Source organism: Carlito syrichta, unplaced genomic scaffold (assembly GCF_000164805.1).
Source record: "Carlito syrichta isolate Samal-C Ts95f unplaced genomic scaffold, Tarsius_syrichta-2.0.1 Scaffold289289, whole genome shotgun sequence".
NCBI lineage: Eukaryota > Metazoa > Chordata > Mammalia > Primates > Tarsiidae > Carlito > Carlito syrichta.
Genome location: NW_007233385.1, coordinates 102,315 through 171,454, shown reverse-complemented (window position 1 = coordinate 171,454; position 69,140 = coordinate 102,315). Strand labels below are relative to the sequence as shown.

The following is a 69,140-nucleotide window of genomic DNA, read 5'->3' as shown; positions in this document are numbered from 1 at the left end:
ACTCCAGTCTGGGCGACAGAGTGAGACTCCAACTCAAAAAATAAAATAAAAAAATAAAAAATAAATGAATGAATAAATTTTAAAAATAAACACCTCTCCCAGGATCCACCAAGCTGTCTCCTAGCCCTGCTCCTGTCCCACACTGGCCCTCCCCTGCAGACCTGGTGACCTCAGTTCAAACTCCAGCATTTCTTCACTTCTTAATTCATTCATTCACCCACTTATTTGTTCCTTCAGCAAACAGGCGCTGAGACAGCTCCAAGCAGGTGCTCATACAGCAACAGGGACAGCCAGCCTGGGCAGCGGGGCATCCTCTGGCCCAGCCTCTAAGGTAGCCCTGGAGTGAGAGATTGACAGTCTGGTTGTTCACAGGACCTGGGATGGGGCCCAGCTGTGGCCTAGGCACTGTCCCTGCCTTCTGACTCACCCTCCAGAGTTTAGACATCTCTCATTGGCAGTTGCTGAACCCAGGCTGACACAAGGGGGATATCAAAGGAAGAACTAGAAAATAATGAGGCATAAACCATCCCCCACCCTTCTGGAAGCATGCTCTTCTGTGTGGCAGGATGCCGGTTCTGTGCAGCAGCCTGGCCCAACAGTCAGATTTTTCTGGGCACACACATGGCCTGGCTGGGGTTCTATGGGAGCTGCCAAGGACGGACAGGGTATGTGGGGTCCTCTTTTGAGCGGGACAGATGCAAGGAAGGAGGTGAGACAGGGGTCAGGTTTCAGATCTGTTCCTCTTCTGGAGACCATTTCTGGGAACTTATGACCCTCTCCTTCCTGTGTAGGCACGAGGCAGGGAGAGAGGTTTGGAAACCCAGGGGACCAGAGAGGAAGGAACCCCAGAGGAGAAGCCCCTTGTCCCCTCCCCACATTCACTTCCCGCACTTCCCTGCACCCCACTCGGGCACCTGCACAGCCAGGAGGAATGGGCTAGGGTCCCTGCACCCTGTGGTCGCCATGGCTGGTTCTGGGGTGGCAGATAGGAAGACAGCATGTCCCATGCAGTTCTTCTGCAGAAACAAGGAGGGAAAGGAAACAAAGTCACTCTCCAAAACCAAAAATTAATCAGAGAAGATGCCAGGAAAGTCTGAACCTGACTTTGGCCTCTGCCTGAATGTGAGTTCCTTCAGCACTGGGCTGAGGGTGGTGCTGCCTGTGGGACTCCCCTTTCCAGAAGCCCACTAAGCATCTGCCTCAATTATTGGGGCTGATCCTCACCCTGACTTTGACCCATTTTACAAGTGGGAAGGTGACATGGAGCCTTGCCCTGGTACCCAAAATTGCACCACCTTCAAACTCCCTTCATGGCAGCCCTTGGGTGAAGCAGCCAGAGCAGCCCTCCGGTGGACATGGAAAAGGACAAGGGTAGGGCTGGACCCTACCAGACTGCTGCACCTGTGCAGGCTCTGGGGAACCCAAGGCTAGACCACAGCCCAGGGAGATCGGGCACTAGCCTCACCATGAGTGGGTGTGATCCCGAGGCCCCCTTCAAGTTCCTGTAGGGCAAGAATGAGATAACTGGTAAGTGCTGGGGTCTGTGTGGGTCTGTTTTGGGGCTGGGAAGAGGGCACAGGAGGAGATCCACACCCCCAACACCACCCCCAAGATCCTAAACCTGAAAACAAGTTCCAAGGGTCTGAGAGAGCCTCCCTTGCAGCCTGCTTCCTGACACAGTGTCCACACTGGCCAGGCACGGGACTGAGGCAGGACTCTGGTCTCCCCAGAATGTGGGCCAGGGTGACTGGAGGGGGCCAGTCTGGGTGAAGGTGGAGAGAAGAAGTCAGAGATGGCAGCATGGGCTAGAGGGGAGGCCCTATAGAGGACTGAGAGAGCCCCTGTATGGAGGGCCTGAGAGTTGATCACAGGAAGTACATCAGTCTTGTACACAGTTCCAACTATGTCATTCTCTGCTCCAAAAATGTCGAGCCTGGCAACTGGAAATGCCGCTCTTACCTGAAGCCACTTTTATCTAGTGGCTGCTGGACTGACCTGCTGCCATGCTCAGACCAGTTTTGCCCACTGCTGTCACTCACCAGTCAGAGTCTGCCAGCTCCCACAAAACTTCACTAGTGCCAATGAAATTTCTCAAAGAACCACAAGGGACACTCCTCCTTTTTATAAAACCTCTAACTTTCTCTTTGTTCTCAGAGAGCACATTCTCTTAGGGGTGCATCTCTGTGGTTTGCAAACTGTTCCCTCGAATAAAGTCTTTCCTCCAGGTTCTTGTTCAGAGAATTTTGCTCACTAGGGTCTTCCCTGGGCAAGCCCAGAACAGACAGGACTTGGCAGATTGCAATAGGGACGCAGGGCTAGGAAGAACAGCAGGACCTCCTGGGTCATCTGGGGATCCCCACAGGTCAAGGTTCCTCTAAGCCCCCAGCTGACGGACATGGCCTCAGCTTCTCTACACTGGTTCTAAGACTAAACAAGTTCAGAGAAAAGAACAAGGTTTCCAGAGTTGGTGTTCCCCAGAGACTGCACAAGGAGCTGGCAAGGGAGGGTCTGGAAAAGGGAGGTCAGCCACAGTTGTCCACGCATGCTGGACATCTCACTATGGTCCCTGAGCCCTCTCCTGCACACAGGACTCTGGCCTTAGCTGCTGCTACCAGTCCCTTCTCTTCCAGGGAGCCCCATCCGATCTAGGGTGCTAATGACAACTGGGGCAGGGACCATCCAAGACTGAAGACTCAGTGTGTGGGGACAGTGGACCCTCTCCCCACCTCATCTACCTGCACCTGTCCTGAAGATCTTAGTGACAGGGGAGGCATCATGCCTCCCTCTCAGTCCCAATCTGGGGTGCAGCTCAGGTCTCTCTTGTGTCAACAATCAACATCCCTGCTCATCATCCCAACAGTCAACATGCCAAGGTCCCCATCTCTGCTCTGTCCTGCCGCCACATCTGATCTTGGCCCCCTCCCTCCCTGTAATCCTGGTGACCAGCCAGGGAAGGCCAGGAAGAGGGGTACCCCTGGCAAGGAGGCATGAGGGGCCCCAAAGGCATAGATGCCTGGTCTGTGTGCTGGGAGCAGCCCAGATAGGGACCCCATAGAGATGTCCCCTCCTGCAAAGATACCATCATCTCAGTTGGACACAGGACTCAGTTCTCTTGTGTGTCCAGAGGGGACAAGATTCTGTGCTCAGGCCAAGGAGAGAGCTGTGCAGGCAGAGGAAAGATCCAGGACAGAGAAGCTGAGGGACTGCCTTGTCCCCCAATGTCCCCCAATGGCCTGAGCCTCAGCACAGTGTGGGTGGCACTGGAGCCCTACCCTTGACAAGGACCTTGGCCCCGGTAGGGGACAAGTATGATGGCCAGATTTGGGTGGAGATGAGCTGTGGGCATGCAGTGGACCCAAGGAGCCTGAAGGCCTGGTGCCGCTGATTGATAGGCCAGGTAGGGGCTTGGCCACTGCCATGCACGTGGGGTCCTTCCCTGCCACACAATGGGGGTGGGAGAATTGTGTCTTCCATGTGACCTCATCACCATTGGGTGAATCCAGTTAAGGACCCCCTTAGGCTGAAGACTTGGTGTGTGAGGTCAGTGGCATCCCTGGGTCCTCATCCAGAAGGCTCCAGCTCTACACTTGGGACACGGTATGCACAAGGTGCTCTATGAGAGGGCTAGTTCAGTACCACAGAGCACACTCTTGACCCCCAAGGGAGGTGGGTGGGTGCAGTGGGCCAGACGAGCAGTGCTGATATGGGAGCCTGCCCAGGACCTGGTGGACTGGTGTGTGGGGACCTTGGCCATGTCTCGGCCTTCGGCACAAGAGCGTTCTATGCCCTCACTTTTCTGTCCTTCCAGGGCCACTCCTAGCTTCACTGTCCTGTCGACGTCTGGGGGAAGAAGAGTGGGGCCCTGTGGTCCTACCCAGAGGTGCGCCGGTGTGCCATGCTGAGTGAATCTGAGCAGCAGTAGTTTGAGCAGGGACTTACCTGTCTGCAGCAAGTACTGTGACGTGAAAGTGGTAAGTGTGACCCCACCCAGGAGAGGCCTTCAGGGCCTGCCCTGGCAGTGGGTTTGATTTCCATCTGAGACCTGGGAGGCAGGTCCCAGAGAAAGCACCTCAGCATCCCGCAGCCCCTCTGGGCACTGCCCTCCTTCTCTCTGAAAGCCAGCATGCTCTTGAAAGCCAGGGCTGTCCTCCTGCTCTGAGAAGCTCCCTCCTCCACAGTGCCCAGGTTGCGGAAGCCTCTTGGAGCAGAAGGACCAGATCAACCTGAGAGTGCTGTGCACAATCTACTCAGACGCACAGGGGGTGACGTATGAGTTCTGCTGATAGTGCCTGTGGGCCCAGAAAGGGTCTGGGTCATCTGTATACAGCTGTGGCAACAAGGAACGCAGGGACATGATCCTGGCCACCTGTGCTACCAAGGGCCTCCCGGGCAGTGAAATCCAAGGTTGCACTTCCATCCAGGCCTGCCCTATGTGTGGGATGCTCATCGAGCACAAGGAGAATTGCAAGTATGTCACCTGCTTGCAGTGCTGTGTAGAGTTCTGCTTCACCTGCCTGGAGACGGCTGAGGTCTGCCTGGCTGCCTCCAGGGAGCCATTTTAAGTAGTGCGCCAAATCCCTGGCCCCGCGGTAAAGCCACATTCCTGTGTGGAAACAGTAGTCCATTGGAAAGCTCCATTCTTGAATTGAACTGGGGACTACTAAGACCTGTTATTTTTCAGAGGCCACCAGATAACGACAGAAGTTGTGTGATTTTGTGAGTGGTGTTGGGTCTGGGCGATGCCTTGTGCTCCCACCTCCATTCCTCCTGCCTCAGCCTAAAATGTCCTTCCCTTGCCTTGTGTCGCCAGCCTTTTCAGAAACAGAGCTGCTGAGAGGGGTTCCTTAATCTGTGATTGATACATAATATATGAGCACATAGAAACCATTCTTGAGAGTCAAAGGTCCCGGGGCCTGCATGGAGGGTGGCACATTCATGGCTATCTGAGTGAACAAAGGAGACACTGAATTATCATCTCAGACAGATGGGAAACTTCAGAACACCAGACCCATAGTTACAGGTTGCTGATGAGATGAATGCATGGAAAGAGGGAGGGAAGGAGGGATAGATGGACAGATAGGCAGATATGGATGGATGAATGGATGGGTAGGTGGATGTATAGACATATGACTGAATGGTTGGATGAGTAGGTGGATATGTGGGTGTATGGATAGATGGATAGGTGAATGCACAGATGGATGGGTGGGTAGATGGGTAGATGGATGATGAATAGGTGGAGAGATGAATATAAAGATATAGATGATACTGAAAGACAGATCGAAAATAGGAAAGAAGGGAGGACCAGAAGAAATTTACACAGGGCCAGAACTGTCTCCACAGACTCAGGTCTAGGTAAATAAACCTACTTAGACACACTTGAACAGAGCTGTATGTTCTGCTGAGACACATGAGCACTTTGGAGGCAGTTACCTACAAGAGGCTTGGTGGCAGGGGGATGGTTCCTGGTCACTGGTATTTTGGCTCTTTGCTTTCTGAGACATCTTCAGGTGAGATCCAAGCACCCTGAGGGTGCCCAGCTGGGCCTGGAGAGAAGAGGAGGGTCAGATGGGATGAAGACTAGCAGTAGAGTCCAGAAAAGAGAACTACAAGACAGGGTTCCCCAAGCCGTTATGAGAGCATGTAGAAGCCAAACCTCTGGACAGACACTAGGAGTCTTTTCCTCTTGTCCTCTCCAGCTTTCCCTGAGCTGTGTGTCCTGCCAGCCCCCACTAGGACAGTATCCAGCTGACTTGTCCTATATCCCTGCTTTGAGGCCCCTTCTGGGTGCCCCCTGCTCTCACCCAGCCCTTTCACCAGAAGTAAATTCCTGCACTCACAGGATGCTGGGAAGAGTCAAAGGTCAACATGGAGCATGGGCCTCTCTGGGCCCTTTGGTCTTCAGCACAGGGCTCTGCAGTCTTGATGTTGCCTAAAGGAGGTGGGAGAGATATGGGGGCAGGGCTGGACTCAGATGAAGCCAGAACCTATTTCTTTGACTCGGATATGGAGAAAGGCCCTTTCCTGGAAGGATCAACCTAAGATGACCTAGTGGGGAGCCCTTGCTCTGCTAAGCCTGGAGGTGCCCTGGCTTCTCCTCCTGCCTATGTTTGCATGCCTGATGACAGAGGAGGGGGTGGGCAGGATGTGGAAGACCCTGTGTTGAGTGGCAGCTCTAGGAGGGACCAAGGACACTGCCCTAGTCATGCAGTCCCTACACACACTTCCTTCCTGACTATGAGTTCTGTGTTACCTGCACAGGGCATGGAGCTCAGGGCCAGGTGGAGACAGGGGCACTTCAGCCTGTAGTGCCTCAGCTTCTCAGACAGCAATGGGAAGGGATAACCCTCACCTACATGGGTGGGGGATGTGTTGGGTATCTGTGAATCCCCTCTTTACCCTCTTTGGCTGGATGGTGACCCATCTGTGTGCATTGTGATGGGCTCCAGGCTAGGGAGTCCATTGTACAGGAAATCCTGGAGGCTCAAGGTTGGCAATAAGCTAGCCCCTCTTCAAGAGAACCTATAGACCCTTGGCCATCAGCCTGCACCTTCCACCTTCTGGGAACTGGAGTCTGATTCAATAAGCCAGGCCTGCCTGGGTCTCAGGTCTGAGGACAGCCTTTGGGGAGGCCTACCCTTGTGTGACCTGAAAGAGCTGTCCTGGCAACTGCTGCTCGGGGGTCCAGGCATCTGGGCCCAACAGGGTGGGAGGGTGTGGTGGCCTCTGTGGTGTGCTGCCTGGAGACCCCTCAGCTGAGGCACCCATAGCCCACCTGGCCTGCTTGAAGCCAAAGATCCCCCAGGCATTGCCTTCAGCAATTCGATGCAGCCCGTGGGAGGCAGTCACATCTGGCCTTCCCAGGGTGGCAACTCTGGGAGCCACCCCAGCTCCAGAGCATCTAGGGTCATAGTGAAACTGCTGCCTCTGCCCCTGCTGCCTTGCCTGCCCCTTTTCAGATGGCATTCCCCAAAGTACTCCCTGGGAACCCTCTATGGGCAAACCATTGTCTCAGAGCCAGTCAAGGGAGTCTGTGCCTTGGCAGCCTTCACCAGATGGGAAGTGTGAGCAAGGGGCCTGGGTAGCTGGACCAGTGCCTAGAGGACCCTGAAGGATCTGCTCACCTGGTCAGGGGTCATAGAAATCAAAGCAGGATGGCCCTGGGAATCTGGCCAGGCCTACCTCCAGTAGCGAGGGGACAAGACATGGAAGACAAGTTCATGGAAACACAGGATGAGCAGGGAGAGTCAGGAGCAGGTGCACACCCTTCTCTGGGAATCTGGAATATTCTGTTAGTCTCAAGCTGATGGAGAGCAAGCCCACCTGTACAGACCCAGGGCAGCTTGGTAGTTGTAAGAGAAGCTGTGAGAGCAGGGCCAGTGGCACTCTGCTCCCCAACCACCTCCGTCTACCTGGAGAGGGTCTCCTGGTGGTCAGTGTCCATGTTTGCCCTCTTCTGTGCTTCCCCAGCTGGCAGGGCCCAGGCGCCTGATGTTTTCCAGATGTTCTTGCTTCCAGGGGCTGGGATGCAGGTGGAGAGGCAGGCACTGTCTTCCCTGGGGCCAGGTGGAGGCATGACACACGGTTTCCCCATGTGGGTTTTAGCGAGGTCAGACCTCATGTGCCATCATCTTGATGTTCTCTTTAGGAAGTTGGACAGGTCTGCATTGCAGCAGCATCCTGACATGCCATGGTTTGCATTCTGCCTTTCCCTCAAAGCAGGGGCCAATTTGGCCAAGTCCTGGCATTGCAGCTGCATGGGCTGACCTGGAGGCTGCAACACCCCTCACCCCACATTCACTCCCCAAGACCTTGCAGCATTTCCCAAGCACCTGTCTTATCTTACTTGCATCCTGTTGGATGAAGTTTCTTAGGCCTACACTGATCCCTGATGGAGACACCCTCCCACACAGAAGACTGGAGATATATTTTCAGGAAAAATTTCACTGAGCCTGCAGACCATGGGGACACCAGGCATGAAGGAAGGTGCCATGGGTCTCAACTAAGAATAGGAGACTTAGTGGAACTGCCTGCCAATGGCCAGCACCATGGTTCCTTCTCGCCCAGATCCTCTTCTCCCAGAGACCACTTGCAGCCAGACTCAACCCCCAGCAGGGAACAAAAAGAGCCTTCATGGAGAATCCAAACTGTACCACAGAAAAGACCCATAATCACTGGAAGCCTAGCCAGCTGCCTCCTTTCCTCACAACAGAGGCTACTGACCAGGCTAGCCATGGCTCTTGCTTGAACCGCTAAAGTCTGGACACCCAGGAGTCAGGAAGATGCCTGAGCATCTCTGGCCAGGAAAGAAGGGGTCAGAACAAAGGAAAATGAGAAAATCAGAGGAGACAGAGATAACGAAGGGAGTGGAAGGGATTAATAGCTGTAAGTGGAATCCTAATCAGCAAGTGCAACCTTAAAGGAAGTTCACTGGGAAGGACGCTGCACCAAAGGTGTGTGCTGACAGCCGCATCCGTGTTGAACTCCAGAAGATACAAAGTGAGGGATGAAGCCAGGCAGAGGAGGGGCTGCGGGAACAGAAGGAAACTACGGGAGATGGCTGTGGTGATGGTCTCACAGGCATACAACACATCAAATTATATCTCATCATACACTTTAAAAAACATTTTTTAAAATTATTTTTGGAGTGAGAGTTCCACTCTGTCACCCAGGCTGAAGTGCAGTGGCACAATCACGGCTCACTGCAGCCTTGACCTCCTGGGTTCATGTGATCTTTCCACCTCAGCCTCCCAAGTACCTGGGACTAGAGACATGCACCACCACACCCAGCTAGTTGTCTTGATTTTTTTTGTAGAGAGGAGGTCTCGCTGTGCTGCTCAGGCTGGTCTCAAAATTCTGGGCTCACGTGATCCTCCAGCCTCCACCTCTGAGTGTTGGGAATATAGGTGTGAATCACTGTGCCCAGCTGCTTCGTACAGTTTATGTGTGGTTTATTGTATATCACTTATACCTCAATAAAGTTGTTGTAAAAATAAGATAAACCAACCATAAGTGATATCCTTGGAAAGATCTGAGAAGATGGTATACTCATGGAATGAGTATGGGATGGTATTTTTAAAAAGCAATGACCAAAACCAAGAAAGAGCTCTTGAATAATCAATCACTGAAGTAAAAATTCATTAAGAGACTTGGGAAATAAATATGAGCAGATATTCCCAGAAGGTAAGACAAAAGTTCAAAGAGATGGAGACTAGAAAACAAAAATAATAAATTTTAAAAAAAGAAGGTCAATCAAGAACTCCATCCTCTGACTCACAGAGGGGAGGAGATTATCCTAGAAGGAGAAAAAGTCCATCTCTAGACACCAGAGTCTGGTTCTCAGGTGGGAAGAGCATATCACATTCTCTGCATAGCAACTGTTGAAAACTCAGACCAAGGTATATTGTGGGGGAAACTCTAAGTATCAAAAAAGAAATCCTAAGAGATTCCAGAGTAGAAAAAACTAAGAGATGATATATAGAATGTTAGGATCCAATGACACCATAAGCCGCTTAGATTATGCATCAGACTTGTCTCTCTGATCAGAAGTGGCTTGGTCCTGGGCAGTCCTCTTGGGTCTGTCCTCTGCAGCCACCCAGACTTCTTGCCTGTCAGTGGCTGCAGATGACTCCACTTCCTGGGAGACATCTCACCTTCTTCTAATGGCCCACAATTCCTCTGGCTGTTTCCAAGTGGTTTGAGTGACCAGCCCTCACCGGCCCACCCCACAGAAAACTCCCAGCAGTCCAGGACCAGGGTACCTAACACGTGAAATGCAGGTGGGCCCTCTTTCAAAAATTGAGGGGTTCAGACAGCAGTGCAATAAAATGAGTAGGATCCCCCAGAACACAGAATCTCCAGAGCCCTCCTAAGCCTGGGCCATCCTGAACCTGGGACCTTCCTGAGCCTGGGCCCTCCTGAGCCTTGGTCTTCCTGAGCCTGTGCCTTCCTGAGCCTAGAATCTCCTGAGCCTGGGCCCTCCTGAGCCTAGAATCTTCTGAGTCTGGGTTTTCCTGAGCCTGGGTTTTCCTGAGCCTGGGCCTTTCTGAGCCCGGGTCCTCCTGAACCTGGGTCCTCCTGAGCCTGGGTCTTTCTGTGCCTGAGCCTTCCTGAGCCTGGGTCCTTCTGATCCTGGGCCTTCCTGAGCCTAGAATCTCCTGAGCCGGGGTCCTCCTGAGCCTGGGCCCTCCTGAGACTGAGCCTTCCTGAGTATGGACCCTCCTAAGCCTGGGTCCTCCTAATCCTGGGTTCTCCTGAGCCTGGGGTCCTGTGCAATGTCATCAGCCACAGACCTGTGTGGCCAGCCTACCAGCATGGTGGCCATCTTGCTCCAATACTGCAGGAGGAAGAATAGGCCTGGGGTGAAGGGGTACCCAAGGATACTCAATGAGAGATACTATGGTTGGGGTTTGAGCCCAGGCTTACCCTGGTCCAACACTCACAGGAGGACCCTGGAAATCTCTGGTTATTCCAGCTGGAGTTTGGATGCCACCCTGCAGAGAGGCACAGGAGAGGCAGAAACCAACCCGGACATCCCCTCTTCTACCAGCATGGGCATCCAGCCCTTGCCTCTGCCAGACATGGCTTCTGGCTTTTCCCTGAAGGAAGAACAAGAAGGCTGGACCCCTCAAAAGACCGTGGCCACCACCATCACTAACACTACCACCCCACCCTACCCCCAACCTGCTTGGCCCTTGTTAGCCCACACAGTATAGTTGTGTAACTCCCCATGTGGGGATGAGCCTGTCCCACCTGTTTGCTCTTCGGTGGGTGGCGAATAGGGCAGGGAGTGGGAAGGGAAGAAAAGGTCCAAGGAGGGCCCCAAAGTGGAGAGCCCCTCAAAAGACCTCTGGAGGAGGTCCCTTTGCCTCTCCAAGCTTCCCACCACTTGAGTGAGCAACACAGAGGCCCTGCCAGGACCGACTCCTGGTGAGAAGCTTTATTCTAGCCCCAGTGGTGGAGGGTGGGAGGCTGTGGCAGAAGGCTGGCATCAAACCGATCCTGGAAAGCCTAGAGAATGCCCACGGCCCAGGGCAAGTTCACAGCCAGCCCTGGGGCTCCCAGAGAGTGTCCATGGCCTAGGGTGCGTTCACAGCTGGTTCTGGGGTTCCCAGAAAGTACCCACAATCCAGGGCATGTTCAAGGCCAGTCCTGGGACTGTCAGAGAGTGTCCACAGTCCAGGGTAAGTTCATGGCCGGTCCTAGGACTCCCAGAGAGTGTCCATGGCCCAGAGCTAGTTCACGGCCAGTCCTGGGCTCCTTGCTTCTGGCCACAACTTCTGGTAGGCAGCACCTACCAGAGACCCCAAGACCTGGTCCACAGCACCCACAGCATACATCCTAGGTGAGGGTCATGCACAGAGAATCCTGGCTCTTGTGAGCCTTGGCACCAGGGGGCACAGCCAGTGCAGATGCCTCCTGAAACTCCTTGCCCATGTAGTAATAGCAGATGGCATCCAGGCAGCAATTGGAATCCGAGAGCTTGCTGGTTAGGTAGAGGGCACGGCGGAGAATGTTCGGGAGACCACAGGACGGGCCCATGGCCACACGCACTGTCAGCACCACGTGCAGTGGCAGGAAACAGACCACGAACACGGCCAGGTTGGCCCAGACCATGCGAGTAGCCTTTCGGGTGCCCTCTGCCTGCCCCATATCAGTGGATGGCCTCTGGGCCAGGGCAGTCACCACCTGAAGGGAGCAGAAGACCAGCACGGCAAGCGGCAGGTAGAAGCCCATCAGCGAGAACAGCACAGTGCTGGAGTTGTGCCGGGGTTGGCTTGTGAAGCAGAAGCCACCCTCCTGTATTCCCAGGATCCAGCGGACCACCAGGGAGCTGATAACTAGCACCCAGAGCACTGCACACACGGCCACGGCCTGCTGCGGGGACCGGAGCCAGCGGGCACGTAGCGGGTGCCGCACAGCCACATAGCGGTCGACAGCAATGGCCATGATCAGACTGATGCTCATGTACCTGTTGGTCAGGTAGATGCCCTGGGAGAGCTGGCACAGCGGCGTGTCTGAGGTGCCCTTCATGGAGTGTAGCACAAAGGGCATGGCACACAGCAGGCAGAGGTCCGCCACCGCCAGGTTGGTCATGTAGATGCGGGTCTCTGTCCACTGTTGCATGCGGCAGCAGAACACCCAGAGTGCCAGGCCGTTGAGCAACAGGCCCAGCACCAGCACCATGCCTGAGTAGGCATAGAAGATGTGCTGGAGGGGTGAGGGCCAAGTGAGGTTCCTGGAGTCACAGGTGTTATTCATGGTCCTGGGGCTGCAGGGAAAGCAAGAGGTTCGCAGGTGGGATGGGGGAGTGGGATGGGGGAGGGAGGCCCTGTCCCACTGCAGCCCCATCCCAGCCCCTGAGGGATGCAGGAGGAGGTGAGCCTCTGCTCCACATCCACAAACCCAAAACTTCCCTTTCCAAATAAACAGAAGCCATAAAGAGCTCTAAGTAATCCTCAAGGTCTAACCCCTGCTCACTGGACAGTGGGGAAACTGAGGCCTTCAGAGTCCCATAGGGTCCATGGTTTCACAGTGAGCCATCCCAGAGCTGGAAACAGATCCCTCTTCACAGTTCCCAAGTCCTTCTCTTCTGGGACTTGCCTGCTGTCAGGTGGGGTGGGAGGCAGAAGACACTCCATGTTCATGTCCATCCCGCAGCTGAACAAGCCCCGACCTCCAGAGGGCACATCCTGAACAGGGAGTCCCAAGGGCTGCCAGCTTCACTTCAGCACACAGAGCACAGGCATGGTGCCAGTCTAAGGATGCCATGACTGGGCTCCAGGACAAAGTCCAGGGTGGCCTACTGCCTCCTACCCCTGGACCTGGCTGCAAGAGACTCCTACCTTTGAATCCACACCTCGGTGGGGTGGGCAGTAACCACCCCACCTGGCCACTCCCAACAGCAGAGGTTTAGGACAGCAGTGGGTGTGGCTCAGGACTGCTTGCCAGAAATTCTGGAACTCTGGTCTCCTTCCTTCCCTGTGAGCTCCCACCCACCGACCCAGTCCTGTGCTCTGGAGGTCCTGCTTGGATTGGCCTGAGGCCCTATCCCAGACCCACGTCTGGGATCAGGGTGTCCACCCCTGAGCTCCCAGTGAGCAGAGCCCATGAGGGCAGCCCTGCCCCTCCGGGCCTTGACCATGCTGCTCAGGGGTACTCTTGGGGTGGAGCTGAGTGTCCTCCTCCCTGTGGTTATCAGGAGTACCAGCAAGGTCACCCTTCCACTGTTCATGCCAGCCTCTTGCTGCCCTGTACACCCTCCATGATGCAGCCCAGAGAGTTCAAGACCAGCCCAGGAGAACTTGGGTAGAGGTGTAATGTTCAGGGCATAAACTGGATTCACCCTGACTTGGCCTCCCTCTCAGCTGGGCAAACCTCATTTTCCCTATTGTAAGGGCATTGCTGGTGTCACACACGTGGCATGGCATGAGACAGAGTGCCCAGAGAACACCCAGAGCCTAGGATACACCAGTCATGTGCCCTGGCCCTTTGGTTCTTCTCTAGGTCTAGGAGGGGCCTGAAGGTGGGTATTGGGAATGACCTCTCCCCCATGGCCTGGTGGGTCCTGTGTGGCATCCCAAGGAGGGGCTTCCTGCTGGACCTTTCAGACCTGGTATAGAAAATGAGGAGGACCCAATCCACAGAGGAGGACCTCCTCCCTCTGCCCAGGGGAGCACAAAAGGCCCCTCCCCATATGGGAGAGTGCAGAATACCCAGGACCATTAGAGCCAGGGCTGGGGGCGGGGCCTCATTTCCTCCATGGTGGCCCCCAGGGAACGTCTAGACCCACAGTCCATTAGGGAAGCAGTGCACAGATTTCAGCAGAAACAGAAATATTCCACCCTCTTATTTCATTCCATCTCTTTGGGCTCCATATCTGTTGGACTAAAATGGCACATTTGCCAGCAATTAAGTGAAGTCTCTGTGACCCTAATGGTTCTCTCCTCACTTCTGAAGGATTCTGCTGGCTTTGTCTTTGATTCACAAGTAATACTTCATCCTGGTTCTGAGGCCCTTTGAGGGACCCTGAGTCAGGCAAGTCTCCAAGGACCCCCTAGGCCCTACCAGAACCAGTTGATGGGACCCTCCCTTCCTGTTTATCCTTTGCTCCCTGCTGCAGCCCACCCAGAAATGTTCTTCTTGACTTCAGAACCTGCTTAGAATCCACAGGAGCCAACTCCTCGAGGTGGTTGGCACTTCAGAGGTGCCCAAACTAGGCAGAGGCTGGGGCTGTGTGGCAGGAAGGGCTCTGATGCCACCTGAAACCCCACTCTCACCACCTGAGGTCTCCTCCTCTGAGGTCTTCCTGCCTGAAAGTACAGGGCCAGTTCTACCCCACTCAAAGCCCCGGCTGGCAGACCTTTTGTGGGGGGTGTCTGCATGACTGCAGGATTGTTCGCTGTCCCTTCTTGACTACCAGCAGCCCAGGGCCTGGCCTTAAGGGAGGTGAGGACAGTGGGGCTCTTGGGCCCGGCCCCTTCCCACTTCTGTCTTACCCCACCACCACCACCGCTGCTCATGACTGCAAAGGATCCCCAGTTCACACATACCCAGGTTGTAACTTTCAGGTTAGCCTCAGTGTGGCCCAATATTTTGTAGGGGAAAGTTAACAAACCTAACAGCAATCTTTAGAATTTCCTACTTATAATAAAACAACTACTGATCTAAAATATACACTTTGAGCTAGACTTGGTGGCTCAGCCTGTAATCCCACGCCTTGGGAGGCTGAGGTGAGTGGATTGCCTGAGCCCGCGGGGTCGAGACCTGCCCGGGCAGCGAGACCTCATCTCTACAATAAATCAAAAAATTAGTCGGGCGTGGTAGCGCGTGCCTGTAGTTCCAGCTACTTGGAAGGCTAAGCGGAAGGATCGCCGCAGCCCAGCAGGTCGAGGCTGCGGTGGCCGGGAGCGGCCACTGCACTTCAGTCTGGGCAACAGAGTGAGACTCCAACTCAAAAATAAAATAAAATAAAATAAAATACACACTTTGCAAGAGTTTCGAGGTACACATAAGCTTTGAAGGAACGCCCTGCTCCTGGGGCCTTTGTCTCTCTGTCTTTCGGGGTACCTCCAAAAAAAGTTCAGAAGGTCATTTCTAGGGCTTGGCCCACTTGGCATGGGTTCCACAAAAGCTGCCACAGCCAGCATATGTCCCCACCTGCCCCTGGTTTGAACACGGGTGTCTATATCCAGGACACAAACCCCAGCTGGCCTCCTGCTTCCAATATTCAGGCCTGTCCCCCTCAGCAGATACCTTGTGCCATCAGCTGCCGGGACCCTTCCATATAGCTGGCACTCAGGGAGCTCAAGCTGCCCCAGCCCACTAGGATGGGGCCCTGTCACTTCCTGCCAGGGAGGTTGCTGTGGAGAGAGGAGTCAGCACCACACCTCCGAGGCCCCACTTCTTCCTCTGATGGCAAAATCAGACTCAGTCCCCAAACAAGAAGCAGAAAGCTGCCCTTTGACTCCACGCTGAATCATCCAGGAGAGAAATCTGCGGCCTCAGGTGGGAGATCTGTCTACACTGCGCCACCCCCAGCCCTTCCTGCTGCCTGGACGGGGACCTTGAAGACCCTTGAGTGCTTGGCCAGCCTGGAATCTGGCCTACGGACACCATGCACTGGCTAAGACATGGAGGCAGGGAGTGGGGCGCAGACCCCTGTTGCACAGGCACCATAGAGGACTCCTAGCCCTAGGGCTGGACCTGCCACAGAAAAACACCCCAGGATTACAGGGTGGGTGTGTGAGGGAAACAAATTTGCAAAACTTGCTGCCCACTTCAGGACACAGCACTCGGCTATTTTCCATTCTTATTTTTAAACACTGGTCACAACCTGTGAAATAAAGATGACTCTTTCAACCCTCATGGAGGACACCACTCCTTCTCCAGACCTCATGCCTCCACAGACCTCCTCCAACAGGAGGCAACTGATAAGTCTCCAAGTCCTTTCATAGCCTTACTCTCTTCTGAGACCCCATCACATTCTCACCCCACGCTGAGACCTTCCATCACGGTTTTACCCTACTCTGAGATCCTATCATGATCTCACCCCACTCTGACCCCGTCATCATAGCTTCACCCCATTCTTAGACTTTATCATGGCCTCACTCCACTCAGACCCCATCATGACCTCATCCCACGTGAGATCTCATCAGAGTCTCACCCCATGCCGAGACCCTACCACAGCCTCACCCCATTCTGAGGCCCCATCACAGCCTCACCCCACCATAACCTCACTTGCTCTGAGACCCCATCATGACCTCATCATACTCTGAGATGCCATCACAACCTCACCCCACTCTGAGACCCCATAACAGCCTTACTCCACTCTGAGACCCCATCATGACCTCACCCCTCTTTCAGACCCCATCACAGCTTCACCCCACTCTGAGACCCCATCACAGCCTCATCCTGCTCTGAGACTCCATCATAACCTCACTCACTCTGAGACCCCATCATGGCCTCACCCCACTGAGGCCCAATCACAGCCTCACCCCACTCTGAAACCCCACCATGACCTTAACCCACTCTGAGACCTCATCAAAGCCTCATCACACTCTGAGACTCCATCATGACCTCACCCTACTTTGAGACCCCATAGTAGATTCGTCCCACTCTGAGACCCCATCATGGCCTCACCCCACTCTGAGGCCCCATCACAGCCTCATCCTGCTCTGAGACTCCATCATAACCTCACTCACTCTGAGGCCCCATGATGGCCTCATCCCACTCTGTAACCCCATCAGGGCTTCACCCTACTCTGAGACCCCCCCATCACAGCCTCACCCCACTCTGAGACCCCATCACAGCCTCATCCTGCTCTGAGACCCCATTATAACCTCACTCACTCTGAGGCACCATCATGGCCTCATCCCACTCTGAGACCCCATTATGGCCTCACCCCACTCTGAGACCCCATCACGTCCTCACCCCACTCTGAGACCCCATTATGGCCTCACCCCACTCTGAGACCCAATCACAGCCTCCCCACACTCTGAGACCCCACCATGACCTTAACCCACTCTGAGACTTCATCACAGCCTCATCCCACTCTGAGACCTCATCACAGCCTCACCCTACACTGAGACCCCATCATAACCTCACTCACTCTGAGACCCCATCATGGCCTCACCCCACTCTGAGACCCCATCACAGCTTTACCCCACTGTGAGATCCCATCACAACCTTTTCCCACTCTAAGACCCCATCACAGCCTCACTCCACTCTGAGATCCCATCATAGCCTTACCTTACTATGAGGCCCCATCACAGCTTCACCCTACTCTGAGACCTCCCATCACAGCCTCATCACACTCTGAGACCCCATCATGACCTCACCACACTCTGAGACCCCATCACAGCCTCGTCCCATGCTGAGACCTCATCAAAGCCTCATTCCACTCTGAGACCTCTCATCACAGCTTCACCTCACTCTGAGACTTCCCATCACAGCCTCACCCCATGCTGAGACCTCCCATCACAGCCTCATCACACTCTGAGACCTCATCATGACCTCACCCCACTCTAAGACCTCATCACTGCCTCATCCAACCCTGAGAACATCACAACCTCACCCTGTTCTGAGATGCCATCACTGTCTTATCCTACTCTGTAAGACCACTCCCACTTTAAGAGGCCCCCACATAACACCCGTGGCCTAGGGTGTGGCACTGACCTGCCTTCAGCCTCGGTCCCCTAGGCTAAGCCGTCTGGTCTCACACTGCAGAAGCATGGACAGGGGCTGACTGAGAAAAAAAAGAGGAATGGGGCTGAGCCCTGACTTTGCTCCTCCTTAAGGCAAGGGGCGGGCTGGAAGGCAGACTGACGACAGAAGAGTGGGGTGACAGGGTTTCCTCACTGTCCGTGCCAGCCCCAGCTTAGGGGTGTCAGGGGGAGTTTCTGGGAGGGAAGTGGGGCTCCAGCCACCTGTGCTGACACTTCCAGAGAACAAGCATCTGTATTGAGACCAAGCATTTATTCTGGAAAAAACTTGAGAGAAAGCAAAACCAAATGCACTCCAGCCCCGTCACTGGAGGCTTCCTCTTCCTCAGCCCACTTCAGTTTTGCCCTGTCATCTCTGGAAAGTATAGCCCTGGCATTTCCCAAGGCTTGGTCCCCAGTGTCTGCGGTCAGCCCCTGCACTCCAAACCCCCTTGAGAAAGTACCTCAAGTCCAGCTCCCCGGCAGGGTACAGCCGGCAAGTTCATCCAGATTCATGCATATGTGCTCTGTGGGTACCTTCGCACGCACAACACACACACATACACACACACACACACACACACACACACACTGACTGGGTGATCCTACCAGCACACGTACTTGGATGGGAAGCCCATACTCTTCTTCTGCCCAGCTGGCCATTGGGGAAACATAGACTGACACCTGGTGCCTCTCTGCTTTAGCTGCCCTGCTCTTCTGTTCCTCAGTCACCTCCCCACTCCATGCCCACTTCCTCAGAAGCCTTTTGAGACCAGTCTACAATATCCCCTCAATGAGATCCTACCATCTTCGTGGGCATTCTCCATAGTAGGCATCTTCTCTCCAAGTTCCTGCTAGGGAGAACTTGTCCATCTAGGCTGTTTAGCACTTATGATTCAGGCTATGTCCCTGAGCTGCCCACCCCTGCAGGGGCCCTGTCTCTTCAATGTGGGTCCCACAGCCTCAACTACAGCTTCTCTTCAAAGACTACCCACGCCCCAGTCCCCTCAGGCCCATCTCCACAGGGCAGTTCTGGGGCAATCCCACCCTGCCTGTAGCCAGTGCCCTGGTGCTGGGTGGGCCTCACTACCCAGCGAGTTGCCCCTCTATGTGCAGGCCCAGCCCCTGCCTGGCTCCCTCCAGAGGTTTTGCCTCTTTCTGTATTCCCTCCCTCCCAAAGCCACACCCTCCCAACCCAGTTTCTGGCACATTACCCCCTTTGATTTCTTCACAGAAATTCTCATGTATTAAATTAACCCTTTCTGCATATCAGGTTCCTACTTGCAGGACTCCGTCTGCTTTCTGCCACATCACAAGCTGGCACAGAGGAAAGCCTCCATGAAGGATGTTAACCCTTTGCCCAGCAGTCTCCACAAGAGAACTCCAGGGGTGACTCCTGCCTAGAAACCAGCAGAGCTCCTGGAACACAGAAGGCACTCAATAAATGTTGGTAGCCAACTCGGGAATGGTGGGCCTGGGGTGTGATGGGGTATCTGGTTCACCTGGTCCTCCCCTGCTGCCCTGACCCTTCTCTCAAAGCTCCCCAGATCCTCTAGGATCGAAGAGGCCTGGGCACTGCTGGTAGGTTTCAGTTCCAGATCAGGCCCATTCTCCTCCAGCTGGGCAGCCTCAAACAGCAGTGGCCCTCTGCAGAGGAGAACTGGTCACTGGGGTCCAGCTGAAGGCATCACCCAGTGCCTTCCACCCTGCCAGTCTTTCTGAGGTTGTCTCCCTGCCCCTATGGGTAACCCTCTCCCACTTCAACCCTGTTGGGCTATGCCTGACACAAAGAAGTCTAAACAGAATTTCTTCCTGGTCCTTGGTGCTAAGGCTGCCAGATCGTAATAACAGCCCTATCTAGACAAACCATTGGAGGACATTGCCCTAGGGAATGCTGTGTCACCCCAAAGAAGGCAGTCTAAAATGCTGACACTCTGGTCCTCGTGGACTTTTGGACTTTTAAAAAAATCTATTTTGATTTATTAAAATAATACCTTATTGTTTTACTTTTTTAATTGGCAAGATTTCACTCTGTCATCCACGCTGAGGTGCAGTGACAATCATAACTCGCTGCAGCCTCAGACTCTTGGGCTCAAGTGATCCTCTGACCTCAACCTCCAGAATAGCTGGGACTACAGGCTACCCAGTTAATTTTTTAAAGTTTTTGTAGAGAAAAGGTCTCCCTTTATTGTCCAAGCTGATCTTGAACTCCTGGTCTCAAGCAAGCTTCCTACTTTGACCTTGCAAAGTGCAGGATTACCGGCATGAGCCACCACATGTTATCTTTATGATTGGCTTTCCCCTTTCTTTATTTTTCTTTTCTTTTCCTTTCCCTCCCATCCTCTTTCTTTACCTCTCTCCCTCCCTCTGTCTCTCCCACCCCCTTCTTTCCCTCCTTTCTTCTTTTTTTTCCTTCTTTCTTTCCTTCCTTTTTTTGTGCCAGTGCCTCACTTGTCCATCCAGGGGCAGGACCAGGGGGCACTCTGTGCCCAGGTCAGGGCTTCACTACTCAGCTGAGAGTAGCCACCTCCCTGTTCTCAGGGTTACGCTGTCACCCTAAGCACTTTCTGTTCTCCTCTTCTCAGAACCAGAAACACCCCTCCTCCACTTGCATGTGGTGAAGGAGGGTGAAGAATGGCGGTGAAGGGTGCTTTCTTGCCTCTGCTGTTACTGTGTGGTGGGGTGGGAGTGGGCAGCTTCAGCTGGTCAGGGCATTTTCCAGGCCCCCTGGCCAGTCCCTTCACTTTCCCAGGCTGGCTCTTCCCCCTCTTCTGCAGGGTCATCTGTCCATGACTTTACTCTGCTCTCCAGACTCAGAGCCCCAGAGAAGCCAAGCCCTTGCCTCTACGTCCCTGCTTTTGCAGAGCCCAGCAAGCAAAGACCCAGGTGTGGACAGTGGTGACATGGTGTCAGAAAGACACTCCCGGGCTAACTTGGACCCTGATTGCAAAGCGCTACCCAGAAAAGACGAGGCAACAGGTAGACTGAGCAGCCAGAGATGAGATGGGAGCAATGGAGTCAACATGATTTCTTCGGATGTGGCGAAGGTACTGTGGTGAGACTCTCACAAGGACCTTGTCTGCCCAAAATACACACCCAAGCATCTTCAGCTACAACCACAGTGTGTCTGAGATTCGGCTGAAAGACTCCAGTGACCTAGGGTGGGGTGGAGCTCTAGACGAAGCAGGTGTGAAGGGGTGATCATGAGGAGCTGGGTGACGGGGGCATGGGGTTCTCTGTCCTAGATCCTTTATTTTTGTGTATATTTGAAATTTCCCATAATAAAACCATAACAATAAAGAAATGGGTGTGAGGAGGGCAAAGCCCATCGGCTATATGGGCAGAGGAAGGGGCCAGTCAGCAGGAGGACCCTGGGGGCTGGGACTGGGGCTGGCTTTGGCCCAGGCTCCCTTCAATCTGACGTACCCTATGCCAGGACCCCTTGATGGTCCCAACCCTGCCTGCTTTGCCCCAGCAGGGATGTCCCACGTGACTGATGACTCATTTTCCTGAACAAAGCAGTCCCCGGAGGCCACAGCAGTGAGGGGGGACTGGCTACAGGAAGTTGTTTGGGTTGAGGCTGACAGAGAAGGCTGAGACCTCCTCCCTGTGCAGGGCCCAGGTAGGCCACAGCCAACATTTTGCCACCTTGAAGGGGCCCATGAGGTGGCGAGGGGCAGAGTTCAGACTTGGCCAGTGGAGCCTCCCCAGGCTGCCAGAGAGCCCACCCACCTTCACGGCTCTTCAGCCCCCACCCTCTAAGACCTGGTGGGGTCTCTTCCAGAAACTCTTCCAGACCTTTTCTAGCCCCCTGCCAGGGGCCACCTCTCTTTCACTTGAAAACACCCTGCTCCCAGCTGGGCGTGGTAGCGCGCGCCTGTAATTCCGGCTACTCGGAAGGCTGAGGTGGAAGGATCGCCAGAGCCCAGCAGGTCGAGGCTGTGGTGGCCGGGAGTGTGCCACTGCACTCCAGTCTGGGTGACAGTGAGACTCCAACTCAAAACAAAAAAAAAAAGAAAACACCCTGCTCCATGTGAGGGGAGGGCTCCTTCATGCCTGCGCCCTAAACCAGAGACCCCACACTCTCACTCAGGCACTCATGGTGCATTCAGCAACTGGCTGAGTGGCACGAGTGTGACTGAGGACAAAAGTGGGGGCAATGAGGGAGCCCTCCTGCTGCCCTCACCCCTGCAACCTCAGGGCCTGACTGTACCTGGTTTCACCAGTCCCTGGAGGCCCCACCACTCCCATGTATAGGCTTGTGTTTCCCATGCAAACATTCTCAAAAGGACCGATGGCAGAGGAAGGCACTGGACCTGGTCCTTGATGGCCTTAGGCCCCAGGTGGGCACTGAGGGAGGTGGCTGCGCTGGGCACAAGTGGTGGTGCCTGTGGTTGCTGGTCAGGCGGCCAGTGCTTGGGAGTTCCTTGGGAGAGGATGCACCCACCCCTACGGTTCCAGCTTTCTACTCCTAGGGTTCCAAGGCTGCTGGAGCTGACACATGGGCCTGGTCCCCAGTTCTGGCCCCTGGCTCTGATATGTCCCTCCTTGGCCCCCCTCTTCATGAGCCCCTTGAGTCCCCCAACTGGGCCTGATCTGTAGTGTGCTTTTGCTAGCACTACCCCAGATGCACCTCAGCCTGGCCCCTCTAGAACCCTAGCACCTGGTGGGGGTTGGGGGGGGTTCTGGCCAAAATTAGTGCTCAGAGAGTCCCCACGGCCCAAGCCCAGGGATCTTTGGCAGAGTGCCACCAGACAGCCCAAGGACATTGTGGGGCCCCAAAGGGTTGTGAAGGGGTTCTGAGGGGGTCTGAAGGGGCTTCAAGTAGTACCCAGTGCCCTTCCTTGTCCCCTGTTCCCATTTCTTCCCCTTCAATGGGTTGTGTTTCCAGCCTGCCCACCTGCAGAAGGAGGGTAGATCTCTGCCCTGGACATTCAGAGATGGCCTCCCTCCTCCGTGGAAACTCTACATACCCTGGAGAAGGCTTGGGACATCTGGCCACTGCAGGGTGAGACTCCTCCAAGGGAGACTGGAGGAGGCTCCATGGGCTAAGGACAGGTGACCCTCAGCCCCCTCGACCTCCCCCAATGGCTCACTCACCCCAGATGGCTTCTGCTGTCTGCTCCTGCTGCCTCTGCTGGTGCCAGAATCTCCTTGGGAACTCGTGCCTGGCAGCAAGGTGGCCTTGGGTGCTGCCCAGTCAGGTTACTGCCTCCTCTGAGTCACTTCTTGCTCTCACAACCCTGAACTGCTGGCCTCCTCGCCTCCTTCCCCTTCCCCCGCCCGAAGCTCTGTGACGGGGAGGCTGGTTGCTGGCCCTGTGCCACCCCTGCTCCTGCTCTCAGGATGCTGCCTGCTCGGTAGCCCTCCACTGCCAGCTACCCAATCCTATCCTGGGGGCTTCCTTTCCAGCAGAGAGCTGTCCCAGCCCCTACCTGAAGCTCCTCCCCACTCACCCACCCTCCTGTCCAAGACCCCTCTTCTAAGTGTCACTCCCCTGCTCAAGAACCTGCATGTGGCTCCCCGTGCCTGGCTGACTCTGCCTGTCAGCAGCTCAAAGGTCCTGCTCTCTGGGGGAATCTGGTGGAACGAGAACAGCAGCCCCCCGTGAGCTAAGAGTGTGTTATGTGCCTCTCATGTCAGCTCTAAATCCAGCCATAAACACCTAGCAGTTGGATTCAAGGCAGAAGGAAAGTCTCCCTCTCCAAAGAGTGAGTCCCTCCATGAAAGTTTTTACCCACCTGCCCCGCTGGGCAGCAAGCCCCCAACTAGACTGGTTTACAGCAATCTGTCTAAAGTGGGCCTAGGAAGTTTAACCAGCACCCAGGAGACACTGAGATAGGGTTCCCTAACCCCCTACGGAAGCACTGTGCTGAGAGTGCTTATGTCCGTCCGTCCTTTTGTCCCAGGACTACCAGCCTTCAGAGACACTTCCTCCGGGGATTGGGCAAGATGCCTACTGATAAGATATGTGTGCAGACAGCTCATGGAAGAGAAGTAATGGCTCGCTGAAGATATGAAGAGATGCTCAACACAACCAGAAAAAGGGAAGCACAAATTAAAAGTAACTGAGATGCACTCCAGTCTGGGCGACGGAGTGAGACTCCAACTCAAAAATAAATAAATAAATAAATAAATAAATAAACAATATAGAGAAAAGACAGCCTCAGATATTACTCATTGATAATTGATGTCTAAGATGATACAAACCCTGGTGGGGATTTGGCAATATCTAGCAAAATTACTCAGTAATTCTGCATTCATACTTTGGGATCCGACTTCAGAAATCTATTCAGACAACTGTGTAGACCTATGAAAAACAGACTTCAGAGGCTATTCATTGCAGTACTGTAGAGAGGCAATGGCCTTAAAAATCTATTCAAACATCTATCCATAAGGCCTTGGTTGAATGAAGGATGTTCACATCACAGAGCATGGGGCTGTTGTAAAAAGGATGGAGAAATATTTCTACATACTATTATATTGTTATCTCCAGGATAAAGTGGAAAAAAAGCATGTTTATGTATGTAGAGAAAATTTATATATTTTAAATGGAGTCATCAGCTTGTATTTTTACAAATGGGAAGCTAAGCCACAAAATTCATTTTAAATTAAATTGTCCCTTATAGGGGACAAGGTGGAAATGGGGCAAAAGGATAGGAATAGAAGCTAGACTTTGGTGAATGTGCCTTGGTTTGTAGATTTGACTTTAGAACCATGTAGATATTTGTGAAATGCCGCAGTTAAATTAAATTTTAAGAGGAATTCTTAAAATTGAACGCAAAACTGACCAGGTGCTGTGGCTCATGCCTGTAATCCCAGCAACTATAGGATGCCAAGGCAAGAGGATTGCTTGAGCCCAGGGAGTTTGAGATCAGCCTGGGCAGCATAGTGAGACCTCATCTCTACAAAAAAATCAAAAACTTTGCTGAGTGCAGTGGTGTGCACCTGTAGTCTCAAACTACTTGGGAGGCTGAGGCGGAAGGATCACCTGAGCCCCAGGAAGTCAAGGCTGTGAAGAGCTATGATTGTGTCACTGTACTTCAGCCCAGGCAATAGGGTGAGACCCTGATTCAAAAAAAAAAAAGAAAGAAAGAAAGAAAGAAAAGAAAAACGGAAACTAATTGACTTGCATTATCAGTTGATAATATAGTCCTATGAAACTCTTCCAAGAGATTTCTAAATTTAGTCATTTGAATGTATATATATACAGCCTTACTAAAAAAAATGAAAAAAAGTTTTAATCATTTTCAATAAACATTTTCCAATTAATTTCAAAACAGAGCTTTGTCTATATATCTATACAACCCAAGAGCTTTCAAAGTACCTAAAAATAATCTTGAACTATGTTCAGTAGTCATATTGTTGATGGTAGTGTTGGTCCTGTTATTCGGAGAATAAGGTGTGTGTTATAGGATAAAACAAATGAATAATTATGTTGGGTATTAAAATTTTGGGTGTAGGATGGAGAAGAGGCAGATGTATTATTAATAAGGTTAAGCAAAAACCATGCAGATCTGAATTTAAATAGAAAGTATCAGCATGCAATCATAATGTATCTTATCTTAAAAAACCGACTTCTTGGTTCTGTCCGCTGACAAGGTCTAAAACCAGTGACTAATCCAGTAGCCACAAGCCCTCCTAATATCTAGGTTGCGATCTCTAAATACCATTTATCTTGAAGAGTACAAAGGGCTTGTTAGAGAAGTGAGTGCTGTCAAGTCTGGTTTAAGAAGGTATAAATTGGTCCTGGAATGTCTTTTTATACTAGAGAATAAAGTAGCTGTCAATGACTTTAAGGGCAGTGTTAAAGGGACTCAACAGTCAAATCAGGCTGCCACTGGATAAAGACAGGATGATCTGATTATCAATAAGGATAATAATTTTAATGAGCTGGAACTTAAAAAAAAGTTTAAATCCATGAATTTGTAATTACACTTTAAAACCCACTAGTCACTTTTGCAAGAGGAAAACAGTTCATTATTTTATAAACTAGTAAGTAAAGAGAATCAAGCATTTATCCTGCCTTTCCTATGCAAGCTATACCTCAAATGATCAAATTGTTACTGAAGGGAAGCTTCTCCTTGTAGATATATTTCAGCTAATAAAGGATGGAGAGATAATTAGAATATCACTACTTTGCACACCCAAAGAGTTAATAAAACTTTCATTCATATTGTCTATTAGTTGTGCATTGTTTGTTATCTATTGTTACACAAAAAAATAAAAAACTTCCAAAATAAGCAGCATAAAATAACAAAGAATCATTATCTCTCAGTTTCTGTGAATCAGGAACGTGTGCCCAGCTAAGCTGGGTCTCCTGCTCAAGGTGTCTCAGGAGTCTGCAAAGTGCTGGGGTTGTGGTCTCACAAGAAGACTCAACTAGGAGAAGATTTGCTTTAAGCACCCCCATGTGGCTTTTAACAGGATTGCATTCCTGATGGGCTGCGGGACAGAGGAGGACCTCGAGTGTTCCCAGGCTCCTGTCCAAGGGCTGCCCTCAGCTCCTTGTTGTCTGTGCCTCTTCATAGGGCAGCTCACAGCATGGCAACTGGCTTCCCTCCAAGCAAGTGAGTGAGAGAGAATGCATCCAAGACAGATGCCACCATCCGTTTGCAACCTAATCTCAGAAGTGACGACATATCACTTTTTTTTTTTTACTGTCTTCTGTTGTGAATCAGTAAATCTAGCCCACCCACAAGGGGAGGAAATTACATGAGGCTGGGATCACTGGGGACTCTCCTAGAGACTGCCCTCCACATTCATGATCATCCAGGGCTGCTGGCATCGAAAAGTAGACCACCTGATCTCAAGTGCCTCCGGGTAGCAATGCGTGTTCCACAGATGAAGTGGCCTGGTCATAAACCGAAAATCATACCTGAATCCGGTGAAGTCTCTAGAGTTGACTACCAATGGACAGGGACTGGCAGGCCTGGAAGCATGTTAACTAGCATTCCAGGGATGCAGGCCACAATGTCCAGTCTGCAGGCAACCCCACAGGGCAAGAGACCACAGGAGGGGGATGCAGAGATGGAGGAGAAACTTGCCAATGAGGAGACAAATGGCATGTCAGTCAGTGGACTTTATGTGGATCCTGTTGAGCTACTGCTGTCGAGGTGAGGACTGCAGTCAAGTAGAAAGTCGACATCAGGCCTTGATTCACTTACTGCAATACACAGGCAAGAAGCAAGTGAAAAAAGGAAAGCTACTGGCTCCTTGGTGGCCCATTTGTCCCATGGGATGACATCAGGCAGATGGGGGGGAATGTAGAAGGGGATAATCTCACTACCAAGGAGACTGAACAAAAAGCTCCTGCCTTCTTATGGGCCCAGGGGACTGGAGATGAGAGTGTGAGGGAGGTTAAGAGTAGAAAGTACCATCTGGAGCGGGAGGGCAATTTCTCCCATGGGGCCTGCTGGCAAAGCCTGTGGTTGGGCCTGAAAGATCACACAAAGTGTTCTGGTCTGAAGCCAGGCTCCTCAGATCCAATTCTATCAAATTAGTTATTTTTTTTTAAGGCATAAGATGGGATATGAGCCCAATCTTTCTCCTCAACAGCAAACCTCATTATGGTGGACCCCTCACCCCTTGAATAAAGTCTATCCTACTGTTCTTTTAAAAAAATGTATAAGACAACAAGGAAAATGTGAAAATTGACTAGTCACTTTTGCAATTTGTTAAAAATTAAAGGACTCATTTCTTGGCTAGATGTGGTAATAGTTATTGTGGTCATGTGTTTTCAGAAGTCCTTATCTTTTATTCATATGGACCATTTTGTAGATAAAATGGTATGATGTGTGGCACTTATCTCAAAACATTCTGAGTCAGTAGATGCAGGGTGGTAGGGCAATGTTGATCACGGTTTGACTCTTCCCAAAAGTGGGCTGATGGCTCATTTATGCTTCTGCCTATTTTGACCTGTTTGAAAATTTCCCCAAAAAGGTCAAAAACAAAGGTGGCCAAACACTGCACTACCAATCCATAGGAAGTATGGGAAGTATGTTGTGACTTTTTCCTTTAACCCCATAGCAGTGCAGAAGACAGTCTGTGGCCCTGAAATGATGAGTGACCCCTAACGGCAGAGGCAGGAGGTAGAAGGATCCGGGGGCCTGGGAGAGGAGTTGACAAATAGGACACTTTGGCACTGAGTAGGAGGGAAGGGCACTGGACCTCAGGGAGCCCTGAGGTGACCACACTTGGACTTGATGAGCTGGCTGTGGTGAGTGCTGTACAGTTCCCTCCACCTATACACATGTATATTGTGTTCACACACACATAAGTGTACACACATCCACATGCACACACAAACACATGTATACATACAAACACATACACATATATACGGTGTGACAAAAAAATGCATACACATTTTAAGTATGACATTCACTCACAAGATGGGTTAATCAAATGAATGTTATTATTACCATGCAACAGGCAGCACAACCAAATAAAATGGTGGAAGCAGGCAGTGGCTCACACCTATAATCCCAGTACTTTGGGAGGCTGAGGTTAGAGGACTGCCTGAGCCCATGGGTTCGAGACCAGTCTGGGCAACTTGGTGAGACCTCATCTCTACAATAAATCAAGAAAAATTAGGCGGGCGTGGTGGCATGTACCCGCAGTTCCAGCTACTTGGAAGGCTGAGGCAGAAGGATCGCCTGAGCCCAGGAGGTCGAGGTTGTGGTGCCCTCCAGCCTGGGTGACTAAGTGAAACTCCACATAAAAAAAAAGAAAAGAAAAGAAAAGAAAATGGTGGAAGCACAGTTGAGCAAACATCATACTACATATTGCTACTATCACTTAGTTTAACTTCAAAAAGTAATACATAGATAACATCTCTTAAAATGTGTATACATTTTTTTGGCATCCTGTCCTGTACATAAACACACATATACATATATATAATATACATGCACACATTATGACACATACACACATATATACATATTCACATATACATAGACATACAAACATATGCACATGTACACACATACATACATACACACATACACACACACACACACACACACACACACACACTTCCATCAAGCCTACATCCATGGGAAAGACAAACTTGCCAAAATTTACACAAGAAGTGTAAAATTTGAATAACATATCTATTAAAGTTGAATTCATAATGTGAGAAAATATCTCACTTAGATGGTATCACTGGTGAATTCCATCAAATATTTAAGAATAAAACAATACCAATCTTAACTATTTTATAAAATAAAGAAAAAAATTCACAGTTCATTTCCTAAATCAAGCTTCAACCTCACACCAAAACTCAACAAAGATAATACAAAAAAGAAAACTACAAACCAATATCATGCATAAACATAAACATAAAAATCCATAATAAAATATTAGAAAATTGAATCCAGCAATATATAAAACAAATAATATTTCAGGAAATAGATCCCAGAAATGTAAGGTTTATTTTAACATTAGAACATCAATCAATGTAATTCACTGCATTAATAGAATAAAGAAGAAAGTTTATATAATTCTCTCAATAGATGCAGAAAAATATTGACAAAATTCAATAACCATGAATGATAGAAACTCTCAGTAAATGAGGAATAGAAGGAAACTTCCCTTAACCCGACAAAGAACCCCTACAGATAACCTACAGGAAACATCTTACTTAGTGGTTAAGACTGAAGATGTTCTCACTATGTTCAGGAACAAAGAAAGTGACTCTTGCCACTTCTTTTTAAAATAGTATTGGAGGTCCTAGAAAATAAGGCAAGGAAGAAAAACACAGACAGAAAAGAAGTAAAACTATCTATTGTCACATATACCATAATGCTGCATGTGAAAAATACAGCTGGGTGTGGGGGTTCATGTCTGTAATCCCAGTGTTTGGGGAGACTGAAGTGGGAGGATCACTTAAGGTTGGAAGTCTGAGGTCAGCCTGGGCAACACAGTGGGACTCCATCTCTACAAAAAATTTTAAAAATTGTCCAAGCATGATGGCGTGCCCCTGTAGTCCCACTACTCAGTAGGTTGAAGCCAGAGGATCACTTGAGCCCAGGAGTTTGAAGTTACAGTGAGCTAAGATTAACCACTGCATTCCTGGCTGGGCAACAGAGTGAGTCCCTGTCTCAAGAAAAAATAAATTAATAATAATAATAATAGATGAAAGAAAGAAAAAATCCTAAGGAATTTACCAAAAAAAAAAAAAAGCTACTTAAGTGAATTAGCAAGGTAATAGGATATAAGATTGCCAGGCTTGGTGGCTCAGCCTGTAATCCCACGCCTTTGGGAGATTGAGGTGAGTGGATTGCCTGAGCCCGTGGGTTTGAGACCCGCCCGGGCAACTTGACAAGACCTCATCTCTACAATAAATCAAAAATTAGTCGGGCGTGGTAGCGCACACCTGTAGTTCCAGCTACTCGGAAGGCTGAGGCAGAAGGATCACCGGAGCCCAGCAGGTCGAGGCTGCGGTGGCCAAGAGTGGCCACTGCACTCCAGTCTGGGCAACAGAGTGAGACTCCAACTCAAAAAAAAAAAAAAAAAAAGGATATAAGATTAATATACCCCAAAAAAAGCATTTCTATATACTAACAACAAACAATTGGAAAATAAAACAAAATACAATAACTTATTCCTAAGTACTTTGCATTGAAAAGCAAAATACTTAGGAATAAGTGTAAAACATGTATGCTTAAAGCTACAAAATATTGCTGGGAGAAATAAATGACTAGATATAACATGTTCATAGATTGCAAGATGTCATATTGATCTATGTGATCAATCCAATCAAGCATCATGTTCTGTTGGTTTTACTTCCTGGGCACATCTCAACACTGGCCTCTTCTCTTGGCCTCCTCCACCTCCCACCTAACTCAGGACATCACTTGAATGTCTGTAACAGCCTTTTAATTGATCCTCTACCTTCAATTCATCCTCAAGACTTCAGCCAGAGAGAGATTTCAAACATACATATGTCAGATCCTGTTTAAACTGTGTAGTAGCTCCCTATTGCCCATAAGACTCTGGGTCCTTAAATGACACATGAGACCCCGCCTACATCTCCAGCCTCAGCTCTTGCCAAGTTATCTAAGCCCACTCATCACACTCTAGACACAGAGAGAGTCTTTTCATTCCCTGAGGGTGCTCAGCCACTTTCTTGTCCCTGGCTGACCCTCAGCTGATCAAGGGATACTCTCACTGCCGCCCCTACCTGTTCCTCTGATTCTCTGGATTACCTGCGTGCAGATGGTCTTCCCCAGTGGATCACGCATGTCACAGAGGCAGGTGTGCTGAGTGCCTGGGCCACATTCACAGTTATTGGCATCCGCCTGCTACCCCACTCATGTGTGCAGGGGTCTTCAGGGTGGAAGAACAGTGGGCAGCAAGATGGTGGGAAGTGATGTGCCTATGCTCTTGATGTCCTCACTGGGCTTGGAGGAGGAGGGATGAGCCCATGTTAGCTAGAAAATAGAGACAGATACATGATGCCATGGTGCCCAATGTCACACCTGCCCAGGCCCAGGCTCCCACAAGGCACAAGAACTGGCCCAACCCAAGCCTGGGCTACTCCTTCCCTGTCAGGTCACCTCCTAGAAGATTTGTAAAGGGATTGGGTGTCTCAGGAAGCTGAGTGTGGGCCCAGCCTGAGTCCTGGCCTGGATGGGGAAGAACATGACTAAATCCCCATGTCATGTTCCCTGGGATCCCTGAGTGAGCAGGACTTGTGGACCTAGCCCCAACTGAATGGCCTGCAGGTTGTGGCCAGAACCCAGAAGCTGCAGCCTGAGCTTCCCCAGGCTGAGTGCTCCTGAGCTGGCAAGGCCAGCCTGCCCCCACCAAAATTTTTCCTCCAAACCAGAAAAACCCCTACCCTTGATAAAGCAGCCATATCTAGGGCTTCACAATGGTGTCAAAAGATTCCAAATTATCCCCAGGAAAAACATAACTCTTCCATTAGTTTTTAAAAATAGCAAAGTAGCTTAAATCTGGTAAATGTTAGAGGAGGAAACAGAAAAACGAAATGAGACATCCATAGGATACTGAGCAAGGTGTGATTATGAGTGCGGAGAGAGGGAGACCAGAGTTCAGATCTGAACACCTTGGTCCCAGTCTGGCTCCTGCCCAGGAATTCCCACCCAGGTCAACCCCCTCCCTGGGTACCAGGATCTCAACACTCACCTCAGAATGTCTGTTGCCTCCAAGCCTGACCCAAGCCTTGGAGGGCAGAGAGAGAGAAGACATCAGAGCCAAAACTGGGTAGGACACAGATCCCACCAAGCGAGCACTGCCTGTTGTGCCTGGAGCCGGAAGGGACAATGGGAACCCATGCAGGTGGTGTGGGGCAAAGTCCTGGAAGGAAGTGCTCTCACAGCACACACCCAGACCTGCTCATCTGGATCTGCCAGTGCCACCCTTCGACCCTTCCCACCACCAAGGGATATGGTCTTCATCCCACACCACCCCCATAGCAGGCTCACAGTATGACCAGAGACCCCAGGGAAAAGCTAGACCCTGCCTTTGAGTGCTCTGGAGAGAGTTCTGGGCTTCTTGCCCAGGGCAGAGGGTTAGGGGAATAGTCAGCAGCATTTTATTTCTCAGGGCAGCCCTAGTTCGGGAGGACACAGGCCACTGGGGACACTAAGGGCTTGTTGAAGGGGCATGTAAGAAATGGGCACTACTGTGGACTAGATATTTGTGTCCCCCCCAATTCATATGTTCAAATCCTCATTCCCACGGTGATGGTGTGGGGGAGGCGCTCATTCCCACGGTGATGGTGTGGGGGAGGAACCTCACAATGGGATTAGTGGCCTTATACAAAAGACCCCAGAGAGCTCTCTCACCCCTTCAACAGTGAGAAGGTGCCATCTATGAACTGGGAAGCAGTCCTCACCAGCGTCTTCATCTTAACTCCCAGTCTCCAGTCTTCTGAACAACGAATTTCTGTTCTAAGCCACCCAGTCTATGGTGCTTTGCTATAGCAGCCCCAAGGGACTAAGACAGGTGTCTCACCTGGAAAGAGCTAGGAAGCTTAATGGGTGAGAAAACTCACAGCCTTGCAGCAAAACAAGTGGTAAAGGGAAGACGGAGTGATTGACTGACCTGGTTGATCTGACCTGAAAGCAGCACCAAGAAAGCAGGAAGTGCTGGGTGGCAGCAGCCAGTTCCAGAGCACCCCCGAACTCCTGGAAGACCCAGGTGGGGAAACCTGGGCATCCTTATGCAACAGGAGCTGGTGTGCATGCTGGCAGTGATGCTGGTGACATGCACAGTGATGGCCAGGTAGGGCTGTCGACTCTGAGGCTGGGCAGGGCCTGGGAGTCTAGATAGCCTCCACCCCCTAAACAGAGCTATGCAAGGAGAAACTCACCAAGGTATCACCAGCAGCTGCAAAGAGCCCACCCCAGCAGAGGCTTAAAGAGCAACTTCACTGGGCAGCCCACAAAGCTGGGAAAGCCTCACCGTGCCTGATCACTGATTGCCTCCCTTCTATGCCTGGAAGCTAGGGAGACACACCTCAGGGAGCACTGCACCAAGCTGTCAGGTCAAGGATGAGTCCCTCACCAGGGCCTCCCTGCAGACGTCTCCAGAGTTACTGTCTGAACAGTCACTGCTCAGAGGGACAGGGATAGCAGCAATGAATATGCTAGACAACAGGCGTTAACTGGGGGCAGGCCCTGAAGGAAGGGCTGCTACCAGGCGTGGGCAGCAGGCTCAGCTCCTTGGGGCCTGCCTCAGTATCAGAGGATAGGTGACACTGTGGGTGTACCTACTTAGAGAGACTGAGCCAGGTAGGCCACAAAAACCAGAGTGTCAGTCCCCTTAGGGGGCTGGCCTGGGCTAGCAACTCAGTCAGATTTCTCCCTTGCCAACTCCACTTCCTCCTTCCTGACAGGCCATCTTGTACCCAAACTCTGCTTCTGGAGAATCCAACCCCCATGGGAGAAGAAAGTCGATTATTTGGGGGTTAGAACTGGGTCACTCATTACCATCGCTGGTGGTAAGGAGACAGCAGGGCCCTGGCACAAGGTGGCCATCCTGTCCAGTCTGGTTGTTAAGTCTGCTCCAGTGTTGAGTTAGAAGGTGCCAGGGGAAGAGGACACACTGGTGGCCCAGCCAATTGTGTGTTGAGATAGATGCACAAACAAGAGGGGTGCTCCAAGGATGGTGAGTGACTGCCTCATAGCAGATAAGAAGCAGGCAGCCGAGGCAAATGTGAGGTAGCCTCTGTCACTCACAAAGATACTCCACCTGGAGGGCAGAGGTGGCCAGGCCCAGGTGTACCAGTTTCAGGCACCCCCCATCCCCCCACATCACTGCTGGTCAACATCAGGCCAAGGCTGCTATGCTGAGGCCAGAGCCCCACCTAGGAGAACCTGGAACCCTGAATGGGGAGGGGGAAGTTGGGCAGTACCTAAAGAGTCCCCAGACTCTTGGGAAGCTTCTGAGCCTGCAGACAGATACAAACCACCTCTGGCTCTTCTCTGAGAAGACAGACCCTCAGGCTTCTCTACTTCACTCTTGGCCTTCAAGGCTGTAACTAAGGTGAAGTGTCAGATCATCCAGTGGCAAGGGAACAGGGGCTGCAGAACCTGACCAGCTCAGGTACAGGAATCAGGAACACTAGTGATACTAGACTCTGAGATGCCTTATGGAGGAGCTGAAACCTAAAGCAGTGTACCAAGACACAGGATTTAACACCTGGGCAGGGCTTGCAGACACAGAGCAAACCTGGCAGGTTCTAGAAGCATGAACAACCCTACAGCTTTTGCTGAGTAGGGTAGAGATACCAGAAATCCTGTGGCTGGTGGTGCAGGGTGAGCCCAAAGGGCTTGGGGAAGCAGGCAGTGGGCATGGTTGAATGTCTGGTAAGAGCTGTCAAGGGCTAGTTCCTGGAAAGGCCAAGGGTATACCACTCACCTGTGCCCACGCTAATTAGCTGTTAGTGCAGCAGTCCTGCAGTCCTGTGTACGGGCCCATGGTGGGAACTATCATTCCAGGGCATGGCTTGCCAAGCATAGTGGGATCAGGATTCTAATGAGCAGAGGCCAGGTCCTTGCCCACCAGAAGTCAGGAGACAATCATGAAAACAGCTGCTAAGGGAAAGGGTGCCAAGGGCCTGCCTTCAAGGGTGGTGGGGTGTTAACAGGAGGAAAGGGCTAGGCCACCAACAAGGATACCACTCAGGCGGAACCAACAAAGTAGGTCAAGGGTTGCTGAGGGCAGTCACCCCAATAAAGAGCCCCAATACTGGCCCATACCATGCCTGAGTCTGCTTCCAGACCTGGGGCCCACTGAACTGGTGGGCAGGCCTGCAAGAGGAAGGTCCCTCTCCCCACCAGCAAGTGCTCATGACAAGGACTTCCCAGGGACTGAGCACTGGAGAGGGGACCATCCAGATATTTCTGAGCCACTGGGCACATAATGGTCCCCAAATGTCATGAGGGCCCTGTAAAAGTAGCAGTTAATAATGGAGTCCTGCCCGGGACCACCTCCCATGAGCCCAAAGGCCTAGAATCCCACCCAGGGGTCACTTCCTGATCTCCAAATATATGACTGGGCTTAACATGTGGGGAGTGAGAGACATCCTTGTTGCATCATTGGGGTAGAGATGTCACCATTGGGAAGGCCAACGGGGGGGGGGACACTGAAACTACAGTATCCCCCTCCCACCAAGGCACCACAACAGTAAAGGCATCTTGAGGAGGGTGGAAATAGGGACACCTCAGGGTTCTCATGATGCAGGGTGGTGGCCCCAGTGTCTCTCCATTTGGTTCAGTGTGGCCCTGTGGATGGGCTCAGCAGAAGGGCAGTCCAGTGGAGCAGGTCCTAGAGGCCCAGATACCAAGTGTGTGGCCATCAATTGGACAAACACACCAGGAAAGATCAGAAACTGCTCACGTTTGTGTGGAATGGACAATCAGGTATTTGCAGTTGCTCTGGGGACTTCTGCCATGATACAGGAGTAAGGTAGAGATACCAGACTCATGTGGCCAGTGATGAAGGGTGGGCCCAAAGTGTTCGGGGAGGTAGACAGAGGGTGTGGGCAAGTGTGTGATGGGATCTGGCTAGACACCCATAAGAACATTGTGCTGATCGGCTACATTGCCAACATGATGCTGATGGAGTTGGAGGAGCAAGAGACAGCAGGAGAATCATATGGAGATCAGGACCTATTGCATCGGAAGACATTAGGGGGTCCCAGAGTCCAAGATCTGCCAGGCGTCCCCTCCCAAGTCAAGAATGCATCTGGCACCTCCCACCAGAAGGAAGCACAAGGCCTCAGGGGTCTCTGCAGGCTCTGGAGGAGTGTTTTCCACACTGAGGAATACAGTTCTAGCATCATACCAGATGGCCGAAAGGAGGCAGGTTGCATGGGACCCACAACAGGTGGGAGAAAGTACACTGCAGAAGACTGACCTTTCTATACTTCCACTCAGGAGCAGGTCTGGGACACAGGGATGCAGGTCGTAGCTGTGGACTTTGGGATGAACTGCCCAGACCTCCTTTTGAGAAGGTAGTATCCAACAGAAGGACATGGCCTCCGCCATCAAGGTGTTCCTCAGGGCCAGAGCTCCTGGGGGTCTAGGGAGACAGAGACTCTCCACATGAACGCCTAGCCAGTCTGGGCAGAGTTCTGCATGAGAGTTTGCTCCAAACACTTCATGAGTGCCCATAATGCTCTATCTTGACATGGACTCAGCCCCTTCCACTGTATTCCCTTTACAAGAACTGACCCGAAAAACATCTCAACCCCTAACTATCTCAGAAGCTAAGGTGCCCTGCACTAGGCCTGCTCGCTCATACTCAAAGACTGCTCTGAGGGTCAGCTGTGACCCACTGAAGCCTTCAGCTCAGGCACTGTCGTTTCTGGGGTTTTTTCTTTGGTGGCCTGCTCCTCACTACTGGCCCTGATTTCCACATCCTGACGGGGAGCAAAACTGGCTTCACTGGCAGTCAGTACAGAAGACACTAGACTAGCGAGAGCTATCACAGGGTCCTGCCAGTGAAATGAGGGCCTGTGCCAGGTCATGCCAATGGGGCAGGGAGAGCCCCAGCTGCAGTCAGGTCCCTGCTGCTCTGGATGGTGCCCAAGATGTAGAGGAACCCAGCTGCTCCTGCCACTAGAGGGCTAAAGGACGGGGAGGGCAGCTCTCTGTGAGTTGGGTCAGTAGGGTGGTTGCAACAGCCAGGGCATGGAGGGGGAGTAGCACAGGGCTATCCCTGAGGGCACAGACTCTAATGGGAACACAGAAGCCAGGAGATGAGAGTGAGCATAATCAGGGCAGGAGGGTCTAAACCAGGCTCTCTGGGTCTCCCCAGCTTCCAAGAGACCCAGGAAGTAAAAGAAAAAGAGATTAGTGATGCCCCTCTCCACCCAGAGTCTGGAACTGCCCCTGCAATATTCAGGACACCCACTGCTTTCATTGCTGCATTTAATGTGTGGAGGGGAAGACAGGGATGGAGAAACCAGCAATCCTAGGGCATCTTGAAGGTGAATTCTGGCTGAAGGCTGAGGTGCCATTTAGACCCAAGGATCCCCATCCAAATGGACCTCGGGTTCTTGCTTCTGCAGCAGATCCTGTTCTAATATCCATTCCCAAGATGTCTTTCTTCACTGTCAGCTTTGGGCAGCATCTGGCCTCTTTTCTCATCACTCCCAAGTCCATCAGTCTTCTGTGTCTCCCAAGCCTGAATCCTCCCAGCCCAGCCTCCCTTCGGCCTCCTGTCCTGGGGCATGCCCCATGCCCACCACTCCAAACTTCTGCCCACTCATCACCTCTCCCCAAACCTGCCCTGCTTGTCCCTCAGGCGCCCTGTCCCCTCCAGAAGCCATCTCCATGCTCACCCATCTCAGCATATACAAGCCTGCTCAGTGAGAGTGAATTCAGCCTCAAGCTACTTGGAACAAGATTAATCTGAAAACTGCTCAGTGCTCAAGTTTATTTATAAAGTTCCATCCTAAAAAATGATTCAAGTAATAAATAGTTTTAAATAGGATTTGCTGCCATACACTCCTGCCTGGTATAATGCCTCTGTCTGGAGTCAACTAAAGAGGATTTAGAGGCCAGGCATGGTGGCTCAAGCCCGTAATCCCAGCACTCGGGAGGCCGAGGCAAGAGGACTGCCTGAGCTCAGGGGTTTGAGACCAGCCTGGGCAACTCGGTGGGACCTTGTTTCTACAATAAATTTAAAAAAAAAAATTAGCCGGGTGTGGTAGCGCACGCCTGTAGTTCCAGCTACTTGGAAGGTTAAGGAGGAAGGATCGCCTAAGCCCAGCAGGTCGAGCCTGTGGTGGCTGTGAGCATGCCACTGCACTCCAGCCTGGGCGACAGAGTGAGACTCCGAGTCAAAAAAAAAAAGAGGATTTGGGAGGAATTCTGGGATGCTCTGGGATCCTCTTCTGTCTCAGAGGTGTAACAGATGCCACTGAATTTCCTGTCTTCCTGCAGCACCTGCTCACTCCCAGAGCTGTCTCCCTAGGATGGAGACTTCAAATGGACAGTCAGGCAGCAGCCAACTTGCAGAGTGGGGAGGCGGCCGAAGTTCAGAACCAGCCATTACAATGTTGAGGCTGGTGGCACCAGTGTGAACGGGCCAGCGGCTGGGACCCTGGCAGCTCCTCGGGCCCTCAGGCCCCATCACCTGAGCTGGCACAGGGGGCCACTGGTTAGGATTTCATCACTGCCATGATGGAGACCTGTGAGAAGAGAGATGGGCAGGGCTGGACAGCAGCTATACTTGCAGCCTTCCCCTCCTCATGCCCTCTTGAATGTGGCCAGGGAATAGGAGCAGCCCCAGCTCCCCAGAGCTCTGCCCAGGGGACCTCACAGGAAAAGACTAGGACGCCTGCTTTGGGCCATTGGGAGACCCCAGGCCACAAGCAGCCCAGCAGGAGAGTTGGACTGGGGGTCATGTACACACCTCCTGGAGGGACTGACCCAGCATCTCTTGGCTGTGAATGGATGGCCTGTGGAGAGAGAACCAGGTCAGCCTCCCAGACCTCGTCCGAACACATAGGGCCTGCACGCTCCTAACCCACCTCCCGCTAGACTCTCCTCCCAGGTCAGACCAGCCAAGAAGAGTCCCCAGGCAGGTATGTCTGCTCTGGTCTCTGCCAGGACAAGGAGGAGACTGGGAGTGTGGGGTGGGCAAGAGAGAGCCAGGAAGAGACAGGTGAGAACTAAGATGCCAGGACCCCAGTTTCCTGCTGACGACACTAGGCCTCAGAGTCCTACCTGTCTATTCTGGTTGCTATGGTCACTGTGAAGGCCCCCTCTGTGTCTGGCAGGTAGGTGGAGGGCACAATCCTGTAGGTCCCCGCAGGCAGAAGGCAGAGCCGGCTTACTTCCTGGGCGTAGCAATGTGGCACACAGCTCAGCAGTGGTTCCTGCTTCAGCAGTGGGGGTGTACCCTGGCTCTCACCACCCTCCAGGACCTGGGGGAGGCACAGGCTCAGACGGGGGAGGCCTGCTGTGCGGTGGGAGGCGCTGCACACAGCTGGGAGGTGTGGTCTCCTTCCTCACAGCTACAGCTGGGGACGCACAGCCTGGGGACCTGGTCACAGTCGGGTGCCTTCTACTTGGATGCTCCCAGCTCTCCTGAGTCACATACAACCTTTTTCCTAGAATGAACATTGGACTCACCTCACCAAGGCCTGGCCACCCTTACCAGAAGGTACAGTCTGTGAGGTCCAGGCCTAGAGGCATGTCAGTTCACCAGGGAGCTGTAAAACTGCCTAGCCCACTCCAAACACTCAGACAGGCCACTGGGCTCTGGTATTTTTTTCAGAGCCCCTGCAGACCCCAGCAGGCAGCCTGGAGTGAGAAGCAGCAAGATTTCAGGAGTCTCCCGTCAGCTATCTGTAAACCAGGTTATAGCACCTTCTTAATCAAGGGAAATCCTGCTCTTTCCTCCCCCAGGTCACCTGCATTCCAGGCTACGCATGCCACTGCACAACAAATCCTCAGGCACCCTCCAGCACACAGTCTTCTGGAGGTGGACCCCAGAGCAAGCCTAGCCTCTTGTGGATGGGGAGCCTTCCATTGTCACCAGGGTCTATGACCTGACGTCAGCAAGTAGCCTCTCTCTCTTCCTTTGGCTACAAATCTGCTGAGTGTCTTCAACTGCATTGCTAGCGAGAGATAAGACAGAGCAGGGAACCTGGGCAGCATCTGTGACTTACTGACATTTCCTTGGCACAGGTACTCCTCATCTGCACAACCTCCTCTCCCCTGTGCAGCAACATCTGGCAGAAGGACCATCAGGGTCCCCATCACGAGGTGCCCACAACTGGCTTCCCCTTCCTGACCCCATCCTCCCTCCACAGTGACCCTGGGCTTACATCTCCCTCAAGTGACAGTAGAGACACTGTCAAGCTGTCCTGTGTTGTGCCTTCTGCCTGCTGTCTAGGATCCAGGCCCCCTGTGTGGCTAAGCCCACCTGCATGCTCCTGCAGCCTCAATTGCTGGCTTCCCAGCAGGGGACCCATCCCTGATAAGCTCCTTACCCATCTGATTCTGTGTCTGCTCTGACAGCCTCTCTCCACCTGCTGAATTCGACAGCACCACACAGTGGACTGCCTGATGTACCATGCTGCTCAACAATCTTGGCCATGCATGGGTCACTCCCTCCTTCTCCTGCTCTTCTAGCCACCTCAAGTCCCTCCTCACCAAAAACCCAGGCCATTGCTTCTTCCCAGCTCCTAGCCAGCACTCACTCCAAGGAGCTGCCTGTCATTGGCTAGGCCATTCAGGTTTCTCCCTCCTGCATTCAGGTACCCAGTGATACAGGGCTAGGGAAGGGCAGGTGGTGTGACTTGGGCAGTTCCTGGGTGTATAAACCACTCCCCTGGACATGAGTCAGGTGGGACCTCCCTGCAGTCACCTCCAGGGGCCACATGGAGGGGCTGAGTCTCCACCCTGAACTCCCAGAGCAGCCCACAGAGCCCAAGGTCCTGGGGTGGGAGGTGGGGTTCTAGGGAGAACAGACCTCTAAACAGTCGTTCTGAGTCAAGGTTGAGTGGACAAGGGGCTGCCTGGGCTGACTCCAGTAAATACAGACTTTCTAAAACTGAGAAAGGACTCTTTGTGACCAGTCTGCCTGGCTGACATGCCCAAATGACTGGCCAGAGCTCTGTGTCACACCAAGCCATCCGCCAAGACAATGGGGACCAAGATGCAAATTCTCCGAGGGGTCTCTCCTTACTCCCTTGGCTCCCGCTCCCTCCCTGGGGTGAGGGGCTTGCCTGGAAGACGTGGAAGCCAATGGGGTGAAATTCGCTGTTGCTGAGCCGGCAGTGCTGATGCAGGGTGAGGCGCACGCAGCGGGGACCAGGACCCTCGGGGACCGAGAAGGGGAGGCAGGGGTTGGTGGGGTAGGAGGCAAAGTTCCTGCTGCCCCCAGCGGTCTGGCCAGCTCTCCAGGAGCCCCGCAGCTGCACGATCCCCCACTCCCCAGTGGGCACGGCTGCCCCAGGGGCGACGCTCTTGGCCACTGCCCTGACGGCACTGTTGGGAGAGACAAGGACGGGAAGGCACTGGAGGTGGGTTTGGGGTGTGAATCATGGCATGAGCACCCACCAACCCTGGAGAGGAACTGCTCGAATTTTGCTCTGAAGGGCCCTTGCTGCAGCCTCCAAAAGCAAACAGCCCGTATCGGCTCCTCACCTCAGGGAGACTCTCCCGGTAGAGAAGACTCGGAGCAGGAACTGCCCAGACACGTCCTTCAGGAAGGTGCTAGGGACAGCCAGGTAGTAGCCCGGCGAGAGCTCACAGTGTAGATGGACCTCTCGGTCGTACGCGTGGCACACGGTGCCAGCCACGGGGGGCGTGGACAGGACTCTAGGCAGGCTGACCCGCCGCTTCTCCACCTGTAAGCATGCAGGCAGGAGGTTCAGTGGAGAGGGGAGGCCTGTGGCAAACACCCTGGCCTCAATAGATAAAAGTGCCAAGGCCTGTCAGTCTTGCTCGCCCTCAGGGGTCAGCTGGAAATGCCCACAAATGCAGGGCTTCCCCAGCCCTGGGGCCCATGTCTGTCCCAGTGTGAGCCTACAAGTCCTGCAGAGGAAGAAAATAACCTACAAGTCCTCCTGTGCAGCAAGATACATCCACATAGGGCTGGGCCCACTAAGAAACCACCTCTTTTGCAAGAGGAAAGGAACATAATGTAGGCCACACCCACAAAGGGACTGGGAACAATTTGGTGTGAGCTATCACACCCTATCAAGATACACAAGTCCATGAGCAAGTAGGCAACACACTCTTGACAGGACCACACAGGCCCTGCTTGCTAACGTCTCCTTCAGTTCTTCCAGGAAACAGCACTCTTTACAAACTAGTTGCTGAGCAAGTGACAGACTGGGCCTCAAAGCAATCTCATGAGATCAGTGTCAGGATCCCCATGTTGCAGCAGAAGAGACTGAGGGAGGAAGGCAGAGGTCACATAGCAGTAGCAGAGCTGGGGTTTAGCCCTGGTGGCTTCTACTCTCCCTGCTTTAGAAAGGCATGGCACAGCCAGGAGCCAATGGGCCAGGCCCTTCTGTTGGCCTCTGCCCTGGCTGCAGCTGCTTTATTTCCTTTTGCCATCAGAGCACTCAAGACAGACAGAGGAAGCCCAACCATGTAGATGCAGGTCAGAGCACCAGCAGGTGTTTGAACCCCATGAGGCAGCCAGAGGAAATGGGAGATGGATGGGACCCTTGGCAGAGCTGCATGTGTCCTGGTGGGATCATTTCTGGAACCCAGACCTCTACGAGCCCCTACACCACCAGGCAAGGAGCCAGGTAGTGCTGAGTTACCTTCCAGATGTGCAGGCCCACAGCCTGGTAGTCCTTGCCCTGGAAGCTTGCTGGGCTCCATGAGGTCTGGTTGTCGCCTACCAGTGCCTGGGTCCGGCCTGCCCAGTCCGCCATGTGCATCCTGGGTCTCTGCAGGACGGCAACGTACACCTCGCTTGGTTCTGAGACCCGCAGCCAGAATTTGGGGTTGCTGGGAAAGCCGCTGTTGTTCCGGCAGCCTCCTGCCGATTGCCCCTTGACCCACGCCCCAGGCAGTGCCCGGGTGTGGCAGAGCACCTTTTCTAGTACGAGAACAACCATGCATCAGCCTTAAGAAGGGGCGCCACAGTGCTTCCCACTATCCTGACAAGCTGAGGCAGGGTCTGAAGATCGCTACGGTCACCTGGAAAACCAGCACCTCCCAAGAGCCCACCTTCCTCCCACCTCCTCCAGACCCCTGGGATGAGGAGGAAATGGAACAATTTTCCACAGTAGAGAAGCAACAAGGGCTTGGGCAAGGGTGCGCCCAGCGTCACCCACAGTGGAACTTGGGCTACCTCCTCAGTGTTCTCACCTCAGCAGGTAGAGTAGCTCCCAACACAGCCCCTCAGGGTGTTACCTGTGTAGAGACTCTGCAGGTGGCCGGCCTCTGTGACTGGGTAGCCAATGGTGACCTCATCAAACTCCCTGAGGAACTCTTCCTCCTCCACCCAGAACTCCCCTTCCTGGAGCTGGGACAGGAGTTCAGCTGCTTCTGCTGCATCTACCTGGCTCCACCCCTCACCCCTGGAAGAAACCTTATTTCAGCAAAAGTCTCTCTCAAGAGCTGCCAGCATCAACTGACAGGCAGGGTGGGAGAGAACCTGGAGGGGCCCGAGAGCTCTGGGTTCCTGTGTACCCTTGATGGCCTGGCTCCACAACCCTCTCCCATGCTCAGAGGAGCATTTCAGTGCTAGGCCTTCTGAGCAGCAGGCACCCATCAGAGCCCTTCTTCTCCCTCAAGAGGTGCTTCTTGCCTCTGAATGTGTCTTCCCAGGGCTGCTCCTCCAGAGCTCAGAATGACGTCTTGGATGAAACCCCAGGGCCAAGGGCCACTTTGGACCCAGGCTTCATGAAGACTATATGGGACAAAGACAGAGGCATGGGGGCCCACAAGCAGGTGCTAAGTGAGCCTTGCTGGAAACATCCAAGTACTGTCCTGACAGCTAGAAGTGACCAGGGCATAGATCAGATGGGCTCTGAGGAATGTTCAGAACAGAACATGTAGACATGTACAGTCTCAGGCCAGGCACAGTGGCTCACACCTATAATTCCAGTACTCTGGAAGGCTGAGGCAGGAGACTTGCTTGAGCCCAGGAATTCGAGAGTCGCCTGGGCAACATAACAAAACCCTGTCTCTATAAAAAATTTAAAAAAGAAAAAATAGACATATATAGTGTCAACAGGCCCTCTTCCCAACAGCAGCAAGGCCCGGCCCTTGCACTCACCCCTCTCTCCAGAGCCCCTGCCAGCACCGCCGACCCCAGGGGTTATGAATCCGCAGCAGCAGGATGCCCTGGCCGGTAGGACTCTGGAGCTCCCGGAGATCCGAGACAATGAAGGCATGAAACTCCCCCAGCTCCCTGGCACCTGCGTGAGGAACAGCTCAGGCACCAGCAAGATGCATTATGAAGCCCACATACTGACAAGGACGCACAGGTCTCTGTCTCCTTACCCAGAAGATACTCCAGCCAAGCTTTGGCTCCATAGGAGGCCCCGGGTCATCATGGACCATAGGAACTCCTTTCCTAACAAGCACAGGCCAGTCAGCTCAGAGGTGTCCTTACAGAACATACTGAGACATGGTGATGGCCAAGATCTGGACCCTTGCTCAGTTGCCACCAGGTCTGGTGCTGGGCAAGTCATCCCTCTCTCTGGGGCCCAGTTGTCACCTATACACATCTGTGCAAGATCTGGCACAGGGCCAGTTCTCAAACATGCCACTACTATTACTGTGATTGATGCATCTGCAACTGCAAAGAAGCAAGAGAACTCTCCTCTAGGCAAAGCCAGCTGGAGGCAGGAGACATTTGGAGAGCGCTCCCACTAGAAATGCCCAGGAGCACGCAAGGTCCAGAGGGGGACGGCTCCACTTGGCCAGAGACCTTGAGACAGATGGATGCAGAAATAGGAGTACAAACAGAGAGGAGCACCATATCCATGGAGCCCAGTGGCCCAGAAGGAAGAAAAAGACTCCTGCAAGGACTTCAGTGCTTCAATTAGAAGAACACGGCCCAGTGCCATGTTAGCAGAATCCAGTGCACTTACAGTGCCAGCAGTCATATCTCTGCCTGGGAGCTTTCTCTAAAGACTGAACTGCCAGGGATTAGCCCTACCTCACGCTGGGAGGGAGCAGTTTGAAACCAAGAGGTCCCACAGAGCTGATGTTTAATATGCTGGAGCCCTCACTTCCAGGAGGGAGGCTCTGAGGCCCATGTCCTACACCGTGTCTCAGTGAGTCTGGCAGGAAGCACACGCCCTCCGGGCTTCTGGCCCCTCCCAATGTGCTCCTAAATCCTATCACACGGTCTCCCTGAGTGAGACCCAGACCAGGGCCTACACCAACCTTCACACACATGCTGGGCAGTGTGACTGTCAACAGGTTTTGATTCATTTTGATATTCATATTCTTTGACCAAAATTATAAAAATAATCCTAAAATTAAAAAATTATACATAAAGATGTTCACAGCAATATTATTTATAATCATATAACATCAGAAAGACCTTAAATATCTAACATCAGGGAAGGATTAAGAAGACAACGGCAGGCTGGGTGCAGTGGCTCACGTCTGTAATCCCAGCAATTTGGGAGGCCAAAGCAGGAGGATCACTTGAGGCTAGGTGTTTGAGACCAGCCAAGACAATATAATGAGACCTCAATACTACAAAAAAATAAAAAATAAAAAAAAATTAGCCAGGAGTAGTGGCAAGCATTTGTAGTCCCAGCTACTTGGGGAGGTTGAGGATGGAGGATCACCTGAGCCCAGGAGGTAGAGGTTGCGATGAGCTGTGATTGTGCCACAGTCCTCTGGCCTGGGTGACAGAGTGAGACTCAAAAAAAAAAGAAAGAAAGAAAATGGCAAACCCACTAATGAAGTAAAATGCTGACAAAACTTACATAATAACATTAAAATAAGAGAATGTAAAATGCCTATGTTTATGAAAAAATGAAGAAAGTGCACTAGAAAGTCACATGCGGTTATAGTCAAGCGATTTTTCTTTCTTTTCCTGTAAACAAACTTTCTTTAATGAGCATACATCTCACTACAATTAAAGTGGGTTTTGGTTGAGCCAGCTTGCCAGCTGGCCAAGAATGGCACATACAATGGGCTTCAACTTGGGCAACTTGCCTCCTAGAACACCTCTGCGTGACAGTGACCACCACATAGGTTCCTTCTTCATGACAGCTGAAAGGATTGGTCAAGGGAAAGAAGGATCACCTCCCTCTGCAGAAGGAGGACAGTAGGGAAAGTCACAAACCCAGGACACTACCCTTGAGGACAAATTTCCATTTTCCTACTTAGTCCTAACAGGGCTAAATAGTTACATAAAAAGTTACTGTGTGCCTGAGGCCAGTCTGTGAGGGGCAGACGTCCTGCAGCCTCACCATGCTGGCCACAGGCCTTACCTGCTCTGGGGCTGAGCACCGAGCAGCTGATCGAACACCGGTCCTTCAGGTGGAGTAGCTGCCGACAAGTCCTGCGCTCCAAGCTGCCAGGTGGGCTCTGCTGGTCACTGGCTGCTGCCAAGTCCTTCAGATTCCACCTTTCTGCCAAGCCACCGGTTAGGTCCACCAGGGCATCTGCCACCTGACCTGCCCACAGGTGTTCATAGGACCCGTAGACCCTAGGGCACACAATCACAATGGAGTGGGCTTCTGGCACTGGCATGGCTGCCTGCCACACTCCTGTTCCTGCGCCTACAACACTCATAAATCATCTGATCCACACTTCCACTGTGCCTCTTTATTCCCCTCTTTGTCTTCTACCTTGTCTTCACCAAGTCTAGATTTGGCCTCATCTTCAAACGCCTTCGTTCAGTGTCCCATGAATACCCTGATGTTCTCTGCCCACATTCAGATCCTTTTGTGGCTCTAATGTGGACACGGGTTTATGGTAGGTCAGTGCAAAGGCTATGAAAGCCCATGCCCCTATCTTTTGAGCTCAAATTAGCCCAAGGGATGGAGGGACTCACTGAACACTGATATCACCAGCCAGCCTTCCTAAATCTCTCTGCTCACATGCCTATCTAATTGGCTCAGCCTCCCTTAGCAAGAGGCATTCTAAGAGGAAGATTACTCAATTAAGGCTCATGGTAAAGTCTTGGTCTCTGAGTCAGGTTCACAATAACCAAGTGCTGGTGGACCTGGGTGGCCTAGTTCCTCCCCAATTTTGAACATTCGAGACACCATCTCTCCTGAATGTTCAAAAAGAAATACACAAAAGCATATTATTTCTTGTTGGCTGTAAGAAAACTAAAAGGAAGACGACGCACATCCTCTCCTTGTGGAAGTGATGACTCCATGCTCAACTTTGAAATGAAAGAAGGAAAAAGAGGCGGCAGGGGAAGGGGATGAACCACAGGTCCAAGGGCAGAATTTCTGCAACTGACCAGCCCCTCAACAAAACGGGCTGCCAGACCCCAGAACCGAAAAGGGTTCTGCAGCCAAAGCAAGTAGAGCTGCACCTTCCAGGGCAGCCCTTTGGCCCCAGCACACGTACTTGGCGTAGACCTTCTCCAGTAAAGGAAGCCAGAACACATCCTCCCTCTGGCAGCGGGAAAAGCACAGTCTCCCTGCAAGGCATGGCAGGCGGTCATCTGTGGTCACCTCCACCCAGTGTCCAAATTGCCAAATGCGACAGGTGAAGGAGCCCCGGTACTCCTGGTCGGACCAGCTCGGCTGTCCCGGAGGAATGACCTTACATGCAGAAGGAAGCAAAAGAAGACAGTGAGAAACAAGTGTCACCCTGTGCTCTTTAAGGCATTCTAACCACAGCACAACAACAACTGACCCCCTCCACAGGCACTGGCTGTTTGCAAAGAACTCTATTCCACACCTAGATGCCAGAACTCATGCAAAGCTCAATCACTGGATGCAAACTTAACAGATCTTTCATTCAAATATTTTAGGACCACACTGAGGAAGCCAAGTGTCCCTATATGTGTTCTACTGTCCTAACTAAGCATCTGACCTGAATCTAAAACACATGTGACTTTCAAGAGCATGAGTGACCCAATTCTCAACAAAGCCAGTTGTAAACAACATGTCACCAGGGAACAGCAGTCCCCTCTTGCTGCTGGGGGCCTGACGACCCACATATGCGGCCAGCACCCATTGCTGGGCTTCTTCAGGGGTTAGTGTTCTGATCCAGCACTAGGAGAGAATCCAGGCTTCACACCAGGCAGACTTGGTGTGGTCTTGGCTCTGCTGCTTATTAGCCAGAAACACGATGACAGTGGCTTTACCATCCTCACTTATTAAAAGGGTCAAAGCTGGCAAGGCTGTGAGACAGAGTCAGCAACTGTGACATGCTTAACATGGGGCCTGGGACATGAGCAAAACTCTGAACAAGGTCACCACTGTCAATGCTGTTGCATTAATCAGTAATACTTAGCAATGAGCCAAGCATAAAACAGTGAACATTCCTAGGTAAGGAAAATCAGAGACATTCTCTGCCTGTGGTATCTGCCTAACTTCAGAAACAGTTTTTTTTCTTTTTGTCTTGTTTTGTTTTTAGAGATGAGTTCTTGCCAAGTTGCCCAGGCTCGTCTCGAACCCCTGGGCTCAGGCAATTCTCTCGCCTCTGCCTCCCAAAGTGCAGGGATTACAGGCTTGAGCCACCATACCCTCTAGAAACAGTTTTAATAACCTTTTGCAAATTTATATTCAAAACTTACCAAAAAAATCAGCTAGCTTAGGAAACATTCCAAACCAGGGACAGAGGCTCCCTCAGCAGTCCTGTCCTCTGGACTGGTGCATTTGTCTCTTTATTCCTAATGTGTGGCTCTGAGGTCATGGAGAGCCTGGGGCTCAGAAGAGCACTGAACAGGGCAGACACCTCCCTGATGGCAGCCCTCCTGCAGGGGAGGAACAGTCCTTAGTCTCTGCCTAGGAACCCTCATACTTTCCCCTAGCCATCCTGGGCAGTCATGGCAGAGGTACCCACACAGCAGGAGACCCGCTGAAGCAAGGTTCTGCTTTGGGAAGAGTTCCAGGTATGTGGCAGGCAGGTGGACACATGCAGCAGAGAAACTGGCACCATCACCAATATGGGCAAGGAGGCAATTCCACACCTGGTCCAGGAGGTTCCTGCTCTTCTGCAGCGCAGCACACGCACACAAGAACCAGCAATCCCCCAGCAGCCCTTGCTTCACCTGTCCTTCCCATGGGTTATCTGGAAACAGCCGGGGCGAGGCACAAATTTCCTGAAAGAAAGAAAATTATCCAGAGTCAGATCATGTCTGATGGTTCATGTTTCAAACTAAGAACTCAAGGATCTAGGTGAAGGGGGTTGAAGAGGAGATTCTGATCATCAATGTTGCCAAAAAGGGGACAGGAAACAGCTGTCTTCTTACAGCCAGTGTCCTTCAACACCTCCTGGCTTCAGATACACCTGTGAAGCTTGGATTCTGGGATGTCCATCTCTGGCTATCTTCCTTATTGGCAAAATAAGATTTCACCATGTCCCTTCTCGAAGCAGCTAAGTGTTGGTTTAGAAAATAGTGTTACTTTAAATTCAGGATGGCAATTCTCAAATGAGTCCTCCATTCTGCTGGGAAGCCTGTTTCTCTAGAAGCCTCCATGTCCAATATCTCCAGACTATTTTATACCTTCTGCTTTTTCCCAATCATCTCAAAATATCCATGCCCCCCTTGCCCATGCCCCTTTGAGCTGCTCACTTTATCTCCTGCTTCACCAGAACCCACTGAGCCTGACCCCCTCTCCTGCTCTCCTGTTGCCTCATAGCCTGGACTCCTCCCACGATTCCTCTCCTACCACCTAGAGCAGAATCCACCAGCATAAAGACAGGAGACATGTTCTTTAGGATACTATCCCTTGGCACCATATTTGCCCTCAGGTTTCCCCTCATTGACAACATTCTCAAAAGAGCTGCCATCTCTACCTCCTCTCTCCCATTCACTTTCAACACAGGTCCCTCTAGCTTCCGAGCCAATCACGCTCCCCAAACTCCCTATATCAAAGACACTTCCATGTTGTTAAATCCATTGGGCATGTCTCTGTCCTTGTCTTTCCAGCTACTCAGCAACATTCAGAAAAGCTGGCCATCCCATGCCCTTAAAGTGGTTCCTCTTGGCTTCCACAGTGCCACATGCTCCTGGGTGTTTTCTCACCTCACCGCCTGCTGTTTCTGGAGTCTACCTGTCAGGCCACCTGCCTGACCCCAAGAAATGTTAGTATTCCTCAAGGCTCAGTCCTAAGCCCCCCTTCTTCTTTACTAGTGATTACCGCTGAGACACCTTTCTAGGACCTGCACTATAAACCATCTAGTACGTATCAATTCCCAGATGAAAGCCCCTAGCCATCTTCCTTAGCTCCCAACTTTCATATCTACCTGCCCACCTGACAGCTCCACCTGTACATGTGAGGGCAAAGCCCAACTCTAGGTCACTCCCACGCCCTACCTGGGACCATCATCCACCCACCTGTTCAGGCCAGAAACCTAGAAGGCATGCTTGATTCCTCTGCTAACCTCATCCTCTATTTCAATCAGTCACTAAGGACTATCAATCCCCCCTCCAAAGTTTTTCTCAAATCCATGACTCCAAATCCATCTCCTAATTGCTGTCACACTAATCGGAGTCCCCTTCAACTTTCTCCAGGACCACTGTGTGGCCCGCTTGCATTTACTGTTTCCCACCTGGGAGCAAGAGTGAGCTTCTTAAATCATAAGTCCAAAAGAAACACTCCTCTCCTAAAAACCTTCTACTGGTCTCTAACTGCACCTAAAAATCAATGTTTTAATAAAATAAAACCCAGATTCCAGTGAAATGGCCTGTAAGGCTCTTCATGCTCTGACCCCTTGCCTCCATCCAGGCCCTTCTTTGTTGCTCAAGGAAACCAGGAGGCCTGTCAAAGCCACTTCAGTCACCAGAGCCAAGAAGTTCCAGTTCAGTTCAAGTCAGTTGTGTCCACTAAGACCATGTCCACTTAGGGCAGTCTTATTTATATCTGAAAATATCAACATAGCACTAGGCCAGAAAATCCCTCAGAGTGGCTATTTTTCAGTGTTTACAACTGGAAGTGCATGTGCACGAAGTTCAAAACTGACATTCTACCACAACTTTGTTTTGTGGGCTCAGTCTGGTCATTCCAGAAGAGCACGAGAGACCCTCACTGCCTGGAGGAGTAGACGCAGATAAGCACAAGAAACGAGAGGGGGCCGCTGTGGCCAGAACCGGCATGCAGACTAGAAGGCAGGTGTGGTCAGACGCTCTTCAGAGCAGAAGCAAGGAAGTGGAGCTGGGCTTGTGTCTCTGTTAAGACGTCTCCCTCGTTGTGCCTAGATTCTCCCGGACCAGAGCTCTCGCAGGTGGGGGCCACGATCTCGTCTCGAATCCTTTAGGGTTTGCCTGGAGTCTTGCTCGTTCTGAACGGGCTTGAGAAGGGGACACGGAAGAGGGGTGCCTAGGAGCCTACTTCCGAGGGTAACAACAGCAGGTCCCACGTCCGGAGCGACTCCGGCCGCCCGCTCCCCCTCGCCCTGCCCCCCGCAGTCTGGCGAGGGGCAGCATCTTAAGAAGCCAGAAACAGCGTCCGCGGTACCCCGTCCTACCCCACCTGGGGCCGCCTCCACGTGATGTCCTCCCGGAACTGGGCCAGCGGTGTGGACAAGTTGAAGAAAAGCGAGGAATCCGAGGCGGGGAAGGTGGTGTCCCGGAAGAGCTCCCTCGCCGGCACGGGCGACCCGCCCCGGCCTGCCCGCATCTTCGGTGTCCCAGGATCCCATCTGCAGCCCGTGGACTCCGGGTCGCAGCCCCGGAGGGAGGGTGCGTCATTCACCGCCCTCCCCCAGGTCCCTTACCCCACTCAGCCCTTCCTCCCGGCAGGACCCGCAGATACTAATCAGGCCAGGGCGCCTGCCGGCTTCGTCGCCCCGGTAACCACCCTGCAGCCAACCAGGCGCGTCACTCCGGGTCACATGACACAGCGGCCCACTCGCACTCGAGCTTTGGGAAGTGCGCGCCGGACTTCCGAATCCCAGGAGACAGGGCTCGCGAGTTCGGCTCTCGCGCGGCCGTGCTGTCAACCCCGCTGTATTTTTTTCTTTCGGGGCCGGTGGGACCCGGAGCTGTCCCGGCCAGGGCTTATACCCAGAGTCCCAGTGGGCATTGTATTCTCGAGACGGTGCGGCTCGGGCCGAGGCGTGGGGGGTGTTGGGCTTGCAGGCTCTTGGAGCTGCAGGGACTTGAGAGGCAGCCTCGGCGGAAGTCGCTCTGCCGACTACAGGTCCCAGCATGCAGCGCTGCTCCTAGAATGTGTCCTCCTTCCTACTTCTGTCCGCCCCTTGGCCTGAGCCGCCCGTGGCGGCTGGTTGCTGGGAGAAACTCGCTTGGGAAGGCGAGATGCGAGCTGCCACGGCTAGCGCTAGTGCCTGCCACTGTTGTGGTTGCGTTTAGGGGTCCTGGGGAATGGAACGGTTCCGAGGGAGGGACCTGAGGTAGCGGCGTCGCCAGGGTTGGGCCTTCCCAGGCCTAGGCTTTGTCTCCAAGCATTTGTGGGGCGAACGCTCTGGATCCCACCCCGGGGCAGGGGTGAGGCCAGAGCATTCCGCTGAGCATTCTCCTGTCCCCAGATGGCCAAGTCTGGACCTGGTGACTGGACAGTGACATTCCGGACTCACAGTTCATGGCCACTCAGTCCTGGGGAGGTGAGGACAGTGACAGTAATCTCCGGACCTGCTCGAGGAGTCACCCTTTCTGCAGGAGCCTATCCTTCCTTCCCGGGAAGGAAGGCGGCCAGCCAGAGATTTGTTCTCTGCCTGCCCCTCCATGCCTGCTTCACTGAGCTTGGAACATTTACAGAGGGCCGGGCAGGGAAGGAGAAGGGAACCTCAACTCTTCTAATTACAGCTATTTGCCACCTGTTAGAGCTTCTCAGATTGTGCCTTTTTAGGCCACTTTTACCCAGTAGTGGTATATGAAGAATGATAAACTTGAAGTCGGTTTTTGCAGCTAGAAGAGAAAGGTCCCTACTTTTGGAAGGGAAATGGAACCTGGTTCAGGAGTCCCAGTTTTGTGTGTGGGTTGCATCTCCTCCCTCTGAGAAGCCAGACAGGGACTGCATGGGAAGCTGTTATTCAGGTGTCATAATGCTGGGCTAGTTTGATTCCCAACAGACCCAACCTCATTTTCAGGACCCAGGGTACTCCTTACTGTGGTTCTAGAAAAGAGCGTGACCACATCGCCCAACACCTCTCTGGGATGCTTCATGCCCACTCAGCACCCTCATGGTGCAGTCTCTTCCAGAAGTTGTTTCTGACTTGGTAGGCAGGTGACTGTACCACAACTGAAAGGAATCAAGAAGAGCCTGGGCTCTGCTTCACCTAGAGATCCTGGAAGAGAAAGAAACTCATTTTGCCCAGGTAGCACATATGGGTGGGTAGTAGAGCAGGGGTAACCCAGGATCCAGACTTTCCTTGGGGGCCTTTGCCGTGCCACTTGCCCAGGCTGCCAGGATCTGGAGAGGCAGCAACTTCCTGGTCACAGCCATGTCCAGGGCTGAGCCTATGTCCAGAGACAGATCTCTAGGATCTGGAAGAGACCAAGAGATGATTGGTATCGGGTAGGCAGCAGTCCAAGCCTACAGGGGCAAGTGAATGACCAGCACAGCTAGTGCTTCAGTCAGGGATGGCACAGTGCAGGCCTGTATTGACCTGCCCCCACCATTTTCCCATAGTATGATTTGGATGTGGTCTGTCCCCACCAAGACTGTTGAAGTTTGATCCCCAATGTGGCAGTATTGGGAGGTGGCACCTAGTGGGAGGAGTTTGGGTAATGGGGACAGATCCTTCATGAATACATTGGTGGCCTGTGTTGGGGGTGCTGGAGTGAGTTCTCTCAAGAGTGGGTTGTTAACCAGTAAGGCTTCCTTGGTTTCTCTCTCTTGCTTCCTCTCACCATGTAACCATGTGATCTCTTCCCGTCCAGTTTCCACCATGGGTTGATGCAACGTGAGACCCTCATCAGATGCAGCTGTTCAGTTTTGAACTTTCCACCACAATTGTGAGCCAAATAACCTCTTTTCTTTATAAATTACCCAGTTTCTGATATTCTGTTACAGCAACACAAAACAGACTAAGACACCCCATGTGCCCTCTGGTCCTATCTCAGCCATTTCGGGCAGCATTCCCCTCACCCTTCTGGGCTCATCCCCAGTCCTGCACATAGTGGGTCTTCTGGCTCCTGAGATATCAGTAGGGTTTGTAAGCAGCTTGGATTGGTGAGATAAGAAGGGGTTCTGGAGGCAGCTGGTACATGACCCCAGTCTCCTCAGCTGTGGGCTCTTAGACTCAGGTACTGTAGTTAAATTTAGTTAGGGCCCTCAATGCAAGGAAGGAACACCATCCCCATAGTGCAACATTTGAAGGTTACAGGAAGATAGGGTCCTGCAAGCAGGACTAGTTCTCCTGGTGACCCCACTTCCATTCATTAGACTCTGAAACACATTTAACCACTTCCTTCCCGAGTTTATGGATGTTAATGGGTTCCATGGACTCAGCCTTGCCTGCTTCCTCCCTTTCTGCTGCCCCACTTGTTTTGCCTGGATGACTATCCTAGTTTTTCAAGGGAATGCTCCCTAACTTCCTTGGCTGGGAGGGAGGTTTCTTCTGAGCCTTACATTTCCATTTGTACAGAAGACAATACTTAGGCACTTCTCTGTGCTGGTGATTGCATTCTCATGGAGATACAAAGATTAAAAATTAGAGTTTGTCCACAAATTGCCTAGAGTTAGCAAAGATTGCCCTTCATGGAATTGTCGCAAATAGGGAAGAGTGGGGGTGGGGTTCTTCTGCTCTTTCCCAGCCTGGAGGTTCCAGCTGAAAGAATCTTCCCAGGCAGGGCTGGAGCAAGAATTAACTCAGTCTTAACTGCAACCCATGCTCAGTTCTCCAAGAAGAGTGAAGAGGGTTACATCTGGGGCATCCCCTGAGGGCTCAAAACGGCCATCCTCATTTGAAACGTGTTGAGACACTGAGTATGTGTGTTTCTTACACATCCCAGAGGTAGCTATGCCTGTCTTGTCTTACCAGTGTAAACTTGAGCTTCAAAGGGAAGAGGTGGCAGCTCAGGACCACACAGCTGTAGGTAGGACACAGCAGCTCTTTGGAGCGGGGCAGCCAGTGTAAAACCAGGCCAACCACTGCTCACTGCTCACTTCAGCGGGAGAAATGAATGGTTTGCTGATGATATTTCAGCTAAAGCTTTGTGGGGTTTTTTCCCAATATAAATAAAATACATGCTCCTTATAGGAATTTTTGTCCTGTTGGTCCCCAATGGGCATGTGTATGTTAATTGTATTATGAACATTATGCAGATAATTCCTACAGTTGTCTTTAGTCTTCTGAGGTGAGCATATTTCTGATGTGGGCTATTTTCTGCATTGTGGGTGTTGTATTCCCTTCACACTGTGGAATTTTTTTTTCTCTTTGCTCATTCATTTTGAACAAGGAGAGGTTTATCTGGGCTGGCTGGGTGGGCAGGGGATAGTGATCGCCTTTGCGCTCTGCCCATGCCTATTTAAAACCTTGCTCAGATCCCATGCTGAACCTAGTGACTCTGCAGACATCCTTGCCAAGCTCCACATTTAGCTGACATTTCCCTGCTCTTGGGCTTCTTTTTTTTTTTTTCAGTTGGAGTCTCACTGTCGCCCAGACTGGAGTGCAATGGCCACTCCCGGCCACCGCAGCCTCGACCTGCTGGGCTCCGGCGATCCTTCCGCCTCAGCCTTCCAGTAGCTGGAACTACAGGCTCACGCTACCATGCCCGGCTAATTTTTTTGATTTATTGTAGAGATGAGGTCTTGCCTGCCCAGGCAGGTCTCGAACCTATGGGCTCAGGCAATCCACTCATCTCAGCCTCCCTAAGGCGCAGGATTACAGGCTGAGCCACCAAGCCCGGCTTCTCTTGGGCTTCTTTTCTCCTACTGTCTGACCCGGTGACTATTCAGAGAGAAAATGAAAAAAGAAAAAAAGGAAAAAGTCTTAACAGCGAACATCTGATTCCTTAGTAAAAGAACAATCTTGTTAAAGTAGACAGGTTGTTAGGTATCACCTCCAAAAATGTTAGGTCAGACCTGCCAGGGTGTGTGTCTGAAATCCGGTGCTACGTGAAAGATGCAAAGAATTGCACAGAAGTTAGACTGGAAAATACAGTATATTTTTTTGTTTGTTTCGTTTTGTTTTTTGAGTTGGAGTCTCGCTCCATCACCGAGGCTGGAATGCAGTGGCAAGCTCACAACCACCCCAGTGTCAACTTGCTGGGCTCAGGTGAATCTTCTGCCTCAGCCTTCCAAGTAGCCAGAATTACAGGCACACAGTACCATGCCCGGCTAATTTCTTATTTATTGTAGAGAGTTCTCACCATGTTGCCTGGGCTGGTCTTGAACCCATGGGCGCAGGCAATCTACCCTCCTCAGCCTCCCAAAGTGCTGGGATTACAGGCTGAGCCACCGAGCCCGGCCTCCCTGGTTTATTCAGAAAGTAAATTAGAGAGAGAGAGAGGGAGAGAGAGAAAGAGAGAGAGAGGAGATTCACCTCCCCAAGGTGAAGCTAGAAAATATGGTGACCATAGTTCAAGGAGCCACATGGTCAGAACACAGCTTAGCAAAGCAATGGCAAATAGAATAGCTGCTTAAAGTTGAATACTTTTAAACCTTCCCTTTTATGGGGGGCAGGTCTTAAGGTGATTGGGTGGTAGTCTTTTTCCATGTCATCACAAAGTAGACAGGTAAGCGCAGGTGCTGACATCAGGTGATGGACAGCAGGCAGGTTAGCCACATGACAGTTGTCATGGTGATGGGGTCTGTGTCACCAAGGATTGATTAGGTTAACTTGGGTCTTATGGGTAGAGGCAAATACTTGAAATAGAAATGCTAATTAAAACAAGCTGGGGAGGGGGTTCTAAAACAATTATCAATTGCCACCTCTGAGAAACTGATTTTGTCCTTAGCTAGTGATTAGAGGGTAAATTAAAGTGAATTGCTAGAAAAATATAACCAAGCTAAGCAATGATAAAATGACTGCTCATTGGGTGAACTGACTCCATGTTATGTCCTTTCGAGGATAAACACCTTATTGGGTGCTCGCTGCCTCAGGCAGCTTAGCCTGCAGTGTGGGAAGGTACAATGGGGAGAGAAGAAAGGTAAGGGGCAGAGGAAGGAGACAGGAAATGAGGCTGGCTGGGGTGAAAGGTCATGTAAAAGTCCCTGGAGTATGGAATGAAAGACATGTTGAGAATGTGGATGCCTTGATTGATTTGAACTTCTTTGTCTCTCCATAACCCCTAAGTCTGAAGTATTATCTACTACTTAACTTTTCCCTTATATGCTCCCTTTTAAAAATTGCTGTCTTTTGGAGCATTGTCTTGACATTCCAGCCCATGAATCCCCTCTTCGTTGTGACCATTTGTCTCGGTTTACTTTGCGTTGCTATAACAGAATACAAACTGGGTAATTTATAAAGAAAAAAAATGTATTGCTTGCAGTTCTGGAGGCTGGGAAGTCCAAGGCTGAGGGGACTGCATCTTGTGAGTGCCTCCTTGCTGTGTCATCCCATGGCAGAAGATGGAAGGGCAAGATAACAGAAGAGAGAGAAGACTGAACTCAACATTATATGACAACCCACACTGGCGATAATGAACTCACTCCCACAATAATGACATTAATCCATTCATTCAAAAGTGCAGAATCCTTGTGACCTAATCATCTCTCACAGGTCCTACCTTCTAACACTGTCACAGGGCAATTAAATTTCAACATGAGTTTTGGAGGGGCCATTCAAACCATAGCATTCTTTTTCTGGTCCTCCAAAACTCCTGTCCTTCTTACATGCAAAATAAATTCATTGCATCGCATTAGCCCCAAAAGTCTTAGCTCATTCCTGCATGGACTCAGAAGTGAGGCGTCTCATCTAAATTAGATATAGGGTAGGCAGGAGAGAAAAAATTACATATAGATGATACTCAAGGCATGACTTATCTCAAGGCATAGTTGTCTTGAGTTAAATTTCCCTCCAGCTATGTGTCTGTGAAATTAGCAAGTTACCTGCTTCCAAAATACAATGACAAAACAGGCATAGGTTAGACATTCCCATTCCAAAAGGAAGGAATAGGCAAGAAGAAGGGGGTAACAGGCCCCCAGTGAAAGGAGGGATCCCAAGAAACTTAGAATAAACTTAGTTCACGTTTTGCCTCAGCATAACCATTTTTGCTTAGACTGACATGCTTTGAATTTAGCACCGGTTAGAGATAGATAAATTTCCAATAGGCAGGTTCTAGGATGCATTCAGACATTTTACTGCAGTTCAAGCTGGCAGTCTACCCCACCCCCTTGGCAAATCTCCATCAGATACAAGACAAGGACAGCCCAACCTTTTAATTCATGTTTTAGCATAATAATCTCTAAGTAGGCCTGGTGCAGTGGCTCAGCCTGTAATCCCAGCTCTTTAGAAGGCCTAGGCGAGAGGATTGTCTGATCCTGGGGTTTGAGACCAGCCTGGGCAACTTGGTGAGACCTCATCTCTACAGCGAATCACAAAAACTTGCTGGGCATAGTGGTATGCATCTGTAGTTCCAGCTACTTGGAAGGCAGAGGCGGAAGGATCACCTAAGCCCAGCAGGTTGAGGCTGCAGTGGCTATGAGTATGCTGCTGCACTCCAGCCTGGGCGACAAAGAGAGACTCCAACTCAAAAAAAAAAAAAGCTCGAAGAAACTCAGTTTCCTTGTTGAAGGAAGAAGATCAAAGATCACCTCTTAGGTGCCTGAAACCATAGAAATGATAATAAGACCACCTTTTTGCTAAGGAGCTTGTGGATTAGAAATGTCTGACAGGTCTCTTGCAGGAAAGACCCCCTCTCCTTGTCTCTGTCCATGTAGCCTACCACTATTGCAGCAATCATGTGACTAACACACTCATCTGCCTGCTGTCCATCACCTGACATCAATACCTGTGCTTACCTGCCCCTTCATGATGACATGGAGCAGACCATAGCCCAATCACCTTAATGGCCTTCCCCCATCAAAGGGAAGGATTAAAAGAACTCACCCATGAGCATCCAGGGGCCATTGCCTTGCTAAATTATGGTGTGGCCATAGCTCAAAGAGCGTATGTGGCATAGCTCAAAGACCTATGGCCCAACCATGTTTTCCTAAGCTCTGCCCCTTCTCCCTCATTCCTTGGAGTGGTGAACTAACTCTCTCTCTCTCTCTCTCTCTCTCTCTCTCTCTCTCTCTCTCTCTCTCAATAAACTGTATTTCCTAATCTAACTTCTGTGCAATTCTTTGCATCTATCTTTCTTGCGGCAATGGATTCCACACCAGACATACCCACACCCCCAGCAGACCTGACCTAACATTCTGGAGGCCCCGCTGAGAATGTGCTCTAACACCCAGTAAGTTCAAAATACAACAGGGAAAACATTAAGTCTTCAAGCTGGAGTATAATTGTTTACTCCACATCCCGCATCCTGAGCACACTGGGGCAAGGGTCAGCCCCACCCCTCTGGCTTTGCTGGCTCAGCCCAGGCTTGAGTTCTCTTGGGTTGGAATCACATACCTGCAGTTCTCCAAGGCTGGTGTTGCGCAATGGTAGTTCTGGTGTCTCAGTGGTCGCCCCGCTCCCACAGCTCCACTAGGCATTGTGGGGATGCCTAGGTGGGGATGCTCTCCAGTAAGTTTCTTCCTGGGTCCGATGACTGTCTACAACATCCTTTGAAATCTAGGTGGAGGCCACCACTAAGGCTTATAACTTATGCCCTTCAGAGTGGCTGTAAGAGCTGCACCGGGGCCCTCTTAGAGCTGTGGCTGGGCGGCCAAGGAACACTGCACTGGAATTTTAGGAGCAAGGTCCCGAGATGGCCCTGGGCAGTGAATGGTATGGTCCCCTGTGTGCCTCTCTGGAAACCTCACCCTCAAGGTCCTGCTCTCTACCAGCCTCAAAGGTCTTTGAAATGCCTTTAGGCTCTTTCTCCCATTGCCTTATAGAGTGTCTGACTTCCTCCTATCAGTACTCCCTTTAGCAAATGGTCACTTGGCCACATCCTTGATTTGCTCTTCTAAACACCATGCCTTTCCACTCTACATGGCCAGGTTGAGAGTTTTTCCAGTCTTTCTGTTCTGCTTCTGTTTGGATTATAAAATCTGCCTTTAAGTTGTTTTTTGTTTTTGTTTTGTTTTGTTTTGCTTACAACTTACTGTATGTGGTTGAAAAGAACCATGCATTTCCTTCATTTTGCTTAAAAATTTATCCTGCCAGATATTGTTTTTTTTGTTTTTTTTTTTTTTGAGTTGGAGTCTCACTCTGTCACGTAGATTGGAGTGCAGTGGCTGCTCCCAGCCACCGCAGCCTCGACCTGCTGGGCTCTGGCGATCCTTCTGCCTCAGCCTTCCAAGTAGCTGGAACTATAGGCACGTGCTACCATGCCCAGCTCATTTTTGATTTATTGTAGAGATGAGGTCTCGCCAAGTTGCCCAGGTGGGTCTCGAACCCGCGGGCTCAGGCAATCCACTCACCTCGGCCTCCCAAAGCTCTGGGATTACAGGCTGAGCCACTGAGCCCGGTGAGTCAAGTTCTTTACAACTTAATGACAAGAATGACCTTTATTCCAGTATCCACTACCTTTTGCTTCTATAAAAACCCAGTCTCATAATGAACCCACTCACACAATAACATTAATCCCATTCATGGGTGGGTTTGGTAACTCAGCCTGTAATCCTGTACTTTGGGAGGCCGCGGTGAGTGAATTGCCTAAGCCCGCGGGTTCAAGACCCGCCTGGGCAACTTGGCAAGACCTCATCTCTACAATAATTCAAAAATTATCTGGGCCTGGTAGCGCGCGCCTGTGGTTCCAGCTACTTAGAAGGCTGAGGCGGAAGGATCGCTGAAGCCCAGCAGGTGGAGGCTGTGGTGGCCGGAGCAGCCACTGCACTCCATTCTGGAGGACTAAGTGAGACTCCAACTCAAAAACCAAAAAAACCCCAAAATCCCATTCATGAGGCTGTTATGGTCCGAGTAATGCTTGGTGCGCTCCCTTGATATCAATAAATCAAAGGGGCAGGAACTGGTAGAAAGAAGTTTATTTCTGAGTTCAAGTCCAGAAAGGAGAACCAGACTCAAGGTATTTCTGAAATGGTTCTGCTCACCTTTAAGTTTTACAATCCCCTTGTATAAGTTTAGGTTTGTTGGTACCTATATATTGACAACGTGACTAGAAGAGCATTGCGTAGAACCTAAGTTACAGCTGCATTTTGTCAGTAACAATTTATGGTTCACATTTCCTGGCACCAGTTACCAGAGGTATCTCACAGCTTTTTTTTTTTTTTTTCCTGAGTTAGAGTCTCACTCTGTCACCCAGGCTAGAGGGCAGTGGCACACTCACAGCCACCGCAGCCTCTACCTGCCAGGTTCAGGTGATCCTTCTGTCTCAGCCTTCCAAGTAGCTGGTACTACAGGCATGGGCCACCATGCCTGGCAAATTCTTCTTGATTTATTGTAGAGATGAGGTCTCGCCAAGTTGCCCAGGCTGGTCTTGAACCCGTGGGCTCAGGCAATCCTCTCACCTAGGCCTCCCAAAGTGCTGAGATTATAGGCATGAGGTATCTCACAGCTTTTTATCAATAACACTAGACAGAAACATTAATCAAGCTTCTAAAGGTAGTTAACAGGGCCTAAGACATTATACATTGCTACATGTTGTTATATGCAAAAGTTATACAAATTACAAGACTTATGATTACATTGATATAAAAGTTATGCAATTACATTGATACAAAAGTGATACAAATCACAATACTTATGATTACCTTGATGCTATATTATACAAACCTACGATTACTAAGAAAAGGGAGTAAATGGGAATTTATTTCTCTCAGTTAATTGGGCACAGAAGTTATTTACTGGGAGTGCCTAGGAGATAAGGGAAGCACACCTTCTGTTAGCTCCCAGGAATGTGGGTAGTGTGGGTGCTAGGTTCTCAGTTCCACACCATGCCCTTCTCTAGGGCAACATGGACAGACAATAGCAGGTCTCCATATCAAGACCAGAGCTCTCATGGCCTAATCACCTCTTAATGGTCCCATATCTTAATACCATCACAATGGCAATTTTCTTTTTTTGTTTGTTTGGGTTTTTTTGGAGTAGGAGTCTCACTCTGTTGCACAGGCTGGAGTGCAGTGGCATGCTCCCACCCACCACAGCCTTGACCTCCTGGGCTCAGGCAATTCTTCTGCCTCAGCCTTCCAAGTAGCTGGAACTACAGGCATGTACCACCATGTGCAGCTAATTTTTTTTTCTTTGAGTTGGAGTCTCACTCTGTTGCCCAGACTGGAGTGCAGTGGCCACTCCCAGCCACCGCAGCCTCGACCTGCTGGGCTCCGGTGATCCTTCTGCCTCAGCCTTCCAAGTAGCTGGAATTACAGGCGCATGCTACCATGCCCAGCTAATTTTTTGATTTATTGTAGAGATGAGGTCTCACCTGCCCAGGCGGGTCTCAAACCCGCAGGCTCAGGTAATCTACTCACCTCAGCTTCCCTAAGGTGCGGGATTACAGGCTGAGCCACCAAGCCCAGCTTGTGCAGCTAATTTTTAGTGATTTATTGTAGAGTCAAGGTCTCCTCACATTGCCCAGGCTGGTCTCAAACCCCTGGGCTCAATCATCTCGGCTTAGCCTCCCAAAGTGCTGGGATTACAAGTGTGAGCCACTGCACCCGACCTAATTTTCAACATGAGTTTGGGAGGGAACATTCAAACCATAGTACCATTCTACCAAGTTTGTGTTAGTTTTTAAATTACTTGTCAAAAATTTTCCTAGGTCTCTGACTGGTTCTTTTTTATAAATTACTTGTTCTTGTCTCATAAGTACCTCTTCCGGTGTTATGGTTTATTTCAAAACCCCCTTTTAGATCTGAGATTTGAATTATATGTGCTCTGCTGATGAAAAGATGCCAAACTCTGTAAAATATTTTTAAATGGTTTATTCTGAACTAAACTTGAGGACCAAATTTGAGGAGGTTCGGATAACACATGCCCCATCCCGTGGTTGAATGGTGACTTACTTATACACAATTTTAGGATGGCAGAAGTGATAAAAACCATAAATCTATACGTGTAAGATTTTCATCGTTTTTTGTTTGTTTGTTTTTTGAGTTGGAGTCTCACTCTGTCACCCAGACTGGAGTGCAGTGGCTGCTCCCGGTCACTGCAGCCTCGACCTGGTGGGCTCTGGCAATCCTTTCGCCTCAGCCTTCCAAGTAGCTGGAACTACAGGCGTGTGCTATCACGCCCTGCTAATTTTTTGAATTATTGTAGAGATGAGGTCTCGCCAAGTAGCCCAGGTGGGTCTCGAACCTGTGGGCTCAGGCAATCCACTCACCTCAGCCTTCCAAAGCACGGGATTACAGGCTGAGCCACCCAGCCTGGCTGAGATTTTCATTGTTTTGGCCAGGAAAGGAGGGACATTTCCAAGCAGGTGCTTGTAGGTCATAGGTGGTTTCAAAGATTTCTTTTTTTTTTTGAGTTGGAGTCTCGCTCTGTCTCCCAGACTGTCGTGCCGTGGCAGCTCCCAGCCACCACAGCCTCGACCTGCTGGTCTCCAGTGATCCTTCCACCTCACCCTTCTGAGTAACTGGAATTACAGGCATGCACTACCACGCTCGGCTGATTTTTTTATTTATTGTAGAGATGAGGTCTCACCAAGTTGCCCAGGTGGGTCTCGAACCCGCGGGCTCAGGCAATCCGCTCACCTCAGCCTCCCAAAGGCGCGGGATTACAGGCTGAGCCACCAAGCCCAGCTCAAAGATTTCTTGACTGGTAATTTGTAGTTCTTACTTAAGGAATTTTGGGAACCTTAATTTTTTTGTTGAGATAAGGGAGGCTAAAAGACTCCATGTTTGTTGATATGCAGATGAAGTCCTATATGTGGCAGACTTCAGAGAGAAGAGATAAGTATCTTACAAGATTCCTTAAGTCTGAGAGTCCCCAGGAGATGGCTTTTTCAAGGCCATGAAATACTTTGATTTCCATTTTTTTTTTTTTTTTTTTGGTAATGTGATGTTATGCCAGAGTCAGGTTGTAGTATATAGGGTAAATAGGGTAATAAAACTGTGTCTGGTGAGCTTCTATAGGTATGACTCCTCAAGACTCTTAGGAATTTGGATAAGAGGAAAAGAGTCAGATTTAGTCCTCAGTTCTAAAGTCCTCTTCTATTGTTCTGTTAGCTGTGTCTCCTCAGGTGTAAGTTTGGGCTAAGGTGCTGTCCTTTAAACTGGTGGTGTCATACTAGATGGGTGATTCTCAGTTGTGCCTTGCCTTCATACCTGAAGTTCCCTACTGTTCTGTCCAAAGCATCTGACCTTAAGAGAGAAGCACCAGCAGTAATTCCCAGTAAGAGTGAGGGATGGGAGAGAAACACTGGTGACAAGTCTTGTTGGCACATGTTATGGCCTGAAGGACTCAGAAAACCTTATCTGGACCCTAAGAACCAGATAGTCTCCAGGCAACATGGGGAACCTACTTGCACTGTCTCCCTCACACCACTGCCTCAGGCTTCAGCTCTCCAACCTGCCTCTGTAGGAATCAATGTCGTTTATCCGGCTCATGCTCCCCAGTAATGACACCATTCTCCTCCTACTAGTCCCTAGTCTGTCCCCAAAATGTATATATCTCCCACCTTCTGGTCTCACCTCTGGTGATCAAAAGTGCAAGTTACCACATACCCCGCCTTTTGTGCACATGGTGAAGTTGCGATCCCTGTTCTTATGCGGCCTGTATGAACAGAAGTGCATGGCCCTCCAGAGCTTCCATCGCCAGTGTGAGCCCCCACGGCTCTTGTTTATTCCTGGCAAGGTGATTGGAAACATTCACAATCTCTCTCCCTTAGTGTGGGTCTGAAGAGTCACACTAAAGAGAAGCCCCTCACCCCCTGCCAGCCTGAGATGGACATGCAGCCTGTAAAATAAGCTTGGTTGTTTCAGACATCTGTATTTCATAGTCATCTCTGGCTGGATCATAACATAACCAATGTAGTGCAGAAGTTGGCCGTCGAAGAGCAGTGCTAACAAAACATATAACACCGCCTGTGGCCGGCAGAAAACCTACTGGAATGTGGAATGTTGACCTATTGTGTTATGTGGCGGCAAAACATTTGGTAAAACTCAACTCTGATGATTCATGAGGCAGATAGTATGATAAATTTGTAAGTCTTAGAAGAGATTGGGAAACAATGTTGGCAGTGTCGGTCACAGACTGTTTGACAAGACATCACAAGGAAGACATGGGTTAAAAAAGTTTTGTTTTGCAAGCTGGGAGGAAAAGGCATCAAGGCAGGCCAGGAATCCAAGGGCTAACAGGGCCGAAAGGGCACTCCTGCTCACCCTGGTGGGTGGCATTCAGAGCCAGGACAGAATGCAGCGAGGGTGTTGTGGGTACATTGGGCAAGGCAGCACAGCTCAGCATCAAGTGGAGGAAGTGCTGTGGGTGTGGCCATAGCACCTGGAGTCACTGCAGACCACAGTTGTGGAGAAGTTGAATTGCCAAAGAAAGGAAGAGCCCAGGATTAAAGTTTGTGACTATGGAGACTTGCAAACAACCCTGGCTGTTTGGAAATCGGAAACAGCTGAGAAAGTGATTCAGCCACTCAGGGGGATTCTTTGTGGACACCGTCTTCTGGTGTGGCCAAGAAGGAAACAGGAAAAGGGTCCTCCCGAGGGTGGCACCCAGTACCACAGAGAATACGACTAAGTGGAATCGGGGGCCCATTCCCGGACTATGGCAGTGCCTGCCTGCTAGGGCTTTAGAAGGATGTGGAATAGGGACTGTCAGGAGCCCCCACCCTCCCTTCCATAGGGCTTAGTGCAGGTATCCCATCCCCGTCCCCTGCTGAGTATGAAGAACAGATGTTGATGGGGTGGAGCCTCACTCAGCCCTGAAATAGGAACTGTGAACATTACCCATCATGTGTAGAGACTACCCTGGACCCCAGGTTGGAGCTTGCCCTGACTGAACTGGGGCTTAGGCTGTCTCCCTTGGGGAGGAGGAGTGGCACTGCATTTGGACAGGAAGGAGGGTGAATAGGACATTTGGGGGCTGTTCAGTGGTGGTGTCAGGGTCATCTGCTTGCCACCTCTGGTCCTCCCTACCATGGTGTGTGGAGTGGGGCTATGACTGGGCCTGGCCACTGGGTTGGGAGAAGAGACAGGTTGCTTTCAGAGGCACAGCATGTTGCCCAGATGGGAGGCTCTGCAGGGTGTTGTGGGGCACTGGAACGGTGGTACTGCTCAGGCAGTCGAGACTTTGGGGACCCTGAGGAGCAGTACCATCCACCACGCAGGAAAATGCAAATCTCAATCCTCCAAGGATTCCTGCCACCCACCCCTTTTCTTTGCACCCCAGCTTAGAAGAAGACTACCACTGAGGGTGGAATTTGGCTAAAGCCTGAGGTAAAGGTCCAGAGTAAGCATGTGACAAGTGACACCTCAAGGAGTCTGCTGGGGACTAGGGTTGGCCAAGGGGCCTAGCCAGGGCGCTGGGAGCCTGCTCTCAGGTCTGTGTGTCAGCGGGGGTTGTAACCAGCTTCTGACCAGCTCTGGGCCCTAAGCCCTGGCAGGCCAGCCATACCCCACACAACTAGCGAATGCAGAGGACCAGAGATGGGAGGAAGAGGAAGGGAGGTCAGATTTGCAGAGTGGAGGTTTAATGGGACAATCACCGTGATACCCCATCACAGCAGTCCCAGGCTGGAGACCGCAGGCCCCGGCTGCCTCTCCCAGCATGGTGGGCCTAAAGAGAGCACCAGCACCACCTCCCCTTCCCTGGGGTATTGCTGTACCCATGTGCCTCCTGCCCCCCCACCACGGCCTACAGCCCCAAGAGACAGGCTGTCCTGTCCCCACATTCCCCCTGGATTCTGAGACCCCATGTTCTCTGAGAGAGTAAGGCTGGCTGTGGGCCAGGGGGACCCTCCCTGGGACATCCATTTTTTTCTTGTGTTCCCTGTCTCCACACTGAGGAAATGTCTGTGTCCTTGTCCCTCTGCCAGGGGCCAACTGAGGTTGCCAACCCTAGGGGCAGGTGCAGGGCTCTGAAGGGAGGGGACGGCTCAGAGCCCTGCAAGGAGGCATGCTACAGGGACAGCACAGCCTAGGCCTCCCGGCAGACATAAGGCACAGTGTGGTGGTTGCCGTGGGGCTGCTGGGCCATTGCTCCAGGAGCAGCACCGGTAGGTGCTGGCATCCAGAGCTAGGCATGGCTGCCAGTGTTGAGACAAGAGGCGTGGCATGTGTGGGCCGCCCCAGGGCCTGCAGTGCAAGAGAGCTGGGAGGGGGACAGGCCTACATCCACAGGCCTCTGCCGGACAGGAGGTCCGTTTCCCCATGCTCCCGGACTGGGAGAGCCCACAGGAAGAGCTCACAGGCCCGGGCAGAGCTCATGGCCAGAGCCAAGGCGCAGTCATGGCGGGCCCGGACCACAGAAGGCACAATCGTGGTGTCTGGGAGGTCGAGGGTCAGCCCGCCAACAGGACTAGGCAGACACATTGACGTCCCTGAGAGAGATGGCACTGCTGGGGGCCTCATCCCCAAGCAGCAGGGCCGGCGAGTCCGAGTCTGGATCTGTTCTGGAGCTGCCCAACTCCACACTGGGCTCTGAGGTGGCCTCTGAGGTGGGCTCCATGCTGGGGCCCAGGCCCTGGGACAGGATCTGCTGGATGGTTCTGCGCAGGTTGGGGTGCAGCCGGCCCTGCGTCTGGTAGAAGACCTCCAGTGCAAAGGACTTGAGGGCGCCAGTGCAGAGGTCCTCGTAAAGCGGGATGGTGTACATGCGCGACATCTGCGGAAGATGGGGGTAGTCAGTTGCACAGGCAGGCTCCCTGAGCCCCTCCCACCAACTTACCCTGTCAGACTAGCTGGATGACCCTATCGTCCCTGGGCCTGCCCCAGATTCATCATCAGGGCCACAGCCTGAACTCACATGGTCACAAGGTCAGCCATTAGCCTCTTGCTCCCATACTACCAGGCCTCTATGGAGGACCCATTTCCAGGGAGTTTGGGCTGGAGAGGGCACAAATGGGGAACAGGGAAGCCACAACAGAAGGTTGTGTTGGCGGGACAGACAGACCTGGGATCCAGGCCTCTGTCTGAAGAGCCTGGATGTCCCTATGCCCAGATTGGAAGCTGGACACCCGTAGGCTCTGGGCCCAGCAAGTTCAAGGCTGAGATGGGCCTAGAACCCAGACTCCTACTCCTAGCTTGTTCTTTCCACAACTGCTCCAAGGACTGGTGGAGTCCAGGCAGCCCCCTGGCGCCTTGACCCATGCTCTTCTCACTCAGATCATGCCCCCACTCTCAACCCAGACCCCCACCTAGTCGCACCCCATTCTCCAGGAGGTGTGGTGAGACTGGAGTCAGGTGGGACAGGATTGGTGGGGATGGTGGGCACAGCCCCAGACTCCGAGCCTATGCCAACCCCCAGGCCAAGTCCCCGGGTAGATGGCTGCACCTGGCTCTCCAAGAAGCGCCGGACCCTGTGGAGGTCAGGATAGTAGTCATTGCGGACCACGATTTGCAGCCAGCGGATGCGGATCTCAGCATTCATCGAGTCCAGCAGGGAGGAGTAGCACTTGGACAAGCTCATCACCACCTCTGCAGGGCAGGATGCAGGTGAGAGCTGGGTTGGTGCCGCACCACCTCCCCCAGGGCCACCCCCATCAGCTGTAGGGACCCACCCTGAGGCAACGGGGACCCATCCAGGAGCCGGTCCAGGAACAGTGCTGTCTGAAAGGTCCTCCACTTGGAGATGTCAATGGCACTGGCTGTGGCAGCCGCCTGGTCCAGGGGCTCTGCAGTCCACAGCTGGAAGAGGGCCTCCACAGGCCGGGTCAGGCTGGATCCCTGAGACAGGTCTGGCTCTGCCAGAGGTGGGCCTGTGGCATTGAGCCAGCGCTCGAACTCCAGCCCTATAGGGGAGAAGTAATCTGGGGACCCTACCTGAACTGGGGAGGGGTCGCCTGAGCAGCCTGCCCAGAAGACTCCAGACCTAAGTGCATCCCTGGTCAGGTGATCTGTTCCAGGGCCCAGAAGCCCCCAGGGGCATGGGCCATTCCAGAAGTCCGGGGTCAGCTCCAGCCAATACTGTCACTTGAAGCCATTATAGGGGCTTCTATTTTTTTTTTTTTTTTTTTTTTTTTTTTTTAGTCTCACTCTGTCACCCAGACTGGAGTGCAGTGGCCGCTCCTGGCCACTGCAGCCTCGACCTGCTGGACTCTGGTGATCCTTCCGCCTCAGCCTTCCAAGTAGCTGGAACGACAGGTGCGTGCTACCACACCCGGCTCATTTTTATTTATTGTAGAGATGAGGTCTCGCCAAGTTGCCCAGGCGGGTCTCGAACCCGCGGGCTCAGGCAATCCACTCACCTCAGC

General features: G+C 51.6%; 3 protein-coding genes across 4 annotated transcripts in view; all 3 read right to left on the bottom strand.

Moving 5' to 3' along the window:
* Window positions 1-10,927: 10,927 nt before the first annotated feature.
* GPR35 (G protein-coupled receptor 35) lies at window positions 10,928-12,261 on the bottom strand. Its single transcript, XM_008054238.1, has one exon. It carries the CDS (start codon window positions 12,256-12,258, stop codon window positions 11,338-11,340), a length of 921 nt encoding a protein of 306 aa, XP_008052429.1. The 5' UTR covers window positions 12,259-12,261; the 3' UTR covers window positions 10,928-11,337.
* A 25,756-nt stretch (window positions 12,262-38,017) lies between these two features.
* CAPN10 (calpain 10) lies at window positions 38,018-51,520 on the bottom strand. Of its 2 annotated transcripts, XM_008054236.2 has the most exons (12): window positions 51,295-51,520; window positions 48,789-48,920; window positions 47,216-47,412; window positions 46,123-46,340; window positions 43,941-44,082; window positions 43,073-43,239; window positions 42,475-42,755; window positions 41,345-41,547; window positions 40,924-41,185; window positions 38,915-39,114; window positions 38,601-38,646; window positions 38,018-38,376 (listed from the first exon to the last, which is right to left on the bottom strand). In XM_008054236.2, exons 1-12 carry the CDS (start codon window positions 51,439-51,441, stop codon window positions 38,347-38,349), a joined length of 2,025 nt encoding a protein of 674 aa, XP_008052427.1. In that variant the 5' UTR covers window positions 51,442-51,520; the 3' UTR covers window positions 38,018-38,346. The 2 variants fall into 2 exon arrangements, with proteins under 2 accessions (XP_008052427.1, XP_008052428.1); XM_008054237.2 differs by lacking the exons at window positions 40,924-41,185; window positions 41,345-41,547.
* A 13,481-nt stretch (window positions 51,521-65,001) lies between these two features.
* Window positions 65,002-69,140, bottom strand: part of RNPEPL1 (arginyl aminopeptidase like 1) — a 12,826-nt gene continuing 8,687 nt past the window's right edge. Inside the window, exons 10-12 of the mRNA XM_008054250.2 lie at window positions 68,448-68,678; window positions 68,222-68,364; window positions 65,002-67,552 (exon numbers count right to left, since the gene is read on the bottom strand). Of these exons, the coding sequence (XP_008052441.1) occupies window positions 67,247-67,552; window positions 68,222-68,364; window positions 68,448-68,678 (680 nt within the window). The 3' untranslated portion in view covers window positions 65,002-67,246. The remainder of the gene's footprint in view (window positions 67,553-68,221; window positions 68,365-68,447; window positions 68,679-69,140) is intronic.

Bases quoted from the DNA above. Each gene is read 5' to 3' on its own strand.
- GPR35 (XM_008054238.1), bottom strand. From the start codon at position 12,258: ATGAATAACACCTGTGACTCCAGGAACCTCACTTGGCCCTCACCCCTC.
- CAPN10 (XM_008054236.2), bottom strand. From the start codon at position 51,441: ATGCGGGCAGGCCGGGGCGGGTCGCCCGTGCCGGCGAGGGAGCTCTTC. The intron at 44,083-46,122 runs GTAAGGCCTGTG...TTCCTCACGCAG, and splicing joins GGTGCTCAGCCCCAGAGCAG to GTGCCAGGGAGCTGGGGGAG. The intron at 42,756-43,072 runs GTAACACCCTGA...TTCTCGTACTAG, and splicing joins CCTGCAGAGTCTCTACACAG to AAAAGGTGCTCTGCCACACC.